Below are 72,089 nucleotides of genomic sequence, written 5' to 3'. Positions count from 1 at the left end.
ATTCCAACTTGCAATGACACTCAAGAAGTCTGATCTCAGAGTAGGAGCACCATGGCAATAGTTTTGAGGCAGCAGTAATATGTAAAGGTCAGTTGATAGTATCTTGGTTCTTTGAGTTCCATAGTAAGAGGCAGACTGTTCTTTCACACCATCCAGTTGCATTTGGCTATAAACCCGCGGTAAGGGGAACAGGAGCAAGATGCAGACATTGAGGAGAAGACAGTAAGAGTTAGTTGTCAGGGCCCCAGCCAAATGCAATCCAGGCCTGGCAGGGAGCTGGAAGGAGTGCAAACTGGGAGCCAAGATAAAAATCTAATCTCCAGTCCAGGAAAATGTTTGGGGGGATATGAGGAAAGTCTGCAGCAAAAAGCCATTTATAACCACTGGTGGGAGTGAAGTCCGTATGGACTTTATAATTTGGTAGTTATACTAATGAGGTAGAAATATACCCATATTTACCTACCTTTTAACCTCACGAATAACACAGGTAGTGAATAATGAAATCATAGCACTTCTATATGTTGCTGATCTTCGTTTCCAAAGAGGACCCATCTGGTCGTGACAGCCACCTGCCTTTAGTAACACCACCAAAGGGGCAACACTGTGTGTCCTTCAAGACTGCCCTCTGGTGTGTGGCTGCACGTCTCTTTTCTTATTAAAATGTTGTTCATAACACTGATATTAAAATGCACCCACAGAAATGCTTCTTAAACTCCTATTTTCAAAGAGGTGCCAGTCTGACAAGGTTTTCACTGGCCCACGTTAAAATGAGAACAGGGAAAATGTAGTGAATTTTCTTTCACAGAGCTAAATTTATTCAATTTAAATAACTACCCTTTATTCTGATATGGACAAAAGATTATGTCCTTACTACTTGTTTGATGTTACTAACATCCTTTCTTGTGTGTGTTTGTTGATGGTGATAGTTGATGGTGGTTTGCTCTTTGGCTTTTTTTCTGCTTGATCTATGTTAAGATCCTCAATTAAAAAAAAAAATTCTAGCCCATGAAATCAAATTTGTGGGAATTGGTTCCTGATCGACTCAACAGGAATGCATCTAGTGTACAAGTCAATGCTAAAATCAGATCAAATGGTTGTTTTTTCTACTCCACACCTCATGACTATTCATTTGACTGGTTTTCCGGAGTAGAGTTGGAACTAAAGTAGGCATTATAGCCTGGTTTGTTTATTTGTTGAGTAGATATCTGGATTAGAAAACTAGAATAGCATCTGGAACTTTGTAGGTGCTCAGTAAACGCTTGTTAAAGTGGAATTAAATTGAATTGTGCAAGGTATAGAAGAAGCCCTCACTCAGTTCCCTTCTGAACACTGTGAGTCATGCCAACCCAGCAAAGGGCTACTCACCTCCTGTGAGTGGAAAGTGGCTTATACAAAGGGCTGAGGTATTAGAGTGAGACCCATTTATGAGAATCTCAGTTCTGATTTTATTACAGACTTACTTATTCTGTGACATGACATTCAAGTGGACTTTCTGTCCTACTTGCAAGGAGTGAAAAAGTGTCAAATTGTCTCTGTTGCCTAATAGTCTTGGTATAAGGACATTAGAGTTAATTAAGTATGTGGGCATTATTCAGGGAAAAAATAATTCCTTGACATAACTATGGACTCCAGGAATTGTGGAGCCAAACCATTTTTATCTTATGATAGATTGACCTGTGTATTTAAGTTAATATACTTTTGAGAATAAATATGATTACTTAATTGATGGCATTCATACCAGTATATTAAGACTTTTTAAAAATCTATATGCTTTCATTCTTTATCAGTCGGATAGTGTATTGATTATAGTTAGGGCTAGCTTATTAAATAGTCTTTATATAAAATCATATTATAGGGAAAACATTAAAGTAAATGTCTTATACAAAAATTTGTAATGGAACAGAAACTTATTAAACTCCCTTACATAGATGATTCTATACAAGAAATACTTCGCATGACCTTTGTCGTGTAACCTTGGGCAAGTCAGGTAACCTCTCTCTGCTCCTCAACTCTATAAATAAGAGTAGAATCTACCTCAAAAAGTTGTTGTAAGGATTAAATGTGGTAATACATGTACTTTAGCACAGAGCAAGATACATGACAGTCATTTAATAAATTTCACCTAATATCATTATATTCATCTTTTTATTACTGTCACACTTTAATTGAAGTACCAATTGTAGAATACTTTAACAGCAAGAAAAAGAGCTGTGAATAACCTTAACATCATTTTGTTCTACTATTAAGTTGCAAGTTCCATTCAACTCATCTCTATCTTATCTTTTTGAGAAAATGGCAGGATATAAATAAATTCAGTCATTCTCCATCTCAAATCTCATAGCACTGTCAGAAAAATCTATCTGATCTCCAACAAATCTACACCTAGATCATGTAGGCATGTGTGCACCCATGCACACACACACACACACACACACACACACACACACACACCCCAAAATGTCGTGTTTAATGAGATCCTTTAATTTCAGTGAACTTCCACAGATGAGGTTCATTCTTTAAACTGAATTATATTTTATTACAAACAGTGCTATAAACAATATGGAATGTTGCTTAAAAGCATGAGTCTTGGAAGTAGACTGCATGGTTTCAAATTTCAGCTCTATGATCATGTACAATTATTTATCTTTTCTAATCCTCAGTTTCCTCATCTTTAACACCTGCTTTATAGAGGTGAGGCTAAAGTTAAATGTGCGAATGCATGTGAAATACTCAGCCCAGTGTCTGGCATCTAGTAAATGCTCACTAAGTTTTAGCTATTATTACTTTTCATTATAGATGTTGTGTTTTCATATCTAGAAGCTCTATTTGGTCTTTTTTTATACCTTCTATTTCTGTCCTCATCATGCTTATGTTTTCCTCCAAATTCTTGAGCATATGGAGAATATAATAGTTGTAAAAATCCTTGTCTGCTAGTTCCATCATCTTTGTCATTTCCAAGTTTGTTTCTACTAATTGATTTTTTTCCTAGTCATGGTTCATATTTTCCTGCTTTATTGCACACCTGGTAAATTTTTATTACATGCTGAGCATTGCAAATTTTGTCTCTGATTGCTGCATGTTGTATTCCTTAATTAGTTTTAGATTTCAAACTGGCATGCAGCTAAGTTACTTGGAATAGGTTGGGTCTTTTCAAAGCTTGCTTTTAAACTTTGTTAGGGTGGTTCAATGAGACTTTGGTCTACAGCTAATTTAGCCTCTACCGAGGCAATATCTTTCTAAGGATTCTATCTCCTATGTTATGAGTTCCTTCTACTTGGCTGGTGGGAACACAACTATTCCCATCACTATTGGGCTCCCTACTCCTTTTCAGCGGTTCTTTCCTTGGTGCCAGGCAATTTACTCTTACACATGCACAAATCAATTCTCAACCAAAGACTCATGGGGACCCCTTTGCAGATCTCCAGAGCTCCCTCCCCTCCCCTCCCCTCCCCTCCCCTCCCCTCCCCTCCCTCTCCCCTCCCCTCCCCTCCCCTCCCTCTCCCCTCCCCTCCCCTCCCCTCCCTCTCCCCTCCCCTCCACTCCCCTCCCCTCTCTCCTCCCCTCCCCTCCCCTCTCTCCTCTCCTCTCCTCTCCTCTCTCTGGGATAACTGTCCTGTGCTGCCTGTCGTCCAATGTCAGAAAATTGTTTCACATATTTTGCCCAGTTTTCAATTTGCTTGAGGTGTGAGGTAAATCCACTCCTTGTTACTCTATCTTGGCCAGAAATCCTTGGCTATTACCATCTCGGCAAATGCCAGTTTAGGAATAAAACAGTCCTCAGGTACAAGTCAGTTTACAAGGAGTAGCAAATGGACAAGTTTATGTATGTGGTTACAGGGTGTTATTAAATACACAGCACAAATATAGGTCTGCAACATCTTGTTTTTCTTTTTCACTTTTTATAACATTCGGCTTTTGGATTATTGGCGATGGCCCGATCTTTACGTAAAAGCCACAAAATAGGAAGCTTTTATATAATCTAAAATCTGGTTTAAGGTATGATTAAGCCTTTTGTGAGTGACTTGATAAATTAAATTTTTCCCTAAAAGAAGAAAATTTGATTTCTTAAAAAACTTGGTTTTACTCTGAATATTGATACCACATGAAGATTAGATTGCTCTTATATAAATAGATTATGATAATAATTAAATATACATATAAAACTAAAGAATGGGAATCCTCCCCATGCAAGGTTTAATTTTTATTACACAACCACACACTAATATTAAGCAGTATCACATTATCCAACATTAGATGAATGAACTTGAGGTGTGTGTGGGTAATGGGTGTGTGCACATGCGCTGGAGACATAGAGAAAGAACATTCACACATTATGGGGAGTGAATTAAACTAAATTTATTGTTTAAATAAATATTTTATACTTGTATGTATTTAATCTGCAGACCGAGGATTATAAATCCATAATGGAAAATGAGGAATTTAGACTTAACAAAAAGTACCCTAGGAATTTAATCACTACAGTTTGAAGCATATAAAATATGCTACAATGAGTGAGACAGCTCTACAAAATGTTCATTACATAGAAGTTGTTCAAATGAGAAACACCTCCCATATCCACAGACTGTAGTAGATGTGTCTTATAAAAATTAGTCTTAAATCTTACATTTCCCCTTTGAGACATTTATTGTTCCTGGGGAAAACAGTATTTTTTTTCCTTATTCCTAAATCTGTCTTCGATTAAACTAGAGAACTCTATAAATCAATAATAACCTTTTAGATATCAACCCCTTCATAATTATGCCCTCCAAATCCAGGTAATTGTTTGCATACTTTATACAGAAAAAAATGGGGGAAAACATATGTTCCATTTGATTTGGGGGGGGATATAAAGATTTAGATTGTTTTTTGCATTTGTGAAATTTGACTTTATCCTCTTTTATATTACATTTGAAAAATTAATTTATTTTACATGGAGAAACAAATAGATCAGGTGATGTTATACAGCTCTGGAGGAAAAAAAACCTGCCTGTTAGAAAGTGATACAGATTTTATCATAATATGGCTTTCATTAAATATAATACTATACAACCAGTGAGTTTAAAGGAATGTTTTATCTTAGTCAAATCAATCTCTGGGTATCTTTCTGATGCTTCTCATACATTTCCCAACTGGAAGTGGATAAACAGCCAAACGGGAGTGATCTCAGATTAAGAAACAACACAGGCATCTTGAAGGCTCTTTACTTGTAGAATGAAATGACAGCAACCAGAGAGGCCTGGGGCTGTTTTCCTAGATGCCTACTCTGGGTGCCAGCCATCTGTGTTCATTTAGATGGTGTGTGTGTGTGTGTGTGTGTGTGTGTGTGTGTGTGTGTGTCTTTAGGTAGGAGGGGGGGTGAGGGACAGATCTCAAGTTGCAAGTCTGAGTGTGGGCTCTGATACAGAATGCAACCTTCTGCCTGGTGCTTCTCAAACAAGACCCCTCCTCTGCTGGCCCCTCCAGAGAAGTAATTTCACCAATACCAGCTGCAAGGGGAATGTTTTGTGTTTTCTTTATTCAAAGTGAAAGATGTTAAACAGAAATTTTCAGAAGCACTTTTGTTTGGAAAAGGGAAAAGGAAGATCACGGAAACTGGAAAATATCCATGAAATTAGCCCCAAATCATTGCCAATACTGATCATTTCCTGACAAGCTGTCTATCAGCAAACCCACAACAATAGTTTATTCAGGGCTTTCTGATGCCAACAGTGACGTGACATTGCTAATTAAATATTTGTGCAATTTGAATATTTTTAAGTTTTAACTTTTGTTATTACAACACTGAGTAGAATAGCGCTTTACTATCAGGAGTCCTCTAAACACTTTTTTAATATGCCTCTCTTCCAGATTGCTTTAGCAGGAATTAGAGGAATATCAGGGTTTTTATTAAACTTTTTATTTTATATTGTAGTATATTTGATTAACAATGTTGTGACAGTTTCAGGTGTACAGCAAAGTGATTCAGTTATACATATACATGTATCTATTCTTTTTCAAATTCTTTTCCCATTTATGTTGTTACATAATACTGAGCAGAGTTCCCTGTGCTATACAGTAGGTCCTTGTTGCTTATCCATTTTAAATATAGCAGTGTGTACATGTCAATCACCAACTCCCTAACTATCCCTTCCCCCCATCCTAACCTCCTGGTAACCATAGGTTTGTTCTCTAAGTCTGTGAGTCTGTTTCTGTTTTGTAAATAAGTTCATTAGTATCGTTTCTTTTAGATTCCGCATATAAGCGATTTCTCTTTCTCTGTCTTACTTACTTCACTCAGTATGATAATCTCTAGGTCTGTCCATGTTGCTGCAAATAAAGTCCCTAAATGCCTGTTTAACTCACCTAAAGTTAGTGAAAACGAAGAGAACAGAAAGTAGGGATGCACTTGGCCATGTTAGCTCTGAATTTGATATTTATTTGTGAAAAACCTATTTAAATAAATGTCTATAAATAGGAGAGGGAAATGAGCTAATTTGACTGTATGATTTTATTTATTCATTATTCATAACCAAAAAATCTTGGCTGCCTTTAATTTATGTACTTACCTATAAAATTTCTCAACATTTCTATGGCCTGAGATATCACTGCAATTTTCTTCCAATGTTGTATTCTCTCTTTTCTCTCACTCTCTCTCTCTCTGTCCATCTCCCTACCTCTCTATGTCTATCTCTCTCTTATTTACTCTAGTTCTTGTTTATCTGACCTTCTCTGACATATTCTGTTCTGAAACATACATTAGTTAATGTTGCAGTTCTAACACTCATGTCCTAATGCAAGAGGAGGGCATACCAGATGCTGGGTTAAACTTCTGGATGTCACATTTGCTTACAGCAATATGATTTGCATCCCCAACATAGTGTAAAATTATCCATTTATGTAACTATTATAAGGTGTGAAACTGTCCCTGTTAAGCCCTCCTAAAGGGGGAAATTTGTTTATTAACTGGACTTAAAAGCCGGTTTTGAAAATAACTCCTAAACTTAGTAATAGTAGGAATATTTCACATATCGTAGACCAGTGTGTATCTAGGGTTTGGACATCATCTGGACCCCTAGGAGAAGAGGGAACACTTATTGAGTATATCACATATTTTGAGAATTATTTAAAATGAGAAACAGACTCACCTGGGTTGCATTTTGCCCTGAAAATTCACTGGCCTGAGTTTGCACACCACAATGTAAAAGATGCATAAGGAACTATTTAAATAGCTCCACTCTTGCTATTCTGGTAAGATTCTTACAGAATCTCTTCTGTAAGAGAGTTCTTCCTGGGTGCAAAGCATTTTCTTCCTAAGGGCTCTGATAAAAATCTATCTGCACATTTTGAAATTTGTATGTTCCTGTTACATTGTCTTATTTCATAAACTAGCAAGCACTTATCTGCCCTAAACCATAGGATTCTCACAAAATGACAAGACAAAGATCCTGTATTCAAGAAGCTTAGCATGTGGTTTGGGTCGGGGGAAGGGGGGAGGCAAAAACTAATAAACATAGGAAATAAATGGAGACCATATATGCTTTGAAGTGCAATAGGAAATGGCTTTGTAAGGGATTAGATGAATGAAAATCAGTGGCATAGATTGGAGAAAGAGCATGCCTTGTAAGGCTAACATTTTTTTTAATCATTGCCAAATTAATTTATTCATATTTCTTCTTGGCCTTGTAAAAGCGGAATTGTAAATGAACGAATGAATTGGAAACAAATAGATGCATAGGTAATTACACAGATCTAGTTCCAGATTCTAGCAGAGCCGTCGACACGTATTTAGAAGCACTCACAGGGTCCTGGTAGACACTTTCCTATTTCCTGTGAGGTAGCACCACCTTTTTTTAACTGACCCCACCCTACCCCACATTAAAACAGAAGCTCTACTTCCTGACAACACTAAAAACATCTTAACTGAAAAGCAACTCAAATGGCATAGTGTCCCTTTTAAATAGCATATCAGTCACATAATATAGCAAACAAATATATGATCATTGAGCATGTACAATTATACCAGCTGACATAAAATATAAAACAAAAAGAAAGTTTGATTTTAAAAGAGTGGTAAAAGTGGGCTTGCTGTGAGGCTAGCACTGATGAGAGCCCTTGAGCAGAGAAGAATGCAGGGAAGAAGCACAAAATAAGGTCACATAGATAAGAGGAAATCAGGTAATTTACTGCTTTTAAAACAGACAAAGCAGCCCAAATTTAATGCCACTGTAGGATCTTCAGCAGTGACATAATGAAATTGGTTTTTTAGGAATACCACTCTCACAATGACGTTGGAGGGTTAGTGGGGGAATGGTCTGGAAGCATGAAGCTCTATCAGGCAGCTGTTGGAGTAATCCACAGTGATCAGACCTGAGTGAAAGTAATGGCAGATTAATGAAAGGAACCCAATCTGCGGACACGTTGAAGAAATGAACAATGGTAATAACAGACTAAATATAGGAGGAGATCAATGGCAAAGAGACCAAGATGACATGCACACAATGGAATATTATTCAGCCTTAAAAAGGAAGGAAATTCTGATGTGTGCTACAACATGAATGAAACTTGAAGACATTATACTACGTGAAATAAGCCAGATACAAAAGGACAAATATTGCATGATTTCACTTAGATTAGGTACCTAGAATAGTTAAATTCATAGATTAAAAAAGTGAAATAGTGGTTATCAGGGGCTGGTTGGAGAGGGGAATGGAGAGTTATTATTTAATGGGTATAGAGTTTCAGTTTGGAAGGATGAAAAAGTTTCATGATAGACGGTGTGATGGTTCCACAATGATTTGAATGTACTTAGTGCAATTGAACTGTACATTGAAAATTGTTAAAAAGGTAAAATTTATGTTATGTATAGGTTACCACAATTTTTAAAAATCAGTATCTTAAAGAAAGAATATGCAAACCCTGAGAGGTAATGAAAGAAGTGTTCCAGGAAATAAGAAGACTATATGCCTGGGTTCAAATTTAGACTCTGCCACTGAACTAGCTGTGTGCCTCCTTTCCTCATCTGTAAAATGGGAACAATAATGAAGATTAAAAGAAATAATGTATGTAAATCTCTTCAGCACTTAGGAGGTGTTCCATAATATTATTTTCCTTTTCAGTTAAAAAACCACTCTACAGTTTGAAATTTTTCCCTCAGAAGAATTAGACTTCGGGTGTATTAATGGACATCTTTCTAGACAAACAGAGAATAACTTCAAAGATGACATAGGGTGGCTGTCAGTGAGCAAGGAAGTGCCAGGCTTGTGCAGGAAGGGTACGACCTCCCTGAAGCAAAGACTGAAAATACACAAAATGCACCAGTAAACATGAGGCCGCCTCTGACTGGCAACTACCCCTGCAGCATAGGTCTACTGCCCAAATCCCAGAAACGTCAAACATCATGATTGTGTTTGATTTTTACCTTAAAGAATCTTTATAACTAAACAAAGTATTAAGGCGCAAGAAATAAAGTAGAACTTCCAAGTTCTCAGAAAACTGAGAGAGTCTGCTTAGAACTGGACAGATGATTCAGTCTCTCTCAGTGGAGTTCACTAGCAGAGAAAATGGTTCAAGGGAGATGTAAGACAATGTACTGTTGGAGAGCTGTCACTACCACTGGTTAAAAAAGAAAATGGAAAATTATTATAACTATTGAGTGTGTGATCATAAAGTTTTTTTTTTTTTTTAACTTTTGGGTTTGTTTGTTTGTTTATTTATTTATTTATTTATTTATTTATTTATTTATTTATGGCTGTGTTGGGTCTTCGTTTCTGTGCAAGGGCTTTCTCTAGTTGCGGCAAGTGGGTGCCACAATTCATCGCGGTGCGCGGGCCTCTCAGTGTCGTGGCCTCTCGTTGCAGAGCACAGGCTCCAGACACGCAGGCTCAGTAAATTGTGGCTCACGGGCCTAGCTGCTCCGCGGCATGTGGGATCCTCCCAGACCAGGGCTCGAACCCGCGTCCCCTGCATTGGTAGGCAGACTCTCAACCACTGCGCCGCCAGGGAAGCCCCCTAAAGATTTTTAAAAACATAAACATTAAAAAAGCACTTGGATATTCTCAAAATTTCTAAGCATTGTCACGTTCCTGGTTTATGCAAGAAGTAATTTTCTATCATAAAGGGTGTCAAAACCCTAATGGAAAAATACTTCCAAAAATAAACGAGTGACCAAATCTCCTCATCGCCTTCTTTTAAGATACCTGCATCATGCAGACACAGCAATGCAAAGCAGGATACACAAGCTCAGATATGTTATTAATTATACTGCATCCCACACATCAATGTATTTTAAAACTGCAAAGAGCTTTAGAGATTATTTGTGGTAGATCTGAGACAGGAATCCAGGGCTCCAATTCTCAGTCAGTACATGTCCCAGAATATGCACTGCTGCTCCAAGGGGGTCACAGTGTAGAGTTCATAGAACCCCATTAACCCCCCATAACTGATATCAACATAACAGAGCCAATGTAAACTGAGAGCTATTAGGACAACTCTGACTGTGAGCCTCATTTGCCACTTCATCCAATACAAAACTTAGTCACTCCCTGATTTCCACCTGCTCTTAGAATACACAACTCTTTTCCCAACATGTGACCATATTTTGCTTAGCTTTGTTGCCTGGTTGTTCGTCAATCCCCATGCCAACCCTGTGAATAACAGCCTCCAATGATGAATTCAGACGACAGGTAACTTGTCTCCTGCTTTGCATCACAGGCATTCTAAAGAGACACCCCCATGGTCTTAACTCATGGAAACAATCATTTCGATTGTACAAAATTCAAAACCCAAGGGAGGCAGTTTGGTAATTTAGCATTTTTGTTTCATGTGAAAATATTATTTCTAGTTCATAATGGGAAGTTCAAAAACATTGTGTCTTACCATTAAAAGCTTTCAGAAGTGTGTAATCTAGGCTCTTTATAGGTATGTTCCCTATAAAATGCACAGAAGAATAACACACCATTCTTTCTACAAAGAAATACCTTCAATATCTTCTGTTGCTTAAGGAAAAGCGTCTTTAATTTAAAACTGAATTAGTCATACAGATAAGCACTTTAAAGTCCTTGGAGTCTGCAGTTAGTTTTAACAAGCTTTTAAGATAAATTAAGAGTGTTGTATCTGTTGTGCTGTGATGACTGTGGATTAGAAGAAGAAAACACACAGGCTCATCCATTCAGGAATTTTTTTTTGGCATCATATTCTGTGCTAGACTCTTTATGGAAGTTCTATATTATATGGATCTTGCCTTCAGGGATCTGAAATGAGGGCCCAGTATTGAACAGTCTTCCTCCTCCCCCAAATTCACGTCCACTTGGAACCTCAGAAAGTGGCCTTGCTTGAAATAAGGTCTTTGCAGATATAATTAAGATGCAGTTCAAGATGAGGTTATACTGGATTAGGGTGGGCCCTAAATGCAATCACTGGTTTCTTTATAGGAAGAGGAGAGGACACACAGACATATATACACTCAGACACACAGGGGAGAAGGCCTTGTGAAAGTGAAGGCAGAGATTGGAGCGATGCATCTACGAGTCAAGAAGTGCCAAGGATTGCTGGCAATGACCAGAAGCTAGGAGAAGCTCCCTCCCTAGATCCTTTGAGGGATCATGGCCCTGCCAACCCCTCATTTGGGACATCTGGCCTCTAGAACTGTGAAATAATTCATTTCTGTGGTTTTAAACCACTCAGTTTGTGGTAATTTGTTACAGTAACCCTAGGAATCTAATGCAAGCCCTCATCTCCAAAGAGTCTAGCTTAATTGGTGACCTTGGGCATCAGTACTTTTATAAAAGCTCCTGAGGTGATTCCATGTTTGAGAACCATCATTCTGGTTTGGTGATTTTTAAAGAAGCAGCAGCAGCAGCAACTGGGAACTTAACAGAAATGCAAATTCTCTGATCCCACACAGCCCTAGCAGATTCTGGGGGTGAGGTCCAGCAATTTGTAGCTTTTCAAGCTTTCCAGGTGATTGTGATGCCACTAATGTTTGAGAACTGCTGCTCTTGTTGGTAAGGGAGGCTACAGAGCAATGGAAGATTATCAACAAATGGGAATGGAGAAAAGCAGTAGGCAGGAATATTTTAGAAAGTATGGGAAGAGTATTTGTATGTTGTCATGGGTGGCACTAAGACAGTGCATCTGAGAACCTCAACACCAGGCATTGCTTCAAAGTAAAGGTGTGTCCAAACAATCATCTTCCAAGTTCAACTTTTGAAGGCAAACTGTTTTCAAGTTTGGGGAGCTATCCTTATAATGTTGTTGATATTAGGCCACCTAAACTCTTCCTTAAGATTGCATGTGAGCCAAAAATAGCAGAGTAGGAGACCCCAGCTGCCATCACTCAAAAGATCAACAATTAGACAGCTATCCACAAACAAAACAGCTCTAGGAGAGTTCAGGAGACCACTTAAGAAATTTAGCAAAACAGTGGAACAAAGAAACCTGAGAATAACCTCACAAAAAAGGAAGACAGCTTCATTTTCCTTGCATTATCCCATTCCCCAGGCCAGCACTGCTCAGCACCCAGAAGGAATTCCCCAGCTAGAACGAGTTCCCCTCCCTGGGAAAGGGAGAGCACAGTGAGCAACCAGCTTGCCCAGTCTTTTGATACATGGCATGAAGGACCTGCTTTGGTTTCACACCACCCAGAGATTGGCAAACTTGAGACATAATAGAAACAGCTAGGAACAAGGAAGGGCAGGGGCTACCAATATCAGCCACAGAGCAGGAGTGACCATGGTTCCCAGTGATCATGTCATCTGCATATAATGACAATTTTACCTCTTTCCTACCAATTTGAATACATTTTATTTCTTTTTCTTGTCTGATTGCTGTGGCTAGGAATTCCAGTACTATGTTGAATAGAACCAGTGAGAGTGGGCATCCTTGTCTTGTTCCAGATTTTAGTTGAAGGCTTTTAACTGAAGGTTTTCAGCTTTTCACCATTAAGTATTATATTGGCTGTGAGTTTGTCATAAATAGCTCTTATTAGATTGAGATATGTTCCCTCTATACACATTTTCATAAGGGTTTTTATCATGAATGGATGTTGAATTTTATTGAATGCTTTTTCTGCATCTACTGATATGATCATGTGGCTTTTGTCTTTTTTTTATTGATGTGGTATCTCACATTGATCGATCTGCATATGTTGAACCATCCTTGTGACCCTGAAATGAATCCAACTTGGTTGCATGTATCTTTTTACAAGCAGAAATGTTAACGATCAGAACTTCAAGTTCTTGGGACTCCCCTGGTGGTACAGTGGTTAAGAATCCGCCTGCCAGTGCAGGGGACAAGGGTTCAATCCCTGGTCTGGGAAGATCCCACATGCTGCAGAGCAACTAAGCCCATGTACCACAACTACTGAGCCTGCGCTCTAGAGCCCACAAGCCATAATTACTGAGCCTGCACACCACAACTACTGAAGCCGGCATGCCTAGAGCCCATGTTCCGCAACAAGAGAAGCCACCACAATGAGAAACCCGTGCACCGCAACGAAGAGTAGCCCCCACTTGCCGCAACTAGAGAAAGCCCACGTGCAGCAACAAAGACCCAACGCAGCCAAAATAAAAAAAATTTTTTTAATTAAAAAAAAAAAGAACTTCAAGTTCTTGTAGTGGTGACTGTGCAGTCATAGTTTGGGGCATCTGCGGCATCTGCCTGGAGTCCTGACAGAGCTGCCCAAACAGTGGTTCATGACTCACTGACATCAAAATCAATTTGTGTGGGTATCAAAAAATGCAGATTGTTGTGTTCTACCCCAGAGCTTCAGAATCAGAGTCTCTGTGGTTGGGAACTCAGGAACCTGGATTTTAACAATTTTCATAGCTGATATTTTGGTACATTGCATATTGAGATATCTGTCATAGAGAAAGCCCTGGATTCAAAGTCAACAGGCCTGAATTTTACTCTCTTGTCTAACATGTACCATGTAGTTCTGAGCAGTCCTTGTCACTTGTTTTGCAACTTGGTTTCTTCACTGTCAAATTCAGATAATAATACTTGCCTTGCCCACCTTATGCCTTGCCTTTGAGCCTTAATCATAAGGCTCAAAAGAGTTAAAACCTCCAAACTGCTGTGAATATTACAGAGCTGGGACCAGGGTGAGGACAGTGAGGGTGCAAAATTTAAAGGGGCACAAAACAACTCTGTAATCAAGATAAATAATATTTTAATGAAATATTTTTTAAAACTAAGAATTAATGCAAAAATATCCATGATAAACAAAACATCAAAATTTTCAATAAATACAGGATCAATGTTACCAAATTTTCCTTTGACCTCAATCTCTAATATAGTATAGCAACAACATCATTGCTGATCCCATCTTTATTTAAAATTTTGATGCTTTGTTCATCTTGAGGATTTTAGTATTAATTTTGTTTTTTAAAAATACATCATCAAAATGTTATTTTTTATTACTTGAGGAGTGATTGGCACCCGCTTAAATTTTGTGCCCAAGGCAAGTACCCCACAGGCCTCACCCACCTCATCCTAGTCCGGGCCCTGTGGTTGTGCACCTGCAGGTTATCTGGCTCTGACCCTTCCAGCTCCAAAGTTCTCTCAAATAGTTGCATACACATGTCAAAAGGCCCTGCTGGCATCTTGGCTAAATTCCAACTATTTTTTTTTTATAAGGATGATCTTGGTTATTGTTTTGTTTTGTTTGTTGTCATTGTTGTTGTTGTTTTGGCTGCATCACGCGGCTTGTGGGATCTCAGTTCCCTGACCAGGGATTGAACCCAGCCCAGCAGTGAAAGCGCTGAGCCCTAACCACTGGACCATCATGGAATTCCCTAAATTCCAGCTATTGAATGGTGTGAATAGGGTCCCAAGAGCAGAGGGCAGGCATGCGTTCAGTACTTTTCAGGGGGCTTCCCTTCCCAGGGGCCACTGGAGGGGAACTCTTCATGGGGATATTTGGTGTGTGAACAAGTCTAACTCGAGTAACCAGAAAATCTCCTCTAGCAGCTACACACCCATCCCAAGGAAGTTTGGATTTACAGGTTGCCTCATCCGTAGCTTTCTATTTCAGAGGCTATTATGTACCAAGGGCTAACTTCTGTTCCCCTGTCATTCCCCTAAATGACACCTGGCCTGTATAGCTAGTGACCAGGGCGTGGAATAATATATAAGGGGCCTAAAAGTGAGGGAGAGGGGTCTATGATCTGAGAAGAAAGCAGCGCCATCCTCTTCATGCTACTGCAGCTGGTTCTCCCCATCACTCAAGGTGGTAACTTAAAATTCAGTGATAGGACACAGGTCAGGTGGAAGTCAGGTGTCTACCTTCTTCCCTTCTGCCAGCCTGAGAGATCTGGGATAATGCCTTTAACTTTTTTTTTTTTAATGACTTTGTTGTTGTTGTTGTTGTTGTTTAAGATTTTATTTATTTGGTTGTGCCAGGTCTTAGTTGCGGCTCACGGGCTCCTTAGTTGTGGCATGCGAACTCTTAGTTGTGGCATGCATGTGGGATCTAGTTTCCTGACCAGGGATCGAACCCAGGCCCCCTGCATTAGGAACATGGAGTCTTACCCAATGTGCCACCAGGGAAGTCCCCAATGCCTTTAACTTCTTTCATGGGACTCTGATATTTGTGTGATGTCTGCTATACAGGGAGGAAAAGGAAGGGCAAGGATGATATAAAAAGGGAGAGGGCCAGGCATAAGGCACCCAGCTGGGCAGCCCAGAGGACTCAGGGACCATAAAAATAAGCATCTGGCCTTTATAAAGCAGCACATATACTTGGATCTGCCCAACTCCAGAGCCACCACTGAGTGAACATGGATCTGAGAGCAAGTGAGCGACAGCCCCAGAAGGAAAGGCAAGTAAGAAAAAAATTAACTCCTCAAGTCTTGACACCACACACTGAAACTAGAGACAAACAACATTATGACATTCTCATCTGTGACTTTTCTGTCTGATATTTTCCTTTCTTGCAATGCTTCCCTGGCCCATGTATAATGATTTTTTAGGGTAAAATGTTCTGCAGCTTATCACATATCTGGAAAACTTTGGTGGGTGTGGTAGGCTGAATAATGCTCTCCCCCCAAAATGTTCATGTCCTAATCCCCAGGAACTGTGACTACATTACCTTATATGGTAAAACAGCTTTTGCCGATGCGATTAAGTTACGGATATGGAGATGGATAATTCCTCTTTAGCTTCTTGGTTAGCCACTTCCTTCTGTTTTCCCCTTGCTCTTCTCTTCCCTTTTGCTTACACTTTCTTGTCTAAAGATTTATCCTTTCCTGTTGCCTTTTTGGGGCTATGTTTCTGCTTTTGCAGGAACATGTTTAGCTGACAACTTTGCTGATTTCCACTTGCGCTCCTCCTTCGCTGCCCCTTCAGTGGAGCTGACCTTCCTCTTGGGCATCTTGGTGGCAGGTCGGGCATGGGCTGGGTGCCTGTGGGCTGAGACACATGAGAGCCTGTGAGAAGCTGGGCTGCCTGGCTGGTCCTCTCACCACACAAGGGCCTTTATAAGAGGGAGGCAGGAGGGTGAGAGGAGGAGGAGCTGTGAAGACAGAAGCAAGAGGTCAGAGAGGTATGTTGAAGGGGCCTCTAGAAGCTGAAAAAGCCACAGAAACAATTTCTCCCCTGAAGCTTTGAGATGAAACACAGCCGGGCTGACACCTTTATTTTAGACTACTGTGTCCAGAACTGTGAGAGAGTAAATTTGTGTTGCATTAAGCCACTAGCTTATGGTAATTTGTTACAGTAGCAATTGTTAGCTAATACAGTGGGTAATAGGGTAACACCAGTCATTCTGATTTTTTTAAGTTGTGCCTAGAGGTAGGCAAGCAATGAACCTGCCTTGGGAATAATTTGGTGACAGATGTTCAAAGCTAGCAAGACATTTCTTTTCCTTTGCACTTGGAGGGCCTCAAAGCTTATTTGTGCTGAACATGGCATAGTGCATAAGCCTGACACTTTGACAGCACTCAGGACAATGCTATATACAATTAGGCACTTAATACATGTTTTGTCAGTCTTAATAGGAATAACAACTGATTGTGGGTCAACTGGTCTTTGACAAATGAACACAGGGAATACATGGAACAAAGATAGTCTTTTAACAAGTGGCGCCTGAACAACTGGACAACCACTTGCAAAATAATAAATATACATACAGACTTTACACACTTTACAAAAATTAATTCAAAATGGAACTCAGACCTAAGTGTAAAGCACAAAAATATAAAACTCCTGGGAGATAACACAGGAGAAAATCTAATGACCTAGAGTTTGGTGATGACTTTTCAGATATAACACCAAAGGTTCAATCCATGAATGAAAGGATTGATCAGCTGGACTTCACTAAAATTAAAAACTTCTGCTCCGGGAACAACAATGTTTAGAGAACGAGTAGACAAGACACAGACTGGGAGAAAATATTTGTAGAAAACATATCTAATAAATGACTATTATCCAAAATATACAAAGAACTCTTAAAATCCAATAAGAAAACAAACAACCCAATTTAAAAAATGGACCAAAGACCCTAACAGACACCTTAACAAAGAATATATATAGATAGCAGATAAGCATAAGAAAAGGTACTCCACATCATATGTCATCAGAGAAATACAAATTAAAACAATGAGATACCACTACACACCAATTAGAATGGCCAAAATCCAGAACACTGGCAACACCAAAAGCTGGTGGGGACGTGGAGCAACAGGAGCTTTCATTCATTGCTGGGAATGGTACAGCTATTTTGGAAGATACATCGACAGTTTCTTACAAAACTAAACATACCCTTATCATATGATCCAGCAATTGTCTCCTTGGTATTTACCCAAAGGAGTTGAAAACGTTATGTCCACAAAAAAAAAAACCTGCATAAGAATGTTCATAGCAGCTTCATTCATAACTGCCAAAACTTGGAAGTGACCAAGATGTCCTTCAGTAGATTATTGGATAAACTACAGTACATTCAGACAATGGCTTATTATTGAGTGCTAAGAAGACATGAGCTGTCAAACCATGAAAAGACATGGAGGAAAATTAAATTCATATTACGAAATGAAAGAAGCCAATCCGAAAAGGCAACATACTATATGGTTCCAACTGTATGACATTCTAGAAAAGGCCGAACTATGGAGTGAATAAGTTAAATGGTTGCCAGAGCTTGGCCAGTAGCAAGGATAAATAGGTAGAGCACAGAGAATTTTTAGGGTAGTGAAACTACTCTGCATGATACCATAATGATGGATACATGTCATTATATACTTGCCTAAACCCATTGAATACACACTACCATGAGATAACCCTAAAGTAAACAATGGACTTTGGGTAATTATAATGTGCCAATGTAGGTTCATGAGTTGTAATAACTATACCACTCTGGTGGCGGATGTTGATAATGGGGGAGATTGTTCATGTCTGGGAGAAGTGGGTATATGGAATAGCTCTGTACCTTCTGCTCCATTTTGCTCTGAATCTAAAATTGTCCTAAAAATATAAAATCTTTATTTTAAAAATTGGGGAGTAATTTTTAAAGTATAAGTAGTATAAGAAATATTCAAACATCAATTCAAATGAAATATCAAATTCAAATGAAATTTGAAATTCACATTTCAAGGTTAAATTTTAAATGAAATAATAGGTATAAAGTATGTAGTCTATGATATCCCCAGTAAATAGTAGCTCCTCGTACTAGTACAAGGGAAACTGACAGAGCCATGGCATCCTCCTAAGCAGTGTCTGGGACTATATTACCTCTAAAAGGCCCAGCTTTCCACTGTAAATTTGTGCTAAAGATTAGCCTGTTGTTTGGCAGAACAGGCTAGTCCATTTCAATGATCTGTTAATCCCTCTTGCTGAGAGTTTAGTCTTCAGTCATCTTTGTGCTGAGAACAAAGCCAGGCAACTGGTTTGTAAGCTAGCCCTCATGAAGATGGAAACTCTGTCTTATACTTCTTTGAATGCCCTCTGCTGCATCTAACACTGTGCTTTGGACATATTTCTGAATTTTTATTTATTTAATTTCTTCAAATGGGGTCTTATTTCTGCTGTACTCACCATAATGAGAACAGGATGGTCCTTCCTCCAACTCCGAGGGTGTGAACTTCCATGACAGGGCAATATGTGCCTTTGTAGTATTTAAAGAATGCAGAAGTTAGACTGGTAACTTTTGTTTTACCAACAAAGCAGGATATAAGACTGTATATAAGGCATATTCTCTTATGTGAAAACAGGTTATAGAAAATAGCTGGAAGGAAATACTCCAAAATGTTAGCAGTAGGTTCTCCTGGGCGAGTCTGATTATGGCTGATACATACAGAACCTCCTTTAGACCTAAGTAAGAGGTATTTTAGAGTGGTCCACATACCACAATCACACACAGATAAATTTACTAAAAACACATGGGTAAAATAGATGACTAATAAGAACCTACTGTATAGCACAGGGAACTCTACTCAAGACTCTATAATGGCCTACATGGGAAAAGATTCTAAAAAAAAGAGTGGATATATGTATATATATAACTGATTCACTTTGCTGTACACCTGAAACTAACAAAACATTGTAAATCAACTAGACTCCAATAAAAATTAAAAAAACAAAAACATGGGTGCCTCTGTCACTCAGGATCTGCTGCTCAGAGCTGGCACAGCACAGCTCATAGCTCTTAACACCCACCTTCCTGACCACACTGTTCAGGCCCTAGGGAAATGCATTTCCACATCTCTTGCCCTATATGCTCAAAAGAAAAGGTGACAGGATTTGAAAGCTGTGAAAGATCATGGGTTATGATGATGACATGGCTTTGGAATGCTTGGATGATGTGAGGGAAAAGAGCGTTGGGTTAAGAGAAAAGTCAAACTTGTCAAATTCCTCCTTTAAGATAACATGAATGCAAGAGATTCTTTCATAACAAAGTATCATTTCTCAATAACGTCAAGAATCTTCTTTCTTTCTTCTCTTGTTCTAATCCCTGGTTCCCATGGTATTCAATTCAATTAACACAATATTTCACAAAAGTTGCAGATGGTGGCTTATGAGCATTTTGTGATGTTAACATTTCATATTACTTTTAAATTTGCATTCATGTATCATGGCAGCAATTCTTTATATTGGCAACCTGATGAACATAGAATGTTTAAATTTTGAATGGTTTTATCTTTATAAAAATAAATAAGATTTAATTAAAATATAAATATACCTAATGAAATTTTGGCATTTATTAATTATAATTTGTATTTTAATCATTTAAAGTTATTAGGTAATTTTGCATATTTTAAAAGAAAACTTTTGGAAACATATAAAATAACTTCTATACTTAATTTATATGTTCTCATAAATCTGTTTGACTTTTGTATACTTTGAAATAATTATAACTTTTGAAACCCTTCAGACGATTACTATGAGTTGAAAATAAATTATGTAAACATCTTGAATATAATGACAAAATCAGTGATTTTGCAGAAGTAAGGCAAGAAAAATTAATTTTATGAAACAAATACATAAGATATATAAAATCTTTATCACTACTCAACTATCACCAGCCCATTAACAGATGAGTCAGATATGTGCAATAATAATGAAATTTAGTAGTCTGACATTTTGCCAGACCTCAGACACATTAAAACCATAGCTTTACACATATATTTGGTTTTTGTCATTATGAGAGTATATTTGTCAAGATAGGAGGATAAAATATATTTTATTTACCAGTTTGTAATAAAGAACTAAAATTCCATCAGAAGTTCTAGCTTCAATAATCCCCTTGGGCCTATGGTTGATGGACTGTCCATCTGCTCTCCCGTGCCAGATAAAATGTAGATTAAAGCCATGGTGGATTGTCCCCAAATGGCAGTATCCCTGACCTGTCGAAGAACAGAAGGAAGGTGGCCTGGAGGGAGTGACTGATTCACCGTGAAATGGTGGTTTCACAAAAGAGACTGCCCAGCAGCTCCAGACCAGAATTATAAAGTGCCTTAGGACCCAAATCCACAGGGAGAGGGTCGATTATGTCCCCAGACTGACGTGGTAAGAAGGAACAGCATAGAGATAGGGAAATGGGGGATATTGAACCCCACACATAATGTCTCTTGTGATGAGCTTCTTTAGTTGTTTCTCTAGCACCAACACTCAGATATGTTTAAGATAAAAAGTACTTGAACTTGACAGACAGCTGAGAGCACCGACTGTCTCAAGAGCAGAGATTCTTTGGAAATGATAAGGTGCAAACACTGTCAAATGGGTCCCTTTGCATTGCACTGCAATCTCCAGCCATAAAGGCTGCCAGGACCAGCAGGGGCAAATCTCCCAGCCATCCCTCAAAACACCAGGCTCCAGCTGTCTGAGGGCTCCCTGGATTACATAATGACAGAGGCCTGAGCAGCTCGGGCTTGGGATGTGTCTATTCAGGGGAATCTCCAGCCCTGGGACTCAGAAGGAGAAGCGGCCTGTGGAGAATGCTGTATGGTCCTGGTGAGGAAAGCTACTAAGCAGGGAAACCCCAAGATGAAGCTAGCTCGGCTTCTCCAGCCTTTTACCCCTCCTTTCTTGGAGCTTATCCGAGTAGCACGCTCACTGCTGAAGCCAGATCTAGACCCATGGATTTGTATCTTCTTCTGGTAGAATCTTTTTTTTTTTGGCTGCACGGCATGCAGGATCTTCCCTGACCAGGGATTGAACCCATGCCCCCTGCAGTAGAAGTGTGGAGTCTTAACCACTGGACTGCCAGGGAAGTCCCTGTATCTTCTTCTGGGATCATGCTGCCAGGAAATGTCTCCCTTGAGAGGAAAGTTGGATTCTCTGGACTCCCCGGGGTTCCAGATTGTATAGCACAGTCTGTTCTCATTAGTTATCTATTTTATACATAGTAGTGTATATACGTCCATCCTAATCTCTCAATCCATCCCACCTCCCCTTTCCCCCCTTGGTATCCATACGTTTGTTCTCTATGTCTGTGTCTCTATTTCTGCTTTGCAAATAAGTTCATCTATACCATTTTTCTAGATTCCACATATATGCATTAGTATATGATATTTGTTCTTCTCTTTCTGACTTACTTCACTCTGTATGACAGTCTCTAGGTCCATCCACATCTCTTCAAATGACCCAGTTTTGTTCCTTTTTATGGCTGAGTAATGTTCCATTGTATATATGTACCACATCTTCTTTAACCATTCCTCTGTTGATGGACATTTAGGTTGCTTCTATGTCCTGACTATTGTAAATAGTGCTGCAATGAACATCAGGGTGCATGTATCTTTTCAAACCATGGTTTTCTCTGGATATATGCCCAGGAATGAGATTGCTGGATCATATGGTAGCTCTATTTTTAGTTTTTTAAGGAACCTCTGTACTGTTCTCCATAATGGTTGTACCAATTTATATTCCCACCAAAAGTGTAGGAGGGTTCCCTTTTCTCCACACCCTTTCCAACATTTATTGTTTGTGTACTTTTTGATGGTGGCCATTCTGACTGGTGTGAGGTGATATCTCATTGTAGTTTTGATTTGCATTTCTCTAATAATTAGCAATGTTGAGCATCTTTTCATGTACCTCTTGGCCCTCTGTATGTCTTCTTTGGAGAAATGTCTATTTAGGTCTCCTTCCCACTTTTTGATTGGGTTGTTTGTTTTTTTGATAGTGAGCCACATGAGCTGTTTGTAAATTTTGGAGACTAATCTTTTTTTAAAATTTAATTTAATTTATTTTTTATATAGCAGGTTCTTATTAGTTATCTATTTTATACATATTAGTGGAGACTAATCTTTTATTGGTCACATTGTTTGCAAATATTTTCTCCCATTCTGTGGGTTGTCTTTTGCTTTTGTTTATGGTTTCCTTTGCTGGAACCACATTTCTTTAGAAGTGTGGTTCTCATCTAGATGGACTAGTTAAGGTGCAGTTCAGTTTGAAGGGGGAGAGGGGGCTTTAACAATCTCTGTATGCCTCAGCCCATTGAGTCTATTAATTTAGTATTATAATTTTTTTTTGCGCCCCCATGTGGCTTGCGGGATCTTAGTTCCCAGACCAGGGATCAAACCCGCACCCTTGGCAGTGAAAGTGTGGAGTCCTAACCACTGGACAGCCAGGGAATTCACAGGATTCTCTTCCTTGTGTTACTGTTTAAATCTAATCCTCCTGGAGCTGTTGTCCCCAGCTCAAGAAGCTTACACTAGTGAGTGTGCTTGGGGAGTGTACAGGGAAATAAGTGACGGGTTATGGAGGTAAGGTGTAGGCAAGCCCATTTTTGATGATATGTTTTCTCAGGCAGTGTTACCAAGAAATACAAATAGTTTTCTGTGAGCGTCCTGAGTTTCCAATGTTATAAAACGCATTTGACACTGTGATTTTTCCACATGTAAGGCTTACTCTGGCCCTGTGCATCCCTTTCTCTGCCTTTGCTCACATATTCATCCTGTTTCCACTTTGAAATGTCCTCCCTTGCCTGTGCAGCCCTACTTCTTTCTGTTGACACCCTATTTATACATCCAAACCAGTAAAGTTTCCCAGTGGTACTGCTCCAGGATTCCAATGATAAAAAGAAAAAAAAACAATAAAATGTATAGCTAATTTTCACTGTGCTTTTATGTGCCAAGTTTTAATACTTTTCTATTTTATTTATCTTCATAATCTATCATTATGAGTCACTGGGCTCAGGAGATTGGCCCAAGATCACATTGCCAAATCTCTTTGATCCCTCAGCCTATTCTCTGAGTCAAAATGCTGTGTAGCCTCCTCTAAGTGCCTCTAACACTGTCTCCAGTTATGTCCCCTTTTTCATTCCTTATATTATTGATCTGTCTCTTATTTTGTTTCTTGATAAACCCAGCCACACTGTTGTTCAATTTCAAAGTTTCCTCATGGAACCAAACTTGACATTGTTGACTTTTTTCTATTTTCTTAATTTTCATCCTATCTTTATTATTTCCTTTCATCTATTTTCTTTTTTATTTCACTATTCTACTTTTTAATCTCTCTAGTTTGATGATTAGTTCATTAATCTTTAGCTTTTGTCAATATGAACACTTAGGAAATTCTTGTACTAAGGGAATTCCCTCTAAGTACAGCTTTTCTGCAAGTTTTGATATTTAGTATTTTTAAGTATTCAGTTCCAAGTATCTATTAGTTTCCATTATATTAATTTTATGATACATAAATTATTTGAGGTGCTTTTTAACTTTCAAGTACGCACTTTATCTTTTTGATATCGATTTCTAACTTAATTGTATTGTGATCAAAGAATGTGGCATGTGGGATACCAGTCCTCCCTGTCCTAGCATGTGGTCATTGCTTATTAATTTCTGTGAGCTTGTATTTGCCAATTGTTGAGCAAAGTGTTCTATACAAGTTCATTCTATCAAGTTTGTTGTGTTGTTCAATTCTTCTATATACTTTGTAATTTTTTTGTCTTTTGATTTATCAGTTGGTGAAATGGGTACATCTATTAAATTTCTCACTATGGAAGTGAATTTAATAGTTTCCACTTTTAGTTTTATAAAAAGTTCCTTTCAATAAAACGAATGTATATTTCTAGGTATATATATATATAGAGAGAGAGAGAGCTTTTCTAGTGAATTAATCACTAATCGTTATGTAATTATCATTAATAATCACTAATCAGTAGTCATTATCTATCTGGAAGGGGTAGAGCTTCCTAGTAGATTAAATCACTAATCATCATGTAGTTTATCTCTAGTAATACTTTTTACCTTCTCTTTAAAGTCTATCATGTCTGATATTAATATCATGACACCAGCTTTCTCTTAAATAGTATTTGCTTGGTATATATTTTTCTCTCCTTTAACTTTCAACATTTCTGATGAAATGTTTCTGTGTTTTAGCTGTGCCTTTTGGGAAAGCATCACTGAACTGGATTTCATTTTTAAATTCAGTATGATGATCATTACCTCTTAACTGGAGAGCCTAACCAGTTTACACTTATTTTGAACTGTGATATATTTAGACTATCTTCTCATTTTTTCCATCTTATCATTTGGGTTTATTTGTCCTTTTTCTGTTATTGTTTTCTCCTTTCCTGCCTGAATTCAATCTTCTTTTCATTTTATTTTTTCCATTAGTATGAAAATTATACATTCTATTCCTATTCTTTTAATGATTTTCCTGTAAATATTAACATGAATGTTTAAGTCAAAGTTACCTAATATCTTTATGTTCTTTTAGAATAGAAGATCCTTATAATGCTTCCCTTCCTGATTATCACCACCCCACAGACAAAAGCTATGCTATTGCTGTGTATTACCTTATTTCTTTAGCTCTACATGTTAAACATTTATCATTATTTTATGCAGTTGATTTTTTTTAAATTTATTGGCATGTTTGCATTTTCTTTATTTACAATTTCTTCTCACATTTCAGCCTTTCCTATGGGACCATATTCTTTCTTCCTGATGTAACTTTTCTAGAAGTTTCTTTACTAAGATGTTGGTGATGAACTCATTTTTTGGTTTAAAAGTGACTTTAATTCAAGATGATTTTACTGGGTATGCATTTATTTTCTTCTTGAAAGATAATTTTGACTTACTTCTTAAAAGGTAATTTTACTTCTTGAAAGTTAATTTTACTAGTTATAATTATTTTCTTTCAGAAATTTTTAGATAATATTTCATTCTCTTCTGGTCTCGTTCTTGAGATGTCTCTTCTGTATAAGTAATTAATAAGAATTAAAAAAATAATAGCTAAAGCTTATAGTGTTACAATGTGCCAAGGACTATTTTCAGCTATATTTATGTACATTTAAATTCATCTACCACTTCCTCTACTGTGAGGAAGGTCCTAACACTTTACAGATGAGGAAACGAGGCAAACAGCTCATCATCTATAGAACCTAGCTTTGAACCCAGGCAGTTTGGCTCCAGAGTCTACATTCTTGACCATCACACTGTGTAGCCTTTCTGATTTATCTCCTCTCTCTGCTTTTAAGATCTTCTCTTGCCTTTGGTTTTTCTAAAATGTGTCTAAAAGTAGAACTTTTTATTTATACTGCTTGGGATTTATTTTAACTCATATTTTATGTGACCTGTTATCCCACAATTCTGGAAGATTCTCAGATGTTGTCACTTCAGATGTTGCTGCTTCTCCACCCTCTGCCTGAAGCATCCAGTAGATGTGTGTCCGCACTTCTTACTCAATGCATCAAAGTTTTCATATTTTTAATCTATGTCCAATATGTGTTCTGATAGTCTTTTCAGTTGGTGTTTCTGTTTAATAATTTTCCCTTCATTTTTTCCCAATCTAGTGGTTATTCCATTGTGTATCTAATTTAATTATTGTATTTTTAGTTTCTATAAATTGTATTTGTTCTTTTTAAAATCAGCTTGGTACTTTTAATAGTCTCTTGTGTTTTGGACCATAGTTTTAATAGGCTCTTTCATTTATTTACATGTATTTCATACAAATATTTTATACATTTATCCAGTAGTTTTAATATCTGTAGTCTTTGTTGTTTCTGCTAACTTTCTAATGGTGACTTATATCCTCATATATTTTTGAATCTTACATGTGAGCTCATGTTCCTTGGAATGGTAATTCTTTGAGGCCTAGGTTTAAGATGAGTTCCTTCAGAATACACATTGACTTCTGCTGTGTCCCTAGAGGCACCTTCACAAGTGAACCATTTTAAACTAATTTCTCAACTTGAACAGTGCAAGTAACGTTTCCAAATCCACTTGAGGGCAACCTTCTGGTTATGAATTTTTAGAAAACATATTTTATCACCTCTACCTAGAACAGAGAGACAGACGAGCAAGTTTACTCACTTTCTTTCTCTAAGGGGTGTTTTTTCCTCCTTTTCAACCTATATTAGGAGGTCCAGGCTTTATACAGTTGATATCTGATCATACCTCCCACCTTGGGTGTGCCCTTGACTTTGTCACTTGTCCCTCATTCCAGCCTTTGGAAACCTAAGTTCTGACCCCACCCCCCCCCCAGGCAACTACCTACACCAATGTTCCCTCACTTCTCTGGACTTCTGCTTTTCTCTAAGGATTTTCTTTATGGTTTTGCGAGTTGAGCTATGCATTTAAAATTATTTTCTTTTTAATATTGTCTCCAGCATTTTTAGTCATTCTTATCATAACTTTTAAAGATACCTACATCTGCCATTTTATCAGAAACAGAAACCAAGAGTTATTATCTGTACTGTTCCTCTACTGTTTGTTTGCTGCTATGATCTGAATGTTTGTGTCTCCCCCAAATTCATATTTTGAAATCCTAATGCCCAGTGTGATGATACTAGGAGACAGGGCCTTTAGATGGTGCTTAGGTCATGAGGATGGGACCCCTTGTGAGTAGGATTAGTGCTCTTGTAAAAGAGACCCCCACAGAGCTCCCTAACCCCTTTCACTATGTGAGGACACAGCAAGAAGTCAATGGTCTTCATCCCTGGAGAGGACCTTCACTATAATCCAACCATACTGGCACCCTCTTCTTGGTCTTCCAGACACTAAAACTGTAAGAAGTAAATTTCTGTTGTTTATAAGCCACCCCAGTCTGTGGTATTTTGTTATAGCAGCCTGAATGGACAAAGACATTTGCTATCTTATACTGAGTTATCTAGTTGTCTTTTGTCCCCATATCTTTTGAAGATCTTTATTTCATGCAAATAAAAATATTAAACTTCTGTTCATACAGATATTTTTAAATGATCTGTTTTCCCCTTAATTTTGGTTGCTTAAAAATACATGGACATTTTGTCGACAATGAATGGATAAAGAAGATATGGTACATATATACAATGGACTATTACTCAGCCGTAAAAAAGAACAAAATAATGCCATTTGCAGCAACATGGATGGACCTAGAGACTGTCATACTGAGTGAAGTAAGTGAGACAGAGAAAGACAAATATCATATGATATCACTTATATGTGGAATCTAAAAAAATGGTATGAATGAACTTATTTACAAAACAGAAATAGAGGCACAGATGTAGAGAACAAACTTATGGTTACCAAGGGGGGGAGGATAAATTGGGAGATTGGGATTGACATATATACAATATATAAAAAATAGATAACTAATAAGAACCTACTGTATAGCACAGGGAACTCTACTCAATACTCTGTAATGACTTATATGGGAAAAGAATCTAAAAAAGAGTGGATATATGTATATGTATAACTGATTCAGTTTGCTATACAGCAGAAACTAACACAACATCATAAATCAACTATACTCCAATAAAAATTAACTTAAAAAAAGAGAAAAAAATACATGGACATTTTAGGCTTATTGTAGTGAGTAGTGATCATTTCACAATATAGATAAATATTGAATCACTATGTTGTACACTTGAAACTAATATAATGTTGAATGTCATTTATATCTCAATTTTTTTAAATACATGAACATCTTGGAATTCTAACCCAACATCCAGAATCTGAATGGTAATCTAATCTTCATAGCTTTCTCTAATCCAAACAATATTACAGAAAATGTTGAGTCCAGTTTCTACCTCCCTAAACTGCATTCTACTTCAAGCCAAGTTTAATTTTTTTTATTATTATTAGTCTTTTTTAATTGAAGTTTAATTGATTTACAATATTGTAATAAGCTACAGGTGTACAATATAGTGATTCAAACTTTTTAAAGGTTATACTCCAAATATCAAAAAAACAAACAACCCAGTCCAAAAATGGGCAGAAGACCTAAATAGACATTTCTCCAAAGAAGATATACAGATTGCCAACAAACACATGAAAGGATGCTCAACATCACTAATCATTAGAGAAATGCAAATCAAAACTACAATGACGTATCACTTCACACCGGTCAGAATGGCCATCATCAAAAAATCTATAAACAGTAAATGCTGGTGAGGGTGTGGAGAAAAGGGAGCCCCCTTGTACTGTTGGTGGGAATGTAAACTGATACAGCCACTATGGAGAACAGTATGGAGGTTTCTTAAAAAACTAAAAATAGTACTACCATATGACCCAGCAATTGCACAACTGGGCATATACCCTGAGAAAACCATAATTCAAAAAGAGTCATGTACCACAATGTTCATTGCAGCTCTATTTACAATAGCCAGGACATGGAAGCAACCTAAGTGTCCATAGACAGATGAATGGATAAAGAAGATGTGGCACATATATACAATGGAATATTACTCAGCCATAAAAGGAAACGAAATTGAGTTATTTGTAGTGAGGTGAATGGACCTAGAGTCTGTCATACAGAGTGAAGTAAGTCAGAAAGAGAAAAACAAATACTATATGCTAACACATATATATGGAATCTAAAAAAAAAAATGGTTCTGAAGAACCTAGGGGCAGGACAGGAATAAAGACACAGACGTAGAGAATGGACTTGAGGACACAGGGCGGAGGAAGGGTAAGCTGGTGAGAAGTGAGAGAGTGGCATGGACATATATACACTACCAAATGTAAAATAGGTAACTAGTGGGAAGCAGCCACATAGCACAGGGAGATCAGCTCGGTGCTTTGTGACCACCTAGAGGGGTGGGATAGGGAGGGTGGGAGGGAGATGCAAGAGGGAGGAGATATGGGGATATATGTATATATATAGCTGATTCACTTTGTTATAAAGCAGAAACTAACACACCATTGTAAAGCAATTATACTCCAATAAAGATGTTAAAAAAAATGTTATACTCCATTTATAGTTATTATAAAATATTGGCTATGTTCCCTGTGCTGTAGAGTATATCCTTATAATTTATTTTACACATAATAGTTTGTACCTTTTAATCCCCTACCTCTATGTTGCCCCTCCCCCCTTCTGTCTCCCCAAGGTAACCACTAGTTTGTTCTCTATACCTGTGAGTCTGTTTCTGTTTTGTTATATTCACTAGTTTGTTATATTTTTAGATTCCACATATAAGTGATAATCATACAGTATTTGTCTTTCTCTGTCTGACTTATTTCACTTAGTATAATACCCTCCAAGTCCATCTGTATTGTTGTAAATGGCAAAATTTCATTCTTTCTTATGGCTGAGTAGTATTCCATTGTATATATACACTACCTCTTCTTTGTCCATTCATCTGTTGATGGACACTTAGGTTGCTTCCATATATTGGTAATTGTAAATAATTTTGGTATGAATATTGAGGTGCATGAATCTTTTTGAATTAGTGTTTTTGGGTTTTTTGGATATATACCCAGTGTGGTGTCATATGTTAACTCTATTTTTAGTTTTTTGAGAAACCTTCATACTGTTTTCCACAGTGGATGCACCAATTTACATTCCCACCAACAGTGTACAAATGTTCTCTTTTCTCCACATCCTCACCAACATTTGTTATTTGTGTTCTTTTTGGTGATAGCCATTCTGACAGGTGTGAGGTGATATCTCTTTGTGGTTTTGATTTGCATTTCCCTGATGACTAGTGATGTTGGCCATCTGCATGTCCCTTTGGAGAAATGTCTTTATGAGCTGTTTATATATTTTGGATATTAGCCCCTTATCGGTCATAACATTTGCAAATATTTTCTCCCACTAAGTAGGATGTCTTTTCATTTTGTCAATAGGATCCTTTGCTGTGCAAAAGCTTTTAAGTTTAATTAGTCCCCATTTGTTTATTTTTGCTTTTATTTCCTTTGCTTTAGGAGACAGATCCAAAAAAATATTGCTATGATTTATGTCAAAGAGTGTTCTGCCTATGTTTTTTTTCTAGGAGCTTTATGGTTTCCAGTCTTACATTTAGGTCTTTAATCCATTTTGAGTTTATTTTTTGTATATAGTGTTAGAGAATGTTCTAATTTCATTCTTTTACCTGTAGCTATCCAGTTTTCCTGGTATCACTTATGGAAAAGACTGTCTTTTCTTTATTGTATATTCTTGCCTCCTTTGTCATAGATGAATTGACCATAAGTGTATAGATTTATTTCTGGGCTGCCTGTTCTCTTCCATTGATCTATGTGTCTGTTTTTGTGCCAGTACCATACTGTTTTGATTACTATAAGCTAAGTCTATTTTTAAATCTTCCATATCTTCCTAAAGCAACAATATCCTATAAAAATTGACCAGTGCTCACATCAATTGAGAAAAAAAATCTAACCAGAAATCCCTAGTAAGACTTGGCAAAAATTATCTTGCCCTTCAGTCTAGGTGTCCCAAAGTTGAAAAATATTCCAGAAAAGTCTGCAATAGCAACTTGAATATATTTCTAGGGTGTCATCAGAAGTTAATACCCATACTGTCCTTTTTCCCATAGATGGGTAACAAGCAGTTTACAGATGGAGAAATTACAATACAAAAAGAGATCCAACTTGATTTAAGATCACAAACTATGATAGTGTCATGGGCTCCCATGATAGAGACTGTAGGAAGTCATCTTACGATTTACCCATGTTATGCTACCCCTGATGCATTTTAGCATTATCTGACTTGTACCTGTCAAATGTGAGATCATCTGACATTAGTCAAGTACTTTTCCTGTAGAAGCTGTATCGTGTATTATAAATCAATAAATTAGGGTCAAATAGTGTGTGTGTGTGTGCACGTGTGTGTGTGTGTGTGTGTGTGTGTAAGCATTGTTGATAACATTTTAGAGATCCTAGACTTGGATCCTTTTCTTCTTAATATTTATAGTTAGTTCACTGACCAGTGTTTGACAGAATAGGCAAGCATAATTTTTAATTTACAAATAAAGCACTCATTCAGCAAACATTTTTTAAGCACCCAGGCTACAAAAGCAGCTAAAACATTTCTTCCCTTGAGACACTTACAGTGTACTGAAAGAGAACATGTTAACAATACATTGCAGTGCGATTAGTGTTATCACACAGAAATATTATCAAGTACCAGGAGAATAAAGTGAAAAAAGATTTAGAATAGAGTAAGAAGGGTACATAAAAGTCTTCACAGAGTCCTGAAGCCCAAGTGGGTCAAAATAAGGATAGGGAGGGAAATCTGGGCAGAAATTGTGAAAGAACCCAGCATATTCTGGAAATGCAAATAGTCCTAGATGGCTTAAGTGTAAAGGAAAACAGAAAGCATTCAGGTAAAGAGCAGTTCTTGTGAAAAGCAGTAGAGACAGAAAATCTTAAGTTTTGGTTAGGAGATGGTGATAAAAATCAGTTTATCGGGAGGAGATGGTTTGCAGATGGGAATAGAGAAAAAGAGAAGATATGATGACACATGATTATTGCAAAAAGAGCAAAGATGCAACATTTTCTGTGCCACAGATCTTTTATTTAGACCAATGCTTCTAAACATTAATGTGCATACAAATTCACTTGGGGTCTTGTTAAAATGCAGATTCTGATTCAGTAGGTCTGGGGTGGGCCTGAGAATCTGCATTTCTAACAAGCTTTTAAGTGATGCTGATGCTGCTTATTCACAGACCACACTTTGAATAGCATGGGTTTAGAATATACCATGATTTATCCCAAGTTATTTATATGATTTTAAATGTAGACTTAGTGCCATCCTTTAAAACCCACCCCATATTACTAATGCTTTCAAAGAACCTAGTTTTTTAAACTTCATATAGGATGTTCCATATACATTTTATTACATTTAAACCCTAGAATTAAAGGAGGAAAAAAATAAATCCCATGTCTTTCTCTTCTTTCAGGATGTGTATGCTTCTAGGATCTTGTTTCCTCTTTTACCAAAGGCAGCATTTCTTCCAAAAGAACACTTAATAACTTAGTTCTCTCATTTTATGAATATTTATGCCTATACCATGTATTCCCTTTAACAGAGGTCTTAAAACTAAGTAGATTTTAAATTACTTGAAATCTGTAACTTGTGTAAAATCTGTAGATTTCAGAGAATTTTCTGTCTCCCATAGTACCTAGCACAGGACTTCGTACCCAGCAAATGCTCATATATGTCTGTTGAAGGACCCACGTGTAACCTAGATTGTTTTGAAAGAATTTCATGACTACATGGAAATAGATTGTACACGTAATCTTTTTTCCTCAAGTGAATGTAAATTTTACATTTCAAAATACTGGACTTCCTTCACTTCCAATGGGAGTTTTGCACACAGTCTATAAATCTTGCTGTTAAGACATTTTCCTTCATTATCCTAAATTTATCTTAATTTCAATCCAATTAAAAACTGTTTACTAGAGTTTTTCCCCCATATAATTGAGCACAGTGTAGTTGATTTTTTAACTGTAAACATACATCTGTGAATAATTCCTAAGTGCCACAGTATATAGGAGATCCTGCAGCATAATGGAAGTAATTTATTTCCAAATTGCTCCCATTTCTCTTACGGCTAGCTTGCAAAGCTTTATTAAAATCAAGACCAGCAGGTATGACAAGAGGCTGACCTTGTTTCCTAAGCATTATGCATGCTGCCCACACAAAAGACTCCTAAGGCTTTTGCACAGCCCATAAATTCATATATCCCCAAATCTATGTCCCTAGTTAGTTATCGAAGCAGAGAAGTGGCAATACAGCATAATATTTTAAAGCATGGAATCCAAAATAAGACTTCTGAGGTTCATATTCTGTCTCTACCACTCTCCAGCTGTGTGACTTTAAGATAGTTATTGAACTTTTTTCAGCCTCAGTTATTTCATCTGTAAAGTAGAATAATAACAGTTTCTACTTTACAGAATTATTGTGAGGAGTAATTGAGTTGATGCATGTAAAGGACATGGTAAATGCCTATTAGTAGGTATTATAATCAGGATTACGGTCATTTTTAATTCCTACCAATCCCTATAGTGGCCAATTTCTAGGCAATAGATGGAGTTGCAAAACAGACAGTAAAAATCAAACACCAATATCTGCCGGATGATTTCAGCAAGCATATCATGGTCTGCTTATTCTGGTCATCTTAGTGGTCAAATGTCATTGATCAGCAGAGTCCAATCCATTTTTCAGCAAATAACCTTTTAATAGTTCCTAAACCAACTAATTGTGTTACTGTGTCTCAACAACCTGCATTTTCTATCAGATAATTTGAGCAATGTGTCAATTTGATCTGATTCATCAAATTGCTATTGAGCATCCATTATGTACAAGGCACCGAGTCAAATTGTGTGGAAGGATAAAGGTTAATATTTCATTGAATGGTTATTAAATGCCTTTCTGTGTGCCAGGCACTGAGCTAGGTGGTGAAGATATAAGAGCAAAGTACATATACTTTCTGTGCTTGGGGAGCTTCTAGTCTAGAGGGGAAAAAATAAATAAATATAAAAAGAATAATAAAGTCTAAGTGCTGCACTAGGGGAAGACAAAATGCTGTGTTAGAAAAGAACAAGATGAAATAGAGGTCAAGGATGGTGTCCAGGTAGAAGTTGTATCTAATGTGAGAACACAAGCATGAGTAGGAATTAGCCAGGTGAAGTGATAGGGAGAGTACTGGGGAACAGCATAGGCAAAGGCTCAGAGGCAAGAAAGGGCCCAACAGGCTTCAAAGGAGGAACTAATAGGAGTTAAGTATCTCTGGAGTGTATAGTACAAGAGTTAGAAGGGATGGTAAGGAGTTTAGATCTCATCCCCAGGGCAATGGGATGATACTAAAATTTTAAGCAAGGGAATGAGATGATCAGATAAATAGGCATTTTAGAAAAACATCTCTCTGGCTACAGAGCAAGAAATAAATGGGCAAGAGGAGGCAGACTGGGGGTAAGACTTGAGTCAGGAAAACGTTTTAGAGTGTTATGATGATAAAACAAGACCTGGAGGTAGCTCAGACTCAGGTAGGACAGTGGGACTGTAAAGAAGTGAATGTTTTCAGGAGATACTGAGAAAAGAGAATCAGGAAGCGTTAATGATTGATGAGATGGAGTCAGTGTGGGAGAAGAAAGAATCAAAGGTGACTCTGAGATGAGACAGAGGATATAAAGTAGAGGGCAAAGCCTCCTTTTCCCTGTTGTGAGGAATCGGGGGTAGGACAGAATATGATCACTGACACAATAGAAATGCAAAGATGCAAGAGAGGCATGAGAGCATAGTTCCTTAGGGATAAGAGGCTTGGAAACATCTTCAAGGTTAGGTGGCATTGGAGTTGGATTAAGATTAGCAGGGACTGTTTGTTTGGAAAAACCAAAAGGGTATTTTTATTCTTCAGTGATGTCAGTTCCATAGCTTGGATCTTTTTCAGTGGCCAGAGGCCCTGGAGCAGGCAGTGCTTTCAGGAAGCGGCACTGACAGTTCAAAGTCCAGAGGTACCTGTTCATCAGGACCTGGAATTCCTGACTGAAGTCATCTGTGGCTCCGTGTAACATTTCTCAAGCTGCAGATATTTGAGGTCACGTCCAGGTCTTTGTCAGCTAGGGAATTGCTGCTCTGAAAGTGTGCTTAGCGAAAGCCTTGCCAAAGTTGTCAGAAACAAATCATTCTCCCTATCCCCTTAAAATTTCTTAAAAAAAAAAAAAAAAGATAAAAGACACACTTTCATATAATTTTCCAAAGCTTTGCATACCAGATTTTGTTCTGGGGTAGATATTGATGTAACATCAGACCTCAAAGAAATAAGCATTGCTTTTAGCCTGGAATCTGAACACTGACCCTTTCTGCTTCAGCCCTGCTCACCTGAGCTTCGCGATCAGAATTTTTAGCAGCACTGTGAAGGCTCAGAGAAGACTTAACAGGCCTTTTAAATTGCCAGCCCAGCACATGTGGGATACATCTTTAACCACAAAATATGTTTTCTTTAAGGCTTTTCCTCAATTGTGAAAACTTAAATTTAATAAGGACTGAGGAAGCCTGTAAATCAAACACAATAAAATATTAAATTATGTACCTTACTCCAAGTGTGGTACATATATTTTATCATTGAAAAGCATGGGTCTGGGTATTCTGGAAATTCTGATTTCTTGAGCAGTTTGGGGGTGTGGAACAAAGCTGCATTAGTTTTCAATTTTCAGAACATGATGTTAGTGATTACATTAACTTAATCTAATATTATTTCCCATATTCAAAGACAGAATGAGAACCTTGTGTTTAGATTGTTGTTGGCTTTAAAAATATAAATGTGAATGTATGTGTGTGAGTGTGTGTATATGTGTGTACATACATAAAGAAATAAGGGTCTGGCTGGCTTTCCATATAATAGGCCGAGTTATTAGTACAGCTGCACATTCTGTGTCTCAGGGGATTAGAAGCTCAGCCTGAAATCTCATTTAATTACAGAGCATTGACTACCATGGACCTTTTGCATCTGGACCCAGAAATAATAGAGAGAATTTTGTTTGAATGGTTTGTAGTGTTCAGGCTAGAAACACATGTAGTTCAATTTCTAACATTTGGTTAAGAACAAAAAGCAAAAGTTCACAGATGGTTAGCTTAGCCTATTAAATTATTTTACTAAGGTTCCTTGGCTTTCTTCTTCTTTGAGGACTTAAAAAAATGCAACCTATTCTCTTTTAGATGTGTAGGTAAAAGGGCACCAAATTACTCAGTTCATCTGTAAATGAATTTAACAAAAATACCTACCTCACATTTTATCCTGGGAATGTTGCCAGGTAATGAATGTGAAAGGACTCCACAAAATACCAAATGCGGTTCAATGTTAGTTAAACGCTATTATTACTCATTCATTCCTTTATTCATTCAGTAAAAACTTTTGAGCACCTAGTAGGTACTGAGCACTATTCTAGGTGAGAGAAATAGAGTGGTGAATAAGAAAGATATGATTTCAGCTCTACAGCAATTTACACTGCAATGAGGGAGACAGATGACAAGATGATTTTAGAGCATAATGAGTGCTGTGAAAAATATGAAGCAGGATAAAGTGATAGACAGTGGCTATGGGGTTCCTTTGGAAAAGTCCCTTTGAAAAAGTAATCTTTGCGCTGGAGACTGAATGGATTAAATGACGAGAAGTCAGCTATTGGAAGGACAATCCAGAAAGTGAGAAAAGCAAATGCAGTGGCCTAAGCTGGGCCCGTTTGAGGACAAGAGAAGGCCACAGTGGCTGGAGCGTGGTGAAGCGGGAGAGGGGTACGAGGTGAGTCGAGAGAAAGTCAGTGGCCCAGCCTTGTAGGCCTTGCTAGGGTTTGGAATTTTATCGCAAGAGCTACGGGGAAGCATTGGAGGATTTTAAGCAGGTAAGGGATATGTTCTGAATTGCATTTTTTTTTTTTTCATCATTCTGGCTGCTGGGTAGAAAATGGAGAGAGGTGGTGTAGGGAGTGGCCAGAGTTGTAATGGAGACACTAATTAAGAGGCTATTATGATAGCGGAGGTAAGATGAATGACGGCTGCACTAGGGTGGTTACAGGAGAACAGAGAAAAATAGACATCCCAGCGGAGATGTCAAGCAGGAAGCTGCATATATGACCTGGAGTTCAGGGGCAAGATTTGGGTTAGAGGTGTGAATGTGAAGGTCATCAGCAAACCAATGGTAGAGAAATCCTTGGGGGCTGAATTGTCACATAGGGAGATCAGAGAGGGAGGAAGAGAGGGCCAGGACTGAGCTTGGGAATATCCCCAAATTTAGAGGAAAATGGAGGAGGAAAAGCCAGCAAAGGTGCAATCAATGAACAAAGCAGGGGGAAATTCAAGAAAGGATGGTGTTCTGGTAGCCAAGAAAATAAAGTACTATGAAAAGGAAGGATTAGTCAATTGAGTCAAGTGCAACTGAAATGAAGAGGAAGAAGACTACCTGAAGAATTCAGTGGATTTGATGACCTTGATAGGGAGACTAAAACCTGATTATAGTAGGCTGCAAATAGACTTGAACTTGAGGAAGTGAAGAACGATTTTAGGCAATACTTCTTCAAAGTTTTATAGGAAGGATCGAAGAAATGAGACTTGGGTCAAAAAACATTTCTTTAAGTAGCTAATACTAGCTACTAGCTACCATTTTTTGCCCATTCACTATGTGCCAGTCACTATGTAATTTTATCTCACTGACATTTTAATCCTTAAAATTCTATCAGATAGATATAGTATAATTTACTGTTTACATGTGAGTCACCTGAAGCAAAGAGATAGGCTACCGGCCCAAGACCTTACAACAAGTAAATAGAGGAGCCAACATTGGAACTCAGGTCTGTCCCCTTTCAAGGCCCATGGTTTTCCCATGAAACTCCAATAGCTACATGCCTACACTCTCAATCATATTCTCCAGCCAAATGTCTATAAAGCTGTGCCATCGATATTGAGTCAATGTGGTAGTTAATATAATCTGTGTATGAAACATATCTGATTCCCACTCACCCTGGCTAATGATTTCATATAACTGGAAATTCAAAAGTGGGGCAGGCCCCAGGACAACATGAACAGCAGCTCATCAAGGACCCATCTTCCTTCCTTCTCTGTGTTCTGCAATCCTCAGCCCTGGTCTCATCTTAGGCTGGTTCCCCTCATTCAAACTGGATACCTTCTGGTGTAACATGCCATATGCTCCATTGTTTAAATCAAGAACAGATAGAAAACCTCTCTCCAAGCACAGAACACAGCCACAGTCTGTTTGAGCCAAGTGAAGCCATGTACCCCTTCGTCGGTCATTAGGGAACTGTCAAATATTGATTGGCTTAGACAAAACAAAACCTTTCTCTGGAGCTGAGGGTCAAAGGATAAACTTTCAAAATCGAGTTCTATCAAGAAGGGATAGGAGATAGATATTGGATAGAGAATGCCTAGGCGCTGCTTGCAGCTACAATCCTATTTAAGTCCTCTATGAAGGGCCAATTTACATGTGCCCTCCCCACAATAACTTAGGGAACACAGCAACAAAGCCTGGAGAGTTATTAGAAATTTTGTCATATTCCTTTATAGCATTTCTGAATAAGGAACTCTGTCACATGTTCCCATGATTCCTTCTATTTGCTATTTTAACTGGAGGCCACTTCCAGGACCACTAATATTACTTTGTACTCAAGAAAAACGAATTGATCTACTGTTTTGATGGGGGTTTTGTTTAGCCTAAGGTTTAAGATGGTGAAATACTGAAGGGAATAACTTTGTCTTCTAACACTTATTTTGGTGTTCTTGACTTACACTGGGTGTTGAATAACAATGGTTGTCTGACTTTCCCTTGGAAAACATTGGAAGCTTTCAAATGCAACTACTGGTAAATGTTGGGTCATCTTTACACTTACATGTGTCACTAATGAGATACATATGGATATAGGCAAAATGAACAGAGTTTTTTTTTAAACACCTTTATTGGAGTATAATTTCTTTACAATGTTGTATTAGTTGCTTGTGTATAACAAAGTGAATCAGCTATACATATACATATATCCCCACATCTCCTCTCTCTTGTGTCTCGCTCCCACCCTCCCTATCCCACCCCTCTAGGTGGACACAAAGCACCGAGCTGATCTCCCTGTGCTATGCGGCTGCTTCCCACTAGCTATCTATTTTACATTTGGTAGTGTATATATGTCCATGCCACTCTCTCACTTTGTCACAGCTTACCCTTCCCCCTCCCCGTGTCCTCAAGTCCATTCTCTACGTCTGCGTCTTTATTCCTGTCCGGCCCCTAGGTTCTTCAGAACCTTTTTTTGTTTTTGATTCCATATATATGTGTTAGCATACGGTATTTATTTTTCTCTTTCTCACTTACTTCACTCTGTATGGCAGTCTCTAGGTCCATCCACCTCACTAAAATAACTCAGTTTCGTTTCTTTTTATGGCTGAGTAATATTCCATTGCATATATGTGCCACATCTTCTTTATCCATTCATCTATCGATGGACACTTAGGTAGCTTCCATGTCCTGGCTATTGTAAATAGAGCTGCAATGAGCATTGTGGAACATGACTCTTTTTGAATTATGGTTTTCTCAGGGTATATGGCCAGTAGTGGAATTGCTGGGTCGTATGGTAGTTCTATTTTTAGATTTTAAGGAACCTCCATACTGTTCTCCATAGTGGCGGCATCAATTTACATTCCCACCAACAGTGCAAGAGGGTTCCCTTTTCTTCACACCCTCTCCAGCATTTACTGTTTGTAGATTTTTTGATAATGGCCATTCTGACTGCTGTGAGGTGATACCTCATTGTAGTTTTGACTTGCATTTCTCTAATGATTAGTGATGTTGAGCATCCTTTCATGTGTTTGTTGGCAATCTGTATATCTTCTTTGGAGAAATGTCTATTTAGGTCTTCTGCCATTTTTGGATTGGGTTGTTTGTTTATTTGATTTTGAGCTGCATGAGCTGCTTGTATATTTTGGAGATTAATCCTGTGTCAGTTGTTTGTTTGCAAATATTTTCACCCATTCTGAGGGTTGTCTTTTCATCTTCTTTATATTTTCCTTTGCTGTGCAAAAGCTTTTAAGTTTCCTTAGGTCCTATTTGTTTACTTTTGTTTTTATTTCCATTTCTTTAGGAAGTGGGTCAAAAAGAATCTTGCTGTGATTTATGTCATAGAGTGTGCTGCCTATGTTTTCCTCTAAGAGTTTGGTAGTGTCTGGCCTTACATTTAGGTCTTTAATCCATACTGAGTTTATTTTTCTGTATGGTGTTATTAGAGAGTGTTCTAATTTCATTCTTTTACATGTAGCTTTCCAGTTTCCCCAGTGCCACTTATTGAAGAGGCTGTCTTTTCTCCATTGGATGTTCTTGCCTCCTTTATCAAAAATAAGGTGACCATATGTGTGTGGGTTTATCTCTGGGCTTTCTATCCTGTTCCATTGATCTATATTTCTGTTTTTGTGCCAGTACCATACTGTTTTGATTACTGTAGCTTTGTAGTATAATCTGAAGTCTGGGAGCCTGATTCCTCCTACTCCATTTTTCTTTCTCAAGATTGCTTTGGCTATTCAGGGTCTTTTATGTCTCCATACAAATTGTGCAATTTTTTGTTCTAGTTCTGTGAAAAATGCCATTGGTAGTTTGATAGGGATTGCATTGATTCTGTAGATTGCTTTTGGGTAGTATAGTCATTTTCACAATGTTGGTTCTTCCAATCCAAGAACATGGTATGTCGCTCCATCTGTTTGTATCATCTTTAATTTCTTTTATCAGTGTCTTATAGTTTTCTGCATACAGGTCTTTTGTCTGCCTAGGTAGGTTTATTCCTAGGTATTTTATGCATTTTGTTGCAGTGGTAAATGGGAGTGTTTCCTGAATTTCTTTTTCAGATTTTTCATCATGAGTGTATAGGAATGCAAGATATTTCTGTGTATTAATTTTGTATCCTGCTACTTTACCAAATTCATTGATTACCACTAGTAGTTTTCTGGTACCATCTTTAGGATTCTCTATGTATAGTATCATGTCATCTGCAAACAGTGACAGTTTTACTTCTTCTTTTCCAATTTGCATTCCTTTCAGTTCTTTTCATCACTGATTGCTGTGGCTAAAACTTCCAAAACTATGTTGAATAATAGTGGTGAGAGTGGGCAACCTTGTCTTATTCCTGATCTGAGTGGAAATGGTTTCAGTTTTTCACCATTGAGAATGATATTGGCTGTGGGTTTGTCATACATGGCCTTTATTATGTTGAGGTAAGCTCCCTTTATGCCTACTTTCTGGAGGATTTTTATCATAAATGGGTGTTGAATTTTGTTGAAAGCTTTTTCTGCATCTATTGAGATTATCATACTGTTTTTCTCCTTCAGTTTGTTACTATGGTTTATCACATTAATTGATTTGCATATAATGAAGAATCATTGCATTCCTGGGATAAACCCCTCTTGATCATGGTGTATGATCCTTTTAATGTGCTGTTGGATTCTGTTTGCTAGTAGTTTTGTTGACGATTTTTGCATCTATGTCCATTAGTGATATTGGTCCCTATTTTTCTTTTTTTGTGACATTTTTGTCTGTTTTTGGTATCAGGGTGATAGTGGCCTCATAGAATGAGTTTGGGAGTGTTCCTCCCTCTGCTATATTTTGGAAGAGTTTGAGAAGGATAGGTGTTAGCTCTTCTCTAAATGTTTGGTAGAATTCGGCTGTGAAGCCATCTGGTCCTGGGCTTTTGTTTGTTGGAAGATTTTTAATCACAGTCTGAATTTCAGTGCTTGTGATTGGTCTGTTTATATTTTCTATTTGTTCCTGGTTCAGTCTCAGGAGGTTCTTTTCTAAGAATTTGTCCATTTCTTCCAGGTTGTCCATTTTATTGGCATATAGTTGCTTGTAGTAATCTCTCGTGATCCTTTGTATTTCTGCAGTGTCAGGTGCTACTTCTCCTTTTTCATTTCTAATTCTACTGAAGTGAGTCTTCCCCCTTTTTTTCTTGATGAGTCTGGCTAATGGTTTATCAATTTTGTTTATCTCTCAAAGAACCAGCCTTTAGTTTTATTGATCTTAGCTATTGTTTCCTTCATTTCTTTTTCATTTATTTCTGATCTGATTTTTATGATTTCTTTCCTTCTGCTAACTTTGGGGATTTTTTGTTTTTCTTTCTCTAATTGCTTTAGGTGTAAGGTTAGGTTGTTCATTTGAGAAATTTTTGTTTCTTGAGGTAGGATTGTATTGCTATAAACTTCCCTCTTAGAACTTCTTTTGCTGCATTCCATAGGTTTTGGGCTGTCGTGTTTTTATTGTCATTTGTTTCTAGGTATATTTTGATTTCTTCAGTGATTCTTGGTTATTTAGTAGTGTATTGCTTAGCCTCCATGTGTTTGTATTTTTTACAGATTTTTTCTTGTAATTGATATCTAGTCTCAGCCTTGTGGTCGGAAAAGATCCTTGATATGATTTCAGTTTTCTTAAATTTACCAAGGCTTGATTTGTAACCCAAGATATGATCTATCCTGGAGATTATTCCATGAGCACTTGAGAAGAAAGTGTATTCTGTTGTTTTTGGATGAAATGTCCTATAAATATCAGTTAAGTCCATCTTGTTTAATGTGTCATTTAAAGCTTCTGTTTCCTTATTTATTTTCATTTTGGATGATCTGTCCATTGGTGAAAGTGGCGTGTTAAAGTTTCCTACTATGATTGTGTTACTGTCGATTTCCCCTTTTAGGGCTGTTAGCATTTGCCTTATGTATTGAGGTGCTCCTATGTTGGGTGTGTAAATATTTACAATTGTTATATCTTCTTCCTGGATTGATCTCTTGATCATTATGTAGTGTCCTTCTTTGTCTCTTGTAAGAGTCTTTATTTTAAAGTCTATTTTGTCTGATATGAGAATTGCTACTCCAGCTTTCTTTTGATATCCCTTTGCATGGAATATCTTTTTCCATCCCCTCACTTTCAACCAGTATGTGTCCCTAGGTCTGAAGTGGGTCTCTTGTAGACAGCATATAGATGGGTCTTGTTTCTGTATCCATTCAGCCAGTCTATGTCTTTTGGTTGAAGCATTTAATCCAGTTACATTTAAGGTACTTTTCGATATGAATATTCCTATTACCATTTTCTTAATTGTTTTGGGTTTGTTTTTGTAGGCCTTTTCCTTCTCTTGTGTTTCCTGCCTAGAGAAGTTCCTTTAGCATTTGTTGTAAAGCTGGTTTGGTGGTGCTGAATTCTCTTAGCTTTGCTTGTCTGTAAACGTTTTAATTTCTCCATCGAATCTGAATGAGATCCTTGCTGGGTAGAGTAATCTTGGTTGTAGGTTTTTCCCTTTCTTCACTTTAAATATGTCCTGCCACTCCGTTCTGGCTTGCAGTTTCTGCTGAAAGATCAGCTGTTAACCTTATGGGGATTCCCTTGTATGTTAATAGTTGCTTTTCCCTTGCTGCTTTTAATATTTTTTCTTTGTATTTAATTTTTATAGTTTGGTTAATATGTGTCTTGACGTGTTTCTCCTTGTATTTATCCTGTATTGGACTCTCTGCGCTTCCTGGACTTGATTGACTATTTCGTTTCCCATATTAGGGAAGTTTTCAACTATAATCTCTTCAAATATTTTCTCAGTCCCTTTTTTTCCCCTCTTCTTCTTCTGGGACCCCTATAATTTGAATGTTGATGCATTGAATGTTGATGCATTTAATATTGTCCCAGAGGTCTCTGAGACTGTCCTCAATTCTTTTCATTCTTTTTTCTTTATTCTGCTCTGCAGTAGTTATTTCCACTATTTTATCCTCTAGGTCACTTATCTGTTCTTCTACCTCAGTTATTCTGCTATTGATTCCTTCTAGAGAATGTTTAATTTCATTTATTGTGTTGTTCATCATTGTTTGTTTGCTCTTTAGTTCTTCTAGGTTGTTGTTAAATGTTTCTTTTATTTTTTCCATTCTATTTTGAAGATTTTGGATAATCTTTACTATCATTACTATGAATTCTTTTTCAGGTAGACTGCCTATTTCCTCTTTATTTGTTTGGTCTGGTGGGTTTTTACCTTGCTCCCTCATCTGCTGTGTATTTCTCTGTCTTCTCATTTTGCTTAACTTACTGTGTTTGGGGTCTTCTTTTCACAGGCTGTAGGTTCATAGTTCCCATTGTTTTTGGTGTCTGCCCCTAGTCAATAAGGTTGGTTTAGTGAGTGGGTTGTGTAGACTTCCTGGTGGAGGGGACTGGTGCCTGTGTTCTGGTGGATGAGGCTGGATCTTGTCTTTCTGGTGGGCAGGACCACGTCCGGTGGTGTGTTTTGGGGTGTTTGTGACCTTATTATGATTTTAGGCAGCCTCTCTGCTAATGGGTGGGGTTGTGTTCCTGTCTTACTAGTTGTTAGACATAGGGTGTCCAGCACCATAGCTTGCTGGTTGTTGAGTGGAACTGGGTCTTAGCATTGAGATGGTGATCTCTGGGAGAGCTTTTGCTGTTTGATATTACATGGGGCCAGGAGGTCTCTGGTGGACCAATGTCCTGATCTCGGCTCTCCCACCTCAGAGGCTCAGGTCTGACACCTGGCTGGAGCACCAAGACCCTGTCAGCCACACGGCTCCGAAGAAAAGGGAGAAAAACAAAATAAATAAATGAAGTTTTTAAAATAAAAAATAAATTATTAAAATTTTAAAAATGATAAAAAAAAGAAAGAAAGAAGAGAGCAACCAAACCAAAAAACAAATCCACCAATGATAACAAGCGCTAAAAACTATACTAAAAAAACCCCCGAAAAACAGACATACAGATCCCTAGGACAAATGGTAAAAGTAAAGATATACAGACAAAATCACACTAAGAGGTATACACATACACACTCACAAAAAGAGAAAAAGGAAAAAAAAATATATATATATATATAGAAAAAAAAGGAAGAGAGCAACCAAATCAATAAACAAATCTACCAATGATAATAAACTGTAAATGCTAAACTAAGATAAACATAAAACCAGAAACAAGTTAGATGCAGAAAGCAAACCCCAAGTCTACAGTTGCTCCCAAAGTCCACCACCTCAGTTTTGGGATGATTCATTGTCTATTCAGGTATTCCACAGATGCAGGGTATACCAAGTTGAATGTGGAGATTTAATCTGCTGCTCCTGAGGCTGCTGGGAGAAATTTCCCTTTCTCTTCTTTATTCGCACAGCTCCTGGTGTTCAGCCTTGGATTTGGCCCCATCTCTGCGAGTAGGTCGCCTGAGGGCATCTGTTCCCCGCCCAGACAGGATGGGGTTAAAGTAGCAGCTGATTAGGGGGTTCTGGCTCACTCATGCCGGAGGTGAGGGAGGGGCACAGAATGTGGGGCGAGCCTGCGACGGCAGAGGCCGGCGTGACATTGCAACAGCCTGAGGTGCACCGTGTGTTCTCCCGTGGAAGTTGTCCCTGGATCACGGGACCCTGGCAGTGGTGGGCTGCACGGGCTTTCAGGAGGGGAGGTGTGGATAGTGACCTGTACTTGAACACAGGTTTCTTGGTGGCTGCAGCAGCAGCGTTAGTGTTTCATGCCCGTCTCTGGTGTCCGTGCTGATATCCGTGGCTTGTGCCCATCTCTGGAGCTTGTTTAGGTGGTGCTCTGAATCCCCTCTCCTCGAGCGCCCACAACCAATGGTCTCTTGCCTCTCAGGCAGTTCCAGACTTTTTCCTGGACTCCCTCCGGCTAGCTGTGGCACACTAACCCCCTTCAGGCTGTGTTCACACAGCCAACCCCAGTCCTCTCCCTGGGATCCGACCTCTGAAACCCAAGCCTCAGCTCCCAGCCCCCACCCGTCCCAGCGGGTGAGCAGACAAGCCTCTCAGGCTGATGAGTGCTGGTCGGCTCCGATCCTCTGTGTGGGATTCTCTCCACTTTGCCCTCTGCACCCCTGTTGCTGCGCTCTTCTCCGTGGCTCTGAATCTTCCCCCACCACCCCCCGTCTCCACCAGTGAAGGGGCTTCCTAGCATGTGGAAACTTTTCCTCCTTCACAACTCCCTCTCAGAGGGGCAAGTCCTGTCCCTATTCTTTTGTCTGTGATTTTTCTTTTTTCTTTTGCCCTACCCAGATATGTGGGGAGTTTCTTGCCTTTTGGGATCTGAGGTCTTCTGCCAGCGTTCAGTAGGTGTTCTGTAGGAGTTGTTCCACATGTAGGTGTATTTTTGATGTATTTGTGGGGAGGAAGGTGATCTCCAAGTCTTACTCCTCCGCCATCTTAAAGGTCCCTCAAATCAACAGAGTTTAAGTGAAAAATAGAAACAAATCCCATGGCAATCCTAAACAAAGATTTTTTTTTACTAAGATTTTCATATTATAAAGGAAAAACAGAGTAGCAGTCATACAAATTTTTTTTTAATTTCCCAGTCCAACTTCATCAGATAATGTTCCACCATATGCTTAATTTAGTTTAAAAATTCAGTCAACTAAATGGGTAAGATAGTTTCCTAAGCTAAATATAATAATATCAAAGAGATAGTTTGCATAATAATAGGATACATTTCTTTATTTATAACTTTAGTAGTATTTGATGAAGTACCTATCGGAAGTTCTCTAGGGAAAGAGAGAACTAACCTTTAGATTATTTACCATGTGCTAACTACTATACCTATTGCTATATTTACATTAACTTGCTTAGCACTCACTGCTATGCTGCAAGATATAACCTATCTTCAATATAGAAATGAAAAGACTTTCCTCAGAGTTTAATAAAACCTATTCAGGTTTACATAGAAATAATGATGGAGTAATAAATTGGGCCTCAGGTCAGTCTGTCTAAAGAACAAATATTCTTCTTGCTTCTTTATACCACCTGTTTTACATAAGCTAGAGGAGACCATTCTCCATCCCACACAAGGCTGAGTACCATATGATACACTTCCATAATATGTATTGTAGGAAACTCCTATAGGATTTAACACATTTAGTGACAGATTCCCATGTAGAATATAGTCGATAGGCTCCATGAGGTCAGATCCTCAGTCTGATTATCACTTTATAAATTCCTGTATCTCACACTCAGAATTTGAGTCCTTAGTCAAAATCTGTTAACTGGCAGCCTTAAAAGGACATCTTTATAATTTAAAGAAAATACTAGGCAAGTATACAATGATTCAAGATCTACAAAACAAGCTACAGTCTGTCAGAGAAAAATTATCTTAAAAAGCAGACCATGTCAATCCCTCTTGCACTCTTGGTGGGAATGTAAATTGATACAGCCACTATGGAGAACAGTATGGAGGTTCCTTAAAAAACTAAAAATAGAATTACCGTATGACCCAGCAATCCCACTACTGGGCATATACCCAGAGAAAACCATAATTCAAAAAGACACATGCACCCCACTGTTCATTGCAGCACTCTTTACAATAGCCAGGTCATGGAAACAACCTAAATGCCCATCGACACACTAATGGATAAAGAAGATGTGGTACATATATACAATGGAATATTACTCAGCCATAAAAAGGAATGAAATTGGGTCATTTGTAGAGATGTGGATGGACCTAGAGACTGTCATACAGAGTGAAATAAATCAGAAAGAGAAAAACAAATATCGTATGTTAACACATATATATGGAATCTAGAAAAATGGTACAGATGAACCAGTTTGCAAGGCAGAAATAGAGACAGAGATGTAGAGAACAAACATGGACACCAAGAGGGTAAAGCGGTGGGGGAGGATGAATTGGGAGATTGGGATTGACCTATATACACTAATATGTATAAAATAGATAACTAATAAGAACCTGCTGTATAAAAATTTTTTTTAATAAAATTTTTTTAAAAATACCCCCCCCCAAAAAAAGCAACTCATGGCTGATACAACTCTAAAGCAGACTCTGTCAGGTCTGTGGAGGCCAAAATATTCTGTGCCTATTATTCCTACCATCCCTGGTCACCACCCCAAAATGTACACACATCCAGACAGCTATCCAGTCAGCTCACTCCTTCGTGCTCTGTGCTTCTTCTCTTCTGACCCAACCTCTATCCTCCTTTCCTTCCAAACCATCCCACTGCAAAACCCTATGTACCTTATTCCAGAGTAAACAGACTCCCTTCTACCCTCAGCTGCTACACAGAACACTTCCTATACTTCCTTGCCTTACTAAAATTTGGTGCATCTCCCAAGGCCACTACTTCTTTGGTGGCCCTTTCAAGGGCCATATTCCCATATGCCATATTCCATAGCTCTCTCCCAAATACCATATTACATAGCTCTAAGGCATGGGTTTTGCATTCTTTTCACTCACCAGTGCATTTTTCAAACCATTATTTCCCTGTCCTTAAGTTTAAAAGATATGTTTGTCATTTGAGATTCATGTTGTTTAACATATCATCAATTCCTCCTAAACCATCAACCACTAACCACCCACCTGGTTATGGTCTTAATCAAAGCTTTTGGCCTCTGTATCCTAATGGTCCTCTCTACCCCAAGTCTCTTCCAGAGATCCCAATTAAAATCCATGTATAGTAGTTACTTTCAGCTCTTTAAAGTCTCTCATTCCTGCTATGCCTGTCCTTGTACTTCAATTCTCTCCTGTCTCTACTTTATTTTTTACTTAGTCTACACCTCATGATCTATCATGTCACCCCTCTCATAATACTCTTCTCAACAACCTTGCCCCACATCCTCCCATCACACTATCCTAGGAAACCCCACCTTTAACTTCTATGATCTACCAGGCAGTATTGGAAAATATAAGTTGACAGTGCATATTTGTATCCCTTCATATTCTAGATCTTTGATTTTCACTTGGTTTTTAGCACTGCCTGTAAACCATATATTCCTAGTCAGCAATCTCCTCTTATCAAATATTAGTAATAATTTTAAAACTTCATCATTCTTCTCAGGCAGCATGCCTCAAACCTCCTATCTCGCTCTTAAGACATGACCTCACCTCCTACTTTAGGAAGAATGAAGAGACAATCCTATGAGAATTTCTTTAGCTTCCCACTCTCAGATCTACAAGACTAACTAAATCTACCCTTGTCTTTTTCTTCTTTCTGTCTCAGTGGAAGAGTTTCCCCTCCTGAGGCTGATCCTTAAACTTATGCTTTGACTTCCAGCTAAGTTTTCTAACCAACCCACTGCAACTAGTCTTAACCAGTTACCAATGACCTCCTTGTTGCTATTCAGTGGATGGGGTTCTGTTCTTAACTTACTTGATTTCTGTGAACCTCTTTCTCCTTCTTGGAACACTTTCTTCTATTAATTTTTTTTAATTTATTTATTTTTGGCTGCACTGGGTCTTGGTTGCTGTGCACGGGCTTTCTCTAGTTGCGGAGAGTGGGGGCTACTCTTCGTTGCGGTGCACGGGCTTCTCATCGTAGTGGCTTCTCTTGTTGCGGAGCACAGGCTCTAGAGTGCAGGCTCAGTAGTTGTGACACACGGGCTCAGTAGTTGTGGCTCACAGGCTCTAGAGCGCAGGCTCAGTAGTTATGGCGCACTGGCTTAGTTGCTCCACGGCATGTGGGATCTTCCTGGACCAGGGCTCGAACCCGTGTCTCCTGCATTGGCAGGTGGATTCTTAACCACTGCGCCACCAGGGAAGTCCTCTATTAATTTTTATAACATCACACTCTCCTGGTTTTCCTAATACATACCTGTCCATTCCTCAGTATCTTCCTCTACCTGCCCTACAAGTGTTGTTCTACTATAAGGCTTCATTCTTGGTTATGTTCTCACTCTACATATTTTTGCTGATTAATTTCACCCATTCCTATAACCTCAAGCACCATCAGTATCAGCAGTCTTTAAATTTGTTATCAGTCCATTTGAGAATCTGATGAAAATTCTGGGCCTTGTCCCTAAAAACATGTGCACAAGCAGAAATTTTTCCAAACCATTTTAGGAGGTTCATGGACACCCTGAAACCTATTGATGGACCTTTCCGGTTTTCCTGATCTACAGTGCTAACAACCCCCAAACCTTCATCTCCATCCATGTCTCTTAGACAAGACTCATATATCACACTGCCAACTTGATATCTCTAATATCAAGATATTAGATATCTGATATCTCTGATATCTCTGATATCTCAATATCTGATATCTCTTGATATCTCAAATATTCCACCAGCACCACACACTCAACATGTTTAAAACCTACTATTTTCTTCCTACTCTAAACCTGACACCTACAGATCTACTTTTTTTGTCATTCAATAAGGTTTTCTTTATTGGGTCTTGTGCAATTCTTGTTAAGTTTATTCCCAGATATTTTTAATTGTTTCCATTGAGAATGAGATATATTTCCCATTTCTATTTCTAGGTGCTTACTGCTAACACAGAAAAAAAGCTATTTTTTTGTATTTATCAAATATTCAGGCATCTTGTTAAATTTTACTAGCATTTTTACTATAGTCTCTTGGATTTTCTAAACATAAATTCAAAGAATTGGCAAAAAAAGCTAGTTTATTTTCCTTTTCTAATATTTATACTGATTATTCAATGTTCTTGTCTTATTGCATTTGATAATCTGGCTACTGAAAGTGTGGAATCAACAGTATTGGCATCATCTAGGAGCTTATTAAAGATGAAGAATCTCAGCCCCATACCTAGACATACTAAATCATAAGCTGCATTTTAAAGATCCCCAGGTGACTCATGTACACAGTAAAAATTGAGCAATACTGCTATAGAATATTCAAGACAATATTGAATAATAATGATAGTAGCTTGCATTATTTACTGGTTTTAATTGAAATGGGCTCTATGTTTCACCATCTAAGTGATTTTGGTAAATGTTTTTTATAACACAAAAATAATTTTTTCTCTTGCTATCTTAGAATTTTTTATTTAGAATGACTGCTTATTCAGAGTTCTTTTATTATCAAATTTCTTTATATATGATAATATGTCAAATTTCTTTATATATATGATAATATAGTCTTTCTACCTTGATTAAGTTAATATAATTAATTACATCAACAAATGGTTCATTTACACCAACAAAGTTAATGTATCTTTTGATATATTACTGGATCCTATATCTTAATATTTTATTTTAATTTTTTCTTCTATATCCATAAACAACTAGTCTCTATCTTTCTTTATTGGTTTGAGGTATCAAATTGTAGCTGGTTTTATAAAATGATTTGGGAACTATATTTGTCATCTTTGTCAGTAGACAGGAACAATGGTTGGCAAACCTAGTTTGCACATTAGAATTACCTGGGGAGCTTTAGAGAAATATTAATGTTCAGGCCTGTCTCTTAGAGATTCTGATTCAAGTAGTCTGGGACTCACCAGAAAACAGTATTTTTAATTAAATTAAATTTTTAAAAAACAGCTCCACAGGTGATTTTAGTGAGTCTTTAGGACTGAGAAATACTGGTCTAAAATCCTTTAAATAGCTTGACAAGATTAAGTACAATTTAACCATTATCTTGTCAGTGGGTGCTATTTAGTCACCTTCTCAGTTTCTTTTAATGTAATTGTTCCATTAAAATTTCCCATTTCTTTTTAAATGAATTTTAATAAACTTATATCTTGTTCTCTATGAGGTTAAGGACATTTCCTTCTATTCTCATTTTGCTGAGAGTTTTCCTTTTTTTAATCATGAATGGATGTTCAATTTTGTCAAAGGCCTTTTCTGCATCTCTTGAGACGATGATGCAGTTTTACTTCTTTAGTCTGTTAATATGGTGAATTACATTGATTGATTGTGAAATGTTGAACTAGCCTTTCCCTCCCAAGATGAATCCCACTTTATTGTGACATCCTTTTTATACGTTGCTGGATTCTATTTGTTAATGTTTTGTTGAGGGGGGAGATATCAGGAAACTCACCCTTACTGGTCATTCTTCATTTTCCTCCCCATAAGTCTGCTATTGTTACTTCTCAAATTTTTCAGATAGTTGCTTCATTGCTTTTTGTAGTCTATTCAAATTTTCAGTTGGAATCAGTGGAAGAGATAGACTGTGGTAGGCTTACTCCATCTTGACTAGGACCAGAAGTCTGTCACTTTCTTTGGATATTTTTTGTAAACAGTACATCCAATTAGCCTGCTTTTAAATGGAGAATTCAGTCTATTTACATAAAGCTCATATTCTTGATTTTATTTGTTTCATTTTATTTTATTTATTTGTACTTTTTTTGGTCTTCAGATTTTTTCTATTGTTTAATTATTCCCTCCCTCCACAATCTCCTGTTATTTAAAAATGCCATTAGGGACTTCCCTGGTGGTCCAGTGGTTAAGAATCCACCATCCAACATGGGTTTGATCCCTGGTCGAGGAACTAAGATCCCACATGCTGTGGAGCAACTAAGCCCGTGCACCACAACTACAGAGCCCACACGCTCTGGAGCCCATGAGCCACAGTTACAGAGCCCATGCGCTCTGGAGCCTGCATGCCACAACTAGAGAGAAGCTTGCATGCTGCAAGGAAAGATCCCGTGTGCCACAACTAAGACCGGACTAAGCCAAAAAATAAATAAATAGATAAATAAATAAATATTTTAAAAATAATATAAAAATAAATAAATAAAAATGCCATTGTAATTTTTCAATTCATAAATATTCACTTTCCCTTTCCTGGAGGTCATAAGCAAGCACCTTTTACTCAACTATTACACAAAAGTAGATACCAACTGTTTTCTCACCAACAAGGCATTGGTCTTTAATTTCTTTACTCCTTTCTTTAAAGAAATGCTCTTTAGAACACATTTTCTTTTGACACTATTTTCCCCCTCCCAAATGAGTCTTTTCCCATGTTTTTTTTTTCTCTTCCTTTCCTCCTGTTTCTGCCTAGGTTGTACAGAGATTTAGTACTTTGTTTAGTTCCAGACTAGCATTATATTTTGCAGTACATGTCCTCTATTCCAGGATCGTTGTCTTAGCCCTTGCATTATGTATAATGATTATACAGTTAGATAGATGGGAAAATACTTTATCCTCCTTTGCCCCTCCCTATGTCCTCTTCATCTTTCCTTATCTTTGAATCCTCTCTTCTGATTAATTCCATTTTGGTTACCGTCTCTACTCAACTATTTTCCTCAGATTTGATAGAAAGATAATATATTCAGTAACTCTTTATATATTTGCAAACAACTTTTTACATGCCAATAGATGAATCTCAGAAACCTAATGAGCAAAAGAAGCCAGACACAAATGAGCACATGCTGGATGATTCCATCTATAGAAGTTTGAGAACAAACAAAACAGATATATTGATATATGATAGTGATTAGAATAATGGTTACTTTGGGGAGAGGAATGAGGAAGCCTACTGGCGTGCTGGAAATACCTGTTTCTTATTCTCTGTGGTGCTTCCCTGTGTTTATACATATGTAAAAGTCATCAACCTGTATGCTTAAGATCTTTGCACTTTTCTTTCTTTTTTTTTTAAAGGAATTCCTTTATTTTTATTTTTTATTTATTTATTTATTTATTTTTGGCTGTGTTGGGTCTTCGTTTCTGTGCAAGGGCTTTCTCTAGTTGCGGCAAGCGGGGGCCACTCTTCATCGCAGTGCGCGGGCCTCTCACTATCACAGCCTCTCTTGTTGCGGAGCACAAGCTCCAGATGCGCAGGCTCAGTAATTGTGGCTCACGGGCGTAATTGCTCCGCGGCATATGGGATCTTCCCAGACCAGGGCTCGAACCCATGTCCCCTGCATTGGCAGACAGATTCTCAACCACTGCGCCACCAGGGAAGCCTTGCACTTTTCTATATGTGACCTATACCTCAAGAAAAAGAAAAAGTTTAGAGGGGATGAAGAATATTAATAAATTAATAGCTTAACTATAGAAGGAAGTTGAAAAAGAGGACCAAGAATAAGACTTTCTCCCATAAAAAGCACCATACCAAAAACTGTTAAAAGCAATTTCTAGCAAAACTCTCAGGAACGAGTATATTTAATGCTATTTAAAATGTTCTGATTTTTTAAAATAGAGAAATGAAAAGATTCCCAAATAATTTTGCAACATGAAAAGGTGACCTCATATTTTTGCCCTTAAATTGGCCAGAATAAAGAAGCATCAAGTATCCACATTCTAAAGAAAGAAATCTGCAGACAGTTGGAGACATCTGGGCTTGTTAGGAAGTGAACTCGCCCTCCTAAACCCACAGCTCCTTCCACTTCGGGGTGCTAGAATGAGGAAAAAGCTGAAGGCTGCTAGCCTTCTCACTCCCCACCCCCTCACCTCCCTAATCCCCACCCCAGGGCCCTTCAGCAACAGGTTAAGCTGATCTGGATAGAGGGAAGCATATTCAAACAATTAAGAACGTATACAGTCGACATCTATTCTGTGAGCTCAAGTTATTAGAATCCATAGTTACCTAATTATAAGTTCTACCAAAGAGTGGTCACCAAGCAAAGAAGTCAAGAATCCACGAAAAAAATTTTTTAAGTAAAATCTATTCAAAAGCTAGAAATCAATCAGAAAGCATGACATAACCAAGTGCATGCTGCTCTCTGCCAGATGATAAATGTGAATTTTTAAAAAAAAGATCAGTGAGGACAAAATCTGCTTGTGTCAATCCAGGTTGTTCCTCCTATTATAGCAAAAGCATATTTTATAACACACTTATATTTCTTCACTGAGGGCCCACTTTCACTCTTTGTTTTTGACCTCTGTGCAAATGAAAGTTGTGAAGCAGTTATTTCATCTGCTGGAGCTGAGGTGTGTTTGCATTTCCATTCATCTCCTAATTTCTGGGGCTCTGCATTCAGGCGTATGGAGAGAAAACTCTAACAGAGCAGCAGGCCTTGGTCTGAAATCAGCACTTAGAGTATCTGCCCACATAGAAACAGATCTTTTTGTGAGGTTGAATGATGCTGATAAAATAATAGATTGGCCTGCTGTGTGGAAGCTATGTAAAGGCAGCTAATGGGGCTCCCACAGGTCCTGGGAACCCAGCTAGCAGTTACAGCAAGAATCTGATGAAAAAGCAAGATCTAGCTAAGGTGCTATAAGTAAATTAACCCAATACATAAAGGGGTGTGTGTGTGTGTGTGTGTGTGTGCGCGTGCACGCGCTGAGAGGCAAATTAACCATTAACACACACTAGTTTGATCTATCTAGCTTCTGTTGCAAGTTCTAGCACTGTCTAGCACTCCTTTTGGAAACATGCCCCATGTTTCAACAATACTTTTGCTGAGAGAACAGGCTCCCAGGGACATGGGGGTGTGTATGCCATTAAAACCAATCAATTTCATTGTTAAATTTTACAAATATTTCCATGCAATTGTCAACAGAAATATAATTTTCTGAACAATGTCACACAAATAAAACATATCTTGGAAAACACTGCAGAAGTCAAAATGTCCATTTGGAGTTCCCAATCCTTAGACTTCTCTTTGTGATTTCCAGCTCATTTAGCATCTTAGGAACCAAGCAGACATATTCTGCAGCTGGAAAGTACGAAGGCAACTTCAACAAGTCTCACAGGCCAAGGTCATCCTGTGCTTTTTGGCTTTGTCCCTCCTGTCCTGACAGAAAGAATGCACAGGGAATGTCTCATTTGGATTCAGGAGGTGAAGGTGGTCGTGAGAAGAGTTGGTAACCATGCAATGAGTACCCCATCAGCCAAACTAAAGTGTGTGTGTGTGTGTGTGTGTACATGTGCGTGTGTGTGTATGAGAGAAAGGGTGGAAGGGAAACCTGCTCTAAGAGGAAAGAGTAAATAGTTCTTGCTAAGGTATGAATAACTGATAAATACAGTCTCACAGTAAAGCCAAGTCATCACATGTTATTTCTTTTTGTAAGATTTGTAACCACTTCCTAAATCTTCTTCATTTTGACCAAGAGTAGAGTCTTAAGTTAAATGGAAAAAGCTCTAATGCTGGAACACACAATCTTGGGCTTACTGAGCTGATAAGGGAGATTGCCCTTCTGGGAGCCTGGGGAGGTTATACTGTATGGGTTTCCCTGAAAATGCAACTATTGACTCTGTCTTATTTCAAGTCTTTCCAGGACAGAGGAAAGACTTGTGTGCCTCTCTGCTCTCTGTATAAAGAACAAGAATATTAGTGCAAAATTCAACTTCTCAGAGCACCTGTGTTAGGTCCCAAAAGGGTCAAACACTAGGTAGTTGATGAGGCAACCAGGGACAAACTAACAGGCTCTAACACATGCCCCTGGGGTGGCCATGCTGCAATCAGCTCACAAGCCAAAAGAACTTGAGTTTGTCCAAAGCTGAGAACAATAGGGCAGACTGCACAGGCTTGGCCATGCAGAGGCTTTGTGTCATACTCGACATTCCCTCCCTGTGAAAGTCTTGGAAACCTGGGGGACATGAAGAACACTAGCAGTCATCCTAGACACTTGGAACTTGGTCCCTCTCCCACATGCATTTCTTGTCTGGTTGTATCAACAAATGTAGGGTTGAGGAAGGATGTGAATGATGGAAGGAACTTTCCAGATAGGAGCGAGGGAGCAGAGCCCAGCATGTAACTGCCTCTTCTATTACCTGCAGCTTGCTCTCTGAGGTACAACCACATCCTCACCATGTGACCAGCATGACCAAACTCAAATCCTGCCATGGGTGCCTCTAAGCCACATTGGTAGTACTACTTCTTACTTCCAAGCATATCATGCTGCCCCTAGGAGGTATTCAATAAATGTACTGAATGATAATACCCCACCTTGTGGTGTTTCTTATATCTCCTATGTGGCTACATCTTGTTTCCCTAGTAGGATCATAAACAAGGACAGCATGTAACATTTCACCTGCCTTACAGTTCCTCACGGAGCACCATATACAGAGTGCTCTGAGAGACACCAAACCCTTAATACTTTCCTGTGCTTGCATAGATGGGCGTTTTCTATTTATGTCTGTTTCTTTATTTACATTATTCTGTGCAGTGTGGTCTTTTAAACTTTCACCTACAAACAATGACTGCTAGTATAACACTCCAGCCTCTAAATGGAATTAGTTTCCTCGGTTCTGTTGGAGAGCTGCAAGAGACAGAACATATGATCAATTTTATATGATATTTTGATAATTCATATCCTATTACTGAGAAGAATTACCACAAGAAAGGAAAAAAGAGAGACAGAGAGAGAGAGAAAGATATTGTCTTGTAGATAATAAAAAATTTTCACTCATTTCTTACATTTATCCATTTTCAAGGTCACTTTCCATTTTCTTAGTTCTCTTTTCTGAAGTGTTTCTGAGGAAAAATAAAAGACATATTCACCTTTAGGTAGTCTGTTTGGAATTAACTATTCGAAGGGCAACCCAGCAATGCGTGGGCTTTCATAAGTAACATGACCATCCACCACTTTAAGGAAATACAATATAAATAGATAAAGCAGCTAGCAGGTAATTACATGCACTAAAGAAAGATTCTCCACTTTCCAGGGGAGAATTACTGCAAGCTCCTACTTTGCACTGAACATGAATTTCAACTTTTAAATTTTGATTTGCATAAAACTTTTTGTAACAGTGGTGCACTTATAACAAGAATTTCTCCGAATCCTATTACAATGAGGAGAGGGAGGATCTTCCAGTTCTAGGCACTAATCCAGTGAGATTGTATCTGCATTTGAAAGGGTGATGTCAAACCACGCTAAGGCTGTGACCCATGGGGTTGTCAGCCAATCAAAGACTCAGTGTGCAGCTGGGCCAGGTCATTTGTTCTCCCAGATCTTATCAGGCTTGACTCCTTTTCCCATTAGAACTCCTATTTCTCATTTTCGGCTTCAAGTTTCCTCTACTCACAAATACCCACAATAGAAACCAGCTTAACGGTCTTCTAATCCACTGATTTTCAAACTTTTTTTAAATCAGAGAATCCTTTCCTCAAATGAAGGCTCACCCCGAAACCCAAGATGTAAAACAGAGCCACTTGGATGTACTCTGGTCATGGCGCAAAGCCCCACCAGAAGCCCACCTGCTGCATTGACCTGCCTTTCTTAGTAAGGATTTCAAGATGGAAATGCCACTCCCTCCATGTACAAATGGAGAAACTGGAGGTTGGGCTCAGTGTTTCTCAGTGAAGATGTTATTGGCATTTGGGGACAAAAGCAGTCTTTACTGTGTAGGATTGACCTCTGCATGGTAGTCCTTTAACTTCCTCAGCTAAGTGCCTGTTGCCCTCCCATACTTGTGTTGACTAAAATCAGCTACTGAGAGAGAGTCATCTGGTTCCACCTGGGCTGAGAATCACATGGCTCTGAAATGATTTCCCCAGGGTTAGTCAGAGGGGCAAGGCCAGGATGAACCCAGGTATCCTGATTCCCAGTCTATTGTTCTTTCCTCTCCAGCACATGGACTTTCCTGCCAGCAACAATTTTTTCTGTCCCTCACCCCTTTTAAGCTTTGCTCTAACAGTTGGGGCTCCGTCTATTGAAATTCAGCTTCTACTTGTCTGTGAGGCTGCCTTGAACCACTGCCATTGCTGCTCTTAATGTAGAAGCCGGGCAGGCTCTTCCATCTGAGAATGGAGATTAGTGTAGACAAAGAAAAGATATCCCAAGCACTTCTCAGTTCCTAGTGAGCACAAATTTAAGCCCTGGGCCCATGACCAACATAGCTTCTCAGTGAGATGTGAATTGCAATGCACTAGCCCAGATGAACTGATTTTTTTTTAATTGAAATATAGTTGATTTTGTTTGTTGTATATATATAAACATATAAAATGTTTATAATGGAACAGGATAGAAAGCCCAGAGATAAACCCATGCACATATGGTCACCTTATCTTTGATAAAGGAGGCAAGAATATACAATGGAGAAAAGACAGCCTCTTCAATAAGTGGTGCTGGGAAAACTGGACAGCTACATGTAAAAGTATGAAATTAGAACACTCCCTAACACCATACACAAAAATAAACTCAAAATGGATTAAAGACCTAAATGTAAGGCCAGACACTATCAAACTCTTAGAGGAAAGCATAGGCAGAACACTCTATGACATAAATCACAGCAAGATCCTTTTTGACCCACCTCCTAGAGAAATGGAAATAAAAACAAAAATAAACACATGGGACCTAATGAAACTTAAAAGCTTTTGCACAGCAAAGGAAACCATAAACAAGTCGAAAAGACAGCCCTCAGAATGGTAGAAAATATTTGCAAACAAAGCAACTGACAAAGGATTAATCTCCAAAATTTACAAGCAGCTCATGCAGCTCAATATCAAAAAAACAAACAACCCAATCCAAAAATGGGCAGAAGACCTAAATAGACATTTCTCCAAAGAAGATATACAGATTGCCAACAAACACATGAAAGAATGCTCAACATCATTAATCATTAGAGAAATGCAAATCAAAACTACAATGAGATATCATCTCACACCAGTCAGAATGGCCATCATCAAAAACTCTACAAACAATAAATGCTGGAGAGGGTGTGGAGAAAAGGGAACCCTCTTGCACTGTTGGTGGGAATGTAAATTGATGCCGCCACTATGGAGGTCCCTTAAAAACTAAAAATAGAACTACCATACGACCCAGCAATCCCACTACTGGGCATATAGCCTGAGAAAACCATAATTCAAAAAGAGTCATGTACCACAATGTTCATTGCAGCTCTATTTACAATAGCCAGGACATGGAAGTAACCTACATGTCCATCAACAGATGAATGGATAAAGAATATGTGGCACATATATACAATGGAATATTACTCAGCCATAAAAAGAAACGAAATTGAGTTATTTGTAGTGAGGTGGATGGACCTAGAGTCTGTCATACAGAGTGAAGTAAGTCAGAAAGAGAAAAACAAATACAGTATGCTAACACATATATACGGAATCTAAGGAAAAAAAAAAAAAAAGTCATGAAGAGCCTAGGGGCAAGACGGAAATAAAGACACAGACCTACTAGAGGATGTACTTGAGCATATGGGGAGGGGGAAGGGTAAGCTGTGACAAAGTGAGAGAGTGGCATCGACATATATACACTACCAAATGTAAAATAGATAGCTAGTGGGAAGCAGCCTCATAGTACAGGGAGATCAGCTCAGTGCTTTGTGACCACCTAGAGGGGTGCGATAGGGAGGGTGGGAGGGAGGGAGACGCAAAAGGGAAGAGATATGGGAACATATGTATATGTATAACTGATTCACTTTGTTATACAGCAGAAACTAACACACCATTGTAAAGCAATTATACTCCAATAAAGATGTTAAAATAAAAAAAAAAGACACGTGCACCCCAGTGTTCATTGCAGCACTATTTACAATAGCCAGGTCACGGAAGCCACCGAAATGCCCATTGACAGACAAATGGATAAAGAAGTTGTGGTACATATACACAATGGAATATTACTCAGCCATAAAAAGGAACGAAATTGGGTCATTTGTTGAGATGTGGTTGGATCTAGAGACTGTCATACAGAGTGAAGTAAGTCAGAAAGAGAAAAACAAATATCATATATTGACGCATGTATGTGGAACCTAGAAAAATGGTACACTGGTTTGCAGGGCAGAAGTTGAGACACAGATGTAGAGAACAAACGTATGGACACCAAGGGGGGAAAGCCATGGGGGGGTGGGGATGGTGGTGTGCTGAATTGGGCGATTGGGATTGACATGTATACACTGATGTGTATAAAATTGATGACTAATAAGAACCTGCTGTATAAAAAAATAAATAAAATTTAAAAATTAAAAAATAAATTTAGGGCTTCCCTGGTGGCGCAGTGGTTGAGAATCTGCCTGCTAATGCAGGGGACACGGGTTCGAGCCCTGGTCTGGGAAGATCCCACATGCCGCGGGGCGACTAGGCCCGTGAGCCACAACTACTGAGCCTGCACGTCTGGAGCCCGTGCTCCGCAACGGGAGAAGCCGCGATAGTGAGGGGCCCGCGCACCGCGATGAAGAGTGGCCCCCGCTCGCCGCAACTAGAGGAAGCCCTCGCACAGAAACGAAGACCCAACACAGCCATAAATAAATAAATAAATAAATAAATAAATAAATAAAATTAAAAAATAAATAAATAAATAAATTTTAAAAAATGTTTATAAAAAGCATTTTATATGTTGTGTTAGTTTCTGGTACACAGCAAAGTGATTCAGTTTTATATATATAGTCTTTTTCATATTCTTTTCCATTATAGGTTACTACAAGATATTGAATATAGTTCCCTGTGCTATACAGTAGGACCTTGTTGTTCATCTATTTTATTTTATTTTATTTTATTTTATTTTATTTATTTTATTTATTTTTGGTTACTTGCGGGCTTTCTCTAGTTGCGGCGAGCCAGAGCTACTCTTCATTGCGGTGTGCTGGCTTCTCAATGCGGTGGCTTCTCTTGTTGCAAAACACGGGCTCTAGGCACGTGGGCTTCAGTAGCTGCAGCACACGGGCTCAGTAGTTGTGGCACGCGGGTCCTAGAGCGTGTGGGCTTCAGTAGTTGCAGCACGTGGGCTTAGTAGTTGTGGTTCACAGGCTCTAGAACACAGGCTCAGTAGTTGTGGCACATGGGCTTAGTTGCTCCGCAGCATGTGGGATCTTCCCCGACCAGGGATCGAACTTGTGTCCCCTGCATTGGCAGGTGGATTCTTAACCACTGTGCCACCAGGGAAGTCCTGTGTTCATCTATTTTATATATAGTAGTTTGTATCTGCTAATCCCAAACTCCTTATTTATCCCTCCCTGCCCCCTTGATTTTTTTTCTTCTCCCCAAATCATACTGTTTGATTCTAGGTCATCTATATTCTATATAACCTTGATTCTCATAGATCGTCTTTTGGCTGACATTCTCACCAAACAATTCTTACTTCCTCCATTCAGCAGCTGTATGACTTTTTAAAGGATACCTGGCTTTTCTGACCTCAGTTTCCTCATTTACAAACTGGGGAGAAGAGAAAACTTGCAGGATTCTTGCATGGATTCAATGCAATAATGCATGTACAGTCCTTAGCACTACCAGTTGCTTATTAAATGGCTGCTGCCACTGTTCGGATTAACATTGTCACCATTTCCTTGCCTTAGTATAACTTGTTGGGATAAAGTAAATTCCCCTTAGGTAAGCTTCATAAAGTTGTCACTTGGAGGTGGTTGAACACCCAAATTCTAGATTCCCTGCTCAGAGCTTCCCCTCGGCTTTCAAGCTTGCCCAGTAATGTCAGCCTATTTTGGAAGAAAGTGTTAGATTCCCTTCTTCCTCCTGTAGTAAGACAGGTAGACATCCCCATAGTCATCCAGGAGATCTCATTTCCCACTGATACAGGGGTCGGCAAATTTCCAGACCTTTTAAAATGGGTTTTTACTAACAGTCTATCAAGTCTCCAGAGAGAACTATCCTGTCTGAGACAGCCAGGGCTCTTTTTTACCGACAGTTTGAGCTGTGTGCTTGAAATCATTTTTGACAAGAAAAAAACAGGCTCAAGTACAAAGAAATCACGGACCATCCACAGTCACCAATTTTCAGACTTTAAAATCCACACAAGTGCTTAATTATGCCACACAAAAAAAGAATTGTCATGGAAGTTTGTTGTAAATTTTTGTCTTTTGCACTCGGTACTCAAGAATCAGTTGAACAATTTAAAAAATCACAGCTGTTAAGTCAAACTAAACCAAACACACTGTTCTGAAATATTTGCCAAAGGTTGTTTCAGCGTACAATTTGCTTCACTGCATCAATTAGTTTTTGCAAAGTTATATTTGTGTAGAGCATCTGTTAGATACCTGTTTAAAATCTATCCATATGGTTAGTGTTTTAAATGATATATACAGATGTTAAGTGTATATATGAAAAAGTACCCTTTATTGAAAAAATAGTTAAAACCCAATAAATCATAACAAATTCAATATTACATTCCATGTTGGGCTTCTTTGGGTAGATCAGATTCAGCAGCACTTCTTAATAGAAAGCTTTCATGTGTCTCCTAGGAAATTGTGCCCAAGGAAAGACTGGCGCAGTTTCCCTAGCTACATTTCCTTGCTCTTTTTCTCCTCAATGAAACGATAATTATTCAATTAATCTTGTCAACAAGTGGAGGCTGGTTTCATTTCAGTTGTTTACTAATTATTATTGGGTAGATCTTTATATCCTTGAAAATGTTGTCCAATTGCGACAAGCTACTAATGAAGCAAGACTTGGTTAATTAGGTAATAAGAGCAATTAGCTTGTCAGCAGTTAATTCCAACAGTCCCTAGAGAACTGCTACATTTAGGGATATGTATCACAGGAGCTATTGACCTCTAAACCTTCCTCCTTTGCTGTCACTGCAGTTTAATGGAAAGTCATTTATTTTGTCAGGCTAATAACTGAGGTAATGAAGTAGCCTATGGCTCTGGCTTGCTACTCTGTTTTTCTCTTGCTAATTTTAGAAAGTTTAAAAATAGATGAATGGGTCTATTTTGGACATCATTAAAAGAGGAAACCCAAGGTGGGACTTTACAGAATCCATGGAGCACCCGCTGACCACCCCCAAAGCTGTCTGGAGCTCATTAGTCCTTACAGAGCTTTCTCTGCCAAAGAAAAGTTGGTTGTGAAATTTTAAATTCAAAGACTTTTAAAAGCCAAATCAGTTTTGTTTGAAAATTTGATTTAATGGGATGAAGGAGGATAATTCTGGAATTTATTCTCATTTCCATGTTTACTGAAAGAGACTGTCTTTAAAAAGTGATGGAATTAGGTGATTCATTTGTAGCTTTTTGTGTTGCAGGGGAGATGAACGAGGCTAGAATGAGGATTACTTTTCATAATAGATCTTAGAAAATATCTTAGGACAACTTGACAAGCTTGACTTTGCCAAAGAGTAAATTTAATCTAAGATAATATGATTGTTCTAATATCGGACCTTCCATTTTCAGTGTAAATTCTGTGTAGAACATTCCCTCCACCTCTAGACAGTGGCTGAATCTGACTGAGACTGAGACCAAGTCTGAGGCGGAGATATTTTACGGAACCAATTTCTGGTCTCCTCATTCCTACAAAAGGTTGGGACAGGAAAGTGCAAGCCTTTCCTCTCAGAATTCCAGCCACAGGCCCTGGTCTGTCTACCCCATGGCATGTTTCAGAGCTTCACTTACTTCATCTTTATTTTTCTCCTTGGGAGCATTGTGCAAAACTCTTCTAAGCTTAAGCCATTATACCAACTACAAACATATAAAAGGATATAAAACGAACATGAAAGTGGAAACAAAAATGAAGGCAACTAATCCTATCTCATCTCGTAGTTTTCCTGAAGTTGTCACCAATATTAGAGGTAACAGTATGGACCTTGTTGGAATTCAAGGTGCCCAATAAATAGTACTCTCTCTTCCCCTCCTGAGTTCTGAACCAAATAAGAAATAAGTCAAAAGGGTAAGGTGGATTAGAACTAATATTACCTTTATTTTAAATTGATAGAATTCAATTCAGATTTTACTACACTTTCAAGGGAAATTACCTCAATATTTTAAAGAATTAACAAAATTTAATACTGTTTAAAACATCATATTAGAGAACGTGGTTGTTGTAGGAGTATGGCTTCTATCACAGACAGGCAGGCTTCCTAATAGAACTAAACCCCAGATTTAGAAAAACTTACCCACCCGGTGTCTGGACCACATCACCTGGGAAAACTGCTGGCATAAACCAAGAAGCTGAGCCAAAGATGTGCTTCTGCTGGTGGCTGCATGTTAGAGAGGAAAGAGTAGGCTTTACATGTCCAACTTCACTTTCCAAACTCAGGAATAAGATTAAGTCACTCCTCAAGGGAGCAGTAGGAGGGGGCAGGAATACAGGTGCGTTTCCCAAGTAGAATTCCCTCCACTGGAGTAGGGAAGGACTCTTCCTTCCAACAGATGTTATAGATGTAGGTTTTTTTATATGATTCCATTTTGGTAATTCATTAAGAAATTAAGAGTATAGTAAAATTGAAATTAAACCTCATTAATTTAAAAATAAGGTGATTTACAACTTCAAAATGTCAATAAACAAAGAATCTATAAAGCAAATTAACAGTGTCTTTAGAATTTGTGAAGGACCATTTTGATTCCATAAGAGAATATACTTATTTGAAGTCACTTCAAAGTAGTCACGAATTTAAAAGAGACCATCCTAATTATAAAATATTGTTAAATCTGTTAAAGTAACTCATATAGGCATAGGTATGTTGTTCTTACCAGAATAGTGAAAATCCTGAACGGAACTATCTCAATTATTTTATTTTACTTCTTGATATGCACATATTCTACCGACATACTCTACCTTCAGCTTACTGATAAGACTGAAAGGAAAAGGAACTCTGGTTGCCCCATCTTTCCCTTTCCTTCTGTGCCATCATGTTCAGTATAAGTCATTGACACAGAGGGGTAATATGGGGAAGAGAAGATATGATAGGCTTCCCAGGTTGTTTTTGTTTCTTAGAACAACACTGCTGCCTTCTTCTTGTGTATGACACAAGTTCTCTTTTAAACAGAAAGTGTGGTTTGGGGAGCTGTTAGCATACCACCCCGCCCACAAGCTCTACCGCTCAGTCCTTGATGTAACACACTTACCTTATACTTGCTTTGAGTTTCGCTGAACTCCCATGCTGCATGAGTGCACCAGAGTTCCGTGCCCACAGGGCATTGTGAATGCTGCCTACAAATAGGACAGCTAGGAAGGGTGGGACTTACACTGCACATACCCCCTCTGCTCAAATGCATGCTTTATTGTCCCATCAGACTTCATGCATGAAACACAAGTTCAAAGATAAAATTAAGAATTTCAAAACAGAGACAGCAGAGAAATAAAACAAGTGTGGGGCACTTTTGGGCACAGGGCCATGTGCAGTGGCACAGGTCACATACCCATGAAGCCAGCCCTGGAGAGAAGGTTGGACCTAAGGGAATTCAGGCCACAGATTAGCAGCAAGGAAGGCTGAATTCCAGGATAGTGGTCTGAAAGGGGAGGGACAAGTGGTGGAACAACTCCTTATTCTTGTTTTAAGCAACTACTCTCACTTTTGCCAGGATGTTAGAGTACCAACAATAAATGGGCCTTGTACCAACACAACACCAGGCTGGCAAGAGTGTTAGAGGTGACTTACTCCTCAATAAATATGAAGTAATTCTTCTCAAGTTGTTATTCAGAGTTGTACGGACCCAATTTAGCCTTTGTGCTAAATTACGTTACACTATGCACAAAAGTAAGTGAGTTTTTGCTATATTTTTGTGGGCATTTGGCAATAACAAGTCTGGTTAAATAAAAGTTTATTATAATTTCTCAACTGATTTAGTAAAATTGGTATAAATGTGTAGCTTTGGTAAATTAAACAGCTTTCAAAGTCCTTTAAATTCATTACCTTTAGAGTTTACAAAGTGCTTTTACCTACCGAATCCCCCATTTAACCCCCATAATAACCCTGTCAGGTAGAATAGGCAGACATTTTTATGACTGTGAATGGGTGTGTTTACCAGAACTATCAATTGGATTACATGAACCTACATCCCTCCATGGCCTCACCTGTTTGGAAAGGTGGAAGCACTTAATGGAAGGAAATCAGACCATAAGCTAAACAATGAATGACCTAGTGTGACCAGACTCTAAAAGATGAACTGGGCCAATTGGATGTATCTCTCAACAGAGGTAAGGTAATTTGTCAAATACAGACCTCGTTATACAGCTCATACTGAGTCTCAACATTTCTAAAATAGATCTATTGAGACATTTTCTCAAATTGCCCCTTTCTCTGTCTTCTCCATCTCAGTAAAGAGCACTTCCATCCACTTGTGTGTTCAGCCAAAACCCTAGGAGTAATCCTTGAGTCCTAGTCTATCTGCTTCTTTTCAACTCTACTGCCCACCCTCTGGCCCAAGCTACTGTCATCTCTTGCCTAACTTTGCAATATCCTCAAACGTGGTCTGCCTGCTTCCATTCTTGCCCCATTGTAATCCATTCTCCACATGACAGCCATTGTGAGCTTTATAAAATGTAAATAAATCATGTCATTTATATGCTTAAAATTTTTAAGAGGTTCTTCAGAGTCAAGAGCTCATTGTCCTCATACAGACTGAAAGTGAGGGGATGGAAAAAGATATTCCATGCAAATGGAAATCAAAAGAAAGCTGGAGTAGCAATTCTCATATCAGACAAAATAGACTTTAAAATAAAGACTATTGCAAGAGACAAAGAAGGGCACTACATAATGATCAAGGGATCAATCCAAGAAGAAGATATAACAATTGTAAATATTTATACACCCAACATAGGAGCACCTCAATACATAAGGCAAATGCTAACAGCCATAAAAGGGGAAATCGACAGTAACACAGTAATACTAGGGGACTTTTAACACACCACTTTCACCAATGGACAGATCATCCAAAATGAAAATAAATAAGGAAACACAAGCTTTAAATGATGCGTTAAATAAGATGGACTTAATTGATATTTATAGGACATTCCATCCAAAAACAACAGAATACACTTTCTTCTCAAGTGCTCAAGGAACATTCTCCAGGATAGATCATGTCTTGGGTCACAAATCAAGCCTTGGTAAATTTAAGAAAATTGAAATCGTATCAAGTATCTTTTCTGACAACAAGGCTATGAGACTAGATATCAATTACAGGAATAAATCTGTAAAAAATACAAACACATGGAGGCTAAACAATACACTACTTAATAACCAAGAGATCACTGAAGAAATCAAAGAGGAAATCAAAAAATACCTAGAAACAAATGACAATGAAAACACGACGACCCAAAACCTATGGGATGCAGCAAAAGCAGTTTATAGCAATACAATCCTACCTCAAGAAACAAGAAACATTTCAAATAAACAACCTAACCTTACACTTAAAGCAATTAGAGAAAGAAGAACAAAAAAACCCCAAAATTAGCAGAAGGAAAGAAATCATAAAGATCAGATCAGAAATAAATGAAAAAGAAATGAAGGAAACGATAGCAAAGATCAAGAAAACTAAAAGCTGGTTCTTTGAGAAGATAAACAAAATTGATAAACCATTAGCCAGACTCATCAAGAAAAAAAGGGAGAAGACTCAAATCAATAGAATTAGAAATGAAAAAGGAGAAATAACCACTGACAGTGCAGAAATACAAAGGATCATGAGAGATTACTACAAGCAACTATATGCCAGTAAAATGGACAACCTTGCCCAGGAAGAAATGGGCAAATTCTTAGAAAAGCACAACTTTCCGAGACTGAACCAGGAACAAACAGAAAATATAAACAGACCAATCACAAGCACTGAAATTGAAACTGTGATTAAAAATCTTCCAACAAACAAAAGCCCAGGACCAGATGGCTTCACAGGTGAATTCTATCAAACATTTAGAGAAGACCTAACTCCTATGCTTCTCAAACTCTTCCAAAGTATAGCAGAGGGAGGAACACTCCCAAACTCATTCTATGAGGCCACCATCACCCTGATACCAAAACCAGACAAAGATGTCACAAAAAAAGAAAAGTGCAGGCCAATAACAGTAATGGACATAGATGCAAAAATCCCCAAAATACTAGCAAACAGAATCCAACAGCACATGAAAAGGATCATACACCATGATCAAGTGGGGTTTATCCCAACGACCTAAATGTAAGGCCAGACAGTATAAAAGTCTTAGAGGAAAACAGGCAGAACACTCTATGACATAAATCACAGCAAGATCCTTTTTGACCCACCTTCTAGAGGAATGGAAATAAAAACAAAAATAAACAAATGGGACCTAATGAAACTTAAAAGCTTTTGCACAGCAAAGGAAACCATAAACAAGATGAAAAGACAATCCTCAGAATGGGAGAAAATGTTTGCAAATGAAGCAACTGACAAAGGATTAATCTCCAAAATTTACAAGCAGCTCATGCAGCTCAATATCAAACAAACAACCCAATCCAAAAATGGGCAGAAGACCTAAATAAACATTTCTCCAAAGAAGATATACAGATTGCCAGCAAACACATGAAAGGATGTTCAACATCACTAATCATTAGAGAAATGCAAATCAAAACCAACAATGAGATATCACCTCACACTGGTCAGAATGGCCATCATCAAAAAATCTACAAACAATAAATGCTGGAGAGGGTGTGGAGAAAAGGGAACCCTCTTGCACTGTTGGTGGGAATGTAAATTGGTACAGCCACTATGGAGAACAGTATGGAGGTTCCATAACAAACTAAAAATAGAACTACCATACGACCCAGCAGTCCCATTACTGGGCATATACCCTGAGAAAACCATAATTTAAAAAGAGTCATGTACCACAATGTTCATTGCAGCTCTATTTACAATAGCCAGGACATGGAAGCAACCTAAGTGTCCATTGACAGATGAATGGATAAAGAAGATGTGGCACATATATACAATGGAATATTACTCAGCCATAAAGAGAAACGAAATTGACTTACTTGTAGTGAGGTGGGTGGACCTAGAGTCTGTCATACAGAGTGAAGTAAGTCAGAAAGAGAAAAACAAATACCATATGCTAACACATATATATGAAATTTTTTAAAAAATGGTTCTGAAGAACCTAGGGGCAGGACAGGAATAAAGATGCAGACATAAAGAATGGACTTGAGGACACGGGGAGTGGGAAAGTTAAGCTGGGGTTAAGTGAGAGAGTGGCATGGACATATATACACTACCAAATGTAAAATAGATAGCTAGTGGGAAGCAGCTGCATAGTACAGGGAGATCAGCTCGGTGCTTTGTGTCTACCTAGAGGGGTGGGATAGGGAGGGTGGGAGGGAGACACAGGAGGGAGGGGATATGGGGATATATGTATATGTATAGCTGATTCACTTTGTTATACAGCAGAAACTAACATACCATTGTAAAGCAATTATACTCCACTAAAGATGTTAAAAAAAAAACAGAGAGAAAGACATGGGACACAGTCATGAGCAGATCACTTTCACTGAATTTCCCCTCCAAGATTTACTTAGGAAGGCAGAGTTGTTATTTTGAGGGGCATTGAAGAAAATGGTAACTTTAACATTACCATGGAAGACTGTGTGTGTAAATACTACAAATAATAATTCTGTTTATTAAAGTAAAAAAAAAAAGAGCTCATTGTACTGATTTCCAAAGCTTTGCATTATCTCAAATTTGCATCCCTCTCCAACCTGACTCATACCAATCCCTTTAGCCACACTGACCTTCTGTTAGTACTTGGATCCCATCAAGCTCTCTGTGTCTCAGAGACTTTGCACTTGCTAGTCCCTCTGGCTGGAATATTCTGCCTTCAACTCTTTGCAATGCTTATTTTGAAATCATTTTTAATTTAAATGTCACCTTTTCAAGGAGGGCCTTCACTGATCATCCATCAGAAGTGATTTCCACCCCCATTTATTCTCTATTCAGTTCCTATTATTTCCCATCATAGGTCTTATCACAATCTATCTTATTTATTAGTGTCTTTGCTTGCTTATAGACTTTTTCTCTCATCAAAAAGTACATTTCGGGCTTCCCTGGTGGTGCAGTGGTTGAGAGTCTGCCTGTCAATGCAGGGGACACGGGTTCGAGCCCTGGTCTGGGAAGATCCCACATGCCGTGGAGCAACTAGGCCCGTGTGCCACAGTTACTGAGCCTGCGCGTCTGGAACCTGTGCTCCGCAACAGGAGAGGCCGCGATGGTGAGAGGCCCGCGCACCGCGATGAAGAGTGGCCCCCACTTGCCACAAATGGAGAAAGCCCTCGCACAGAAACGAAGACCCAACACAGCCATAAATTAATTAATTAATTAGTTTTTTTAAAAAAGTACATTTTATTAGGGCAAGGACCTTGCCTATATTGTTTATCACTGTATGCCTAGCACATGGAACAGTACCTGGCACATATGGGGGCTTGATAATGTTTTATTTAAATGAAGAGTAGAGAGGAAGTCAGATGGACATATTAAAGTTGCTGATGTACTTGTATTTGGGGCAACCTTATGTATACTGAAGACTATGTGCAAGCAGAGGAAATAAAAATTATGCATAAGCAAAGGAGAAAGGGGACATGGAAGGGATTGCAGAAATAAGCCAAAATCTGAAAAAGAATGAATATAGACCCCAGAGGTGTCTTCAATGAGAACAATGTCCCAGTTATTAACTCAGGACAGTGGTGTCCTGACAATAAACTGCTTTTGTCAGATACCAACCAATGTCCCAAGTTTTTTAAATTAGAAAACTGAAGGTAATTCTGTAGTCTTGTCTTCTACCACTGTGGTTTTCATCAAAAGTCTTTTAGCTACAAGTAACAGATATATAATTTAAGCTATCAAGAATAAAAAGGGGACTTTTATTGATTCATACAACTAGGAAACCTGCAGACATGGATGATTTCATCTTGGCTGGACCCAGAAGCTCAACTTATGTCATTTTCTCTCTCTCTCTGTCCTTTCTCTATCTCTCTCTGGATGGATAGATAATAGATAAAACATACAGACACACGCACAGATAGACAGAGATATAAATATTCATCCCTATTTCTTAAACTTCCTTCCTTCAGTGCTATGGATTAATTCTCCAACAAGTTCTCACCTTTCCGACGAAAACACAACCATAGTCACACCCAAACTCACATTCTTACAACTCTTCATCAGAAGGAAGAGATACTCTCCCCCAGTGTCCTTAAGTGAATTTCACAGGACTATTACACCTGACAACAAATTTTCTGAAAAAAAAAAAAGAAAGAAATTTTGTTTATGATAGCATCAAAAACAATAAAATACTTAGGATACTTAATACTTAAATACTTAAATACTTAATACTTAAATACTTAAATACTTAATACTTAAATAAGAAGATGAAAGATCTCTACTCTGAAAACTACAAGACATTAATGAAAGAAATTAAAGAAGACACAAATAAATGGAAAGGTATTTCATGTTCATGGACTAGAAGAATGAATGTTGTTAAAATATCAATACTACCAGAAGCCATCAATGCAATCCCTATCAAGACTTCAGTTGGTATTGTTTATAGAAGTAGAAGAAAAAAAAAAAAAACACTCCAAAAATTTATATGGAGCCACAAAAGACTCCAAATAACCAAGAAATCCTGAGAAGGAAGAACAAAGCAGGAGGCACCACACTTCCTGATTTCAAACTGTACTATAAAGTTATAGTCATCAAAACAATATGGTACTGGCATAAAAAACAGGTCAATAGACCAATAGAACAGAATCAAGAGCCCAGAAATAAACCCAAGTTGACTGTATGGTCAACTAATATT

Source organism: Balaenoptera musculus, chromosome 9 (genome assembly GCF_009873245.2).
Source record: "Balaenoptera musculus isolate JJ_BM4_2016_0621 chromosome 9, mBalMus1.pri.v3, whole genome shotgun sequence".
Classification (NCBI taxonomy): Eukaryota; Metazoa; Chordata; class Mammalia; order Artiodactyla; family Balaenopteridae; genus Balaenoptera; species Balaenoptera musculus.
This window is presented reverse-complemented; position numbering follows the sequence as displayed.